Source organism: Hevea brasiliensis, chromosome 14 (genome assembly GCF_030052815.1).
Source record: "Hevea brasiliensis isolate MT/VB/25A 57/8 chromosome 14, ASM3005281v1, whole genome shotgun sequence".
In the NCBI taxonomy this organism is placed as follows: Eukaryota; Viridiplantae; Streptophyta; class Magnoliopsida; order Malpighiales; family Euphorbiaceae; genus Hevea; species Hevea brasiliensis.
Genome location: NC_079506.1, coordinates 13,987,539 through 14,059,627, shown reverse-complemented (window position 1 = coordinate 14,059,627; position 72,089 = coordinate 13,987,539). Strand labels below are relative to the sequence as shown.

The following is a 72,089-nucleotide window of genomic DNA, read 5'->3' as shown; positions in this document are numbered from 1 at the left end:
ACAATCAATCTGCATAGCTTATGCAATATCACGGGAAGCACCTGGAACCAATAATTTTGCATGGAATCTGCATAAGAAACTTGCACAACCTGTGCAACTCTTCATAATGAGCTGGCAGAAGATTCCCTCACGTGAACTTCACTTCAAACACACCATTTTAGGGCTACTTTTCAAAAAGATATAAATAGGTCCTTATCCCATTTCCAAAAAAAAAAAAAAAAAAAGAAAGTGGAGAGAGGTAGAGAAAACGTCAGAAAACAGAGCAAGGGGGCGCCACTTCCCTTTTCTGGATCAGATTTTGCTTCTTCTTCTTTTCTTCCCTATTTCCCACCTTTCTTGTATTGGGTTTCTTAGTTCTTAGCTTAGATTTAAGATTTATTTCCATATTTACTTAGAATTTATTGTAAATATTATGGATAATGAGTAGTTTTCATTAGATTCTGGAGTTGGGATGTAATATTTGATATATTTTATGGATTTTGATTGGGTAATTCATATTTTGTGGTTTTAATAAAGTTTTATCTATTTCTTGTGTGCTCAATGGCATTCTTAGTGTCGAATCTCATTAAGTATTGTTCTTAATCCATGGTTGAAGCACCGAAAGGAGAAAACCTTGTGATAGATAATCAAGAAATTGGACTTAATTAACTAAGATCTAGAAATAAACTAAGGATTAAGAGAATTTACAGATTAATTAAGGAGCTTAATGGGTCTTGATTAATTTTAACTCTACAAAAGTAGGATTAGATTAATTAAGGCACTCTTTGTCTCACTCAAAAAAGTATTCAAATGATTTAAGGATTAATCTCCTTAAAACTCGTAATTTCCATAAGATTGGATAATCAATTTAAAAATCTCAAAATAGCTTGAATATGAACTCCCAAACTCTGAAATCACCTTTTATTATTGTTAATTTCTAATTGAATTTAATTACTTACCATTTTAAATCTTATCATATTTCAATTTGCTTATTTTAATTTGCAGCAAATTTAGTTGAATCTTTGCATTGTTGATTAGATTATTAATTTTGCATATATAGATTTTACACTTCAATATCTATCAATCTATTGCTTGAATTTCAAAAATAGTTCAAATTAGTTAATTTTTATATCAAAAATTCAATCATTAACACAACTCTTCGTGGGAATGATATCTTTTCTATATTACTTATACGACCCGTGCACTTGCGGTTGGAACACATCAACTGTGTAGGAAATATATGGGTAATATGTGCATAAAAAATGGATATGTCACACCCTTATTCTCTACTGTAGATTTCCTTCCCTTGCTTCCCCAGAACCATGGAGTCTAGTCAATAGGAGCTCTAAGATCCATCAAATTGATACCCACTATTTACCCTAAATTTCCTGTAAAACTGATGAGTTGGGTGGGGTAAGTATAAACTACCCAGTGAGTTGGCATTTACAATGTACATTATGCAACAAAAGAAATATAGAAGAAATAAGCTAAATGGATAGATGAAAAAAAAAAATAAGAAGAAGAAATTAGAACAAGCTGAATAAATTGAATAATCAAATCAACATGGTATGCAATTCTAGAATCTCCAAATCACTCAAATTATATTCTTCCTAGTCTCCAAGTATTCCTCACAAATATAAAAATTATAAATAATTGGTACTTAACATTCAAAGACATGTCAGAGTATCAAAATAGATATAAAAATCATAGCAATGCTGTGTCAAATCTCGCAGTGGCGACTCCACCCTCTCTATTGGCAGCCCTTTCCTACTGCATTAAACTGAATTGCTGGCACTCCTCTAACGGAAGCAAATATTTTAAATATAATTTTATATCTCATAGTGATACAAGAGCTTATCATGATTGTCAGTACCATAAACCATCTAATTCATAAACTCTAATAACCAACTTTTGCAAAACAAATCATTGCTATCCAAAGCAGCCAAGCAATTCCATTATAAATACCCACAATCTCGTAATTCTTCTTATAATTCTAAAATATTAAATCATATCTGTTGAACTTTGCTACTATCATTTATCTCTCTGTACAAGCTATTAGTCTCATCATCATTTACCATTTATTTCAATTTCATAACCTCCAACTCTCTTTCTAGACTTGCACATGCATAAAATATTGGAATGGCAATGAGCAACAATAGAATGGAATGAGATTGAACAATAAAGATGAATCAAATAATCAATAATAATATCGAAAGCAAATCACAAATTTCAATTTTCAAAGGATAAGAATCAATTGAGAAGCAAATTTATGCCATATATTGTAAATACTACTCACATGACCTCATGATACCAACTAGCAAATATCACCTTCCTTCCACTTAAAACCATAATCAAAAGCTCCTCTTAAAACCACAATAATCATAATCAATCATAACTTCACTTTCCCAAATTTCTCAAATCCACAAGCCATCAATCATATCAATATTTTCAATTATCTAACTTATAGCTCTACAAAAATTATAATATCAAAAATAATAATCAATTCCATAATTTCCTTAATCATTAAAATATACTCATACACCAAAAATCCAACTAAAATCCACATATATATTTCTCAAAAAAATTTCACAAACACCATATTCAATCTCAAAATAATCTTAGTTCCATCATCAAAATCACTTATTCAATTTAACCCAACCATTAATACCCAATCTGGCAGCTTGTGCATTTAAATTTATATATAATGATCTAACCGTCAAATAAATCCCAAATTTTAACCATATATTCAAGACATCCCTATACAACATCAGTAAAACTTTTACCATCAAATAACCTTTATATCATGAGATAACAAAATATTCATTCAACCTTTCAAAATCTGAATTTTGCAGAAATCAGTCTTACTCAAATAGCTCATGCAAAATAATTTATATCTCATAAACCACAAGTTCAAAATTCACCAAATTTTAACACAACAGCCTTAACATCCCAAATATCATTTTTACAAAATTTTATAATTTTCTAAGCATCCTAACTATTTATTTTCCTCAAATTTCTGTAGCTAAAATTTACAATTCCAATTGCAGATAGCCTATGTTCAACAATATATTTCTCCAAATCCAACCATTGAAAAATCACCAAATTTTAACCATAACTTCTACACATACAAACCTCAAACATACCCAAAAATCATCGGTGAAAGTTGAGCCAAACTCACGTGGACAGAAGAGAAAAATGCTACCTCTGTTGACTCCTGTTTTTGCTACTGTTCACCTTTCTCCATTTCTCTCTCTCAAATTCCTTGTACACCAGATCAAAAATCTTTCTTTTCCCCTTGTTAGTGTTCTTTCTTGCTAGAGAAACTCATAAAAAAAAATCCAGCATCAACTCCCTCTTCCCTTCTCTTCTTCTCCTTCTTCCTTTCTTTCTTTCTTTCTTTTCCTTTCTTTTTCCTCCTCTCCTCTTTCCTGATTATTCTTCCCATTTCTATTTTTTTTTCTTCTATAGGGCTTGCTGGAGAGTCACGTGGGTTGCAACCTGTTGTCCCTTTTTTTTAACTAAATTTCATTTTGGTCCTTTAACTTTCCATAAATCCTATTTTTCACCCTAAAACTTCTACAACTTTTCCTTCAAGTCCAAATTTAAATTAAATTTTTCTCCCCAAAACTTTATAAATTTTATTTTCATTCAAATAATAATCATATTTAATATTTCTTAAAAAATTAGAGTGTTGCAAGATAGGTAAGTCTAATTAACTTAAAAGAAAGTGGATAAGGGGTACTATGTTTCGTAAGTGGTAGCACAACTTGTGCGGAAAATAACACAAGCTGAGATAAGAATTGTTACCCCATTGAAAATGCAACCAATTTAATTAAAGAAAATGTGGACAGCTGCTACACTCATTGCAAAAGAAACAGGGGAATGGAATCCATGAAATCAATTAAACTAAAAAAGTTGAAATATGGAGGTTAAGCTCAAAAATATAACCATGAGATATCCATTCATCAAGTGAAATTCCAAAGTAGCATATCAAAAGTAAGTGCATAAAGCATTAAAGATTCAAAACAAAAAAGAAAAATGTACTTATAAGCAACACAAAATACTGAATAAGCAAATGTTTCAAATAAAAGAAAAGCAACACAAGTTAGATCATAGGCATGCAAGTTGTGCCGGAAGTTATGTCACACCTTACCCCTCTGTAAGGCATAACATGATCCCGTAGAATACCTAATGAACTACCGAACTTCACCTACCGATAATTCATTAAGTACTCTATAAGAGATTTTAAAATCATTTTCATAGTTTTTAGAAGTGATGAGCATTTTCTAATCGGTATTAAAACATTTAATTAAAGTTTGTAAATTAGTTAAAATTTTTGTCCCTTTTATTTTTCCGCAAATTTTAGAAAAATTTTGACAGAGTGCCATCTGTATTTTGATAAAACAGTTCTTCAAATACCTGTGAAAAGCACTTCTAATGATTTATCTCATCAACTTCATCAAATCAACCTCCATCACAACCAATTTCAACATCATTTCTCAAATTCCAAAAAATTCAAATCAGTAATTTCCAATTCAAATAATATCCAAAATAATACTAAGTAATTCCATTCAAATTAAAACAAAATACTTTTATTCATACTTCATTCAAATTAAAACAAATTACATTCATCCAAAATTTATATTAGAAACATCCAAACTAATATTATTACAAACTTTATATAACTGCTCATGACCATTTTCTACATTTACATACATTTACATACATCAAAATAATCTTTACAATCAGGGTATAAAATATACCCGATAAAACTTTAGGAAAGGCAGCTCCACAATCCTTAGCAGCTCACTCTGCTGCTCCTCTAGTCTCTATATCTGTGACAGCAATAACAGCCATTGCTAAGCACTAGGACTCAGTGGTGCACAACATACTAAAATAACATTTATGCAGAATTTAAATCATACTTATTCAAAAATTAAACTGAATATGAGAAATAAATACAAAACATAATTTATATGCATTTAATCCAAACAATTTCATTTCGAAAGTCTCAAAATAAATTTCACAAAAACACATAGTTATATCATGCCATTCGAAACAAATATCATCTCAATAGCCAGAGGCTAAGGAGAAGTCACATCACAAGGCTAGCTAGCTCAAATACATGGGAACTCGTTCTTTTTCTTCTTCTACTGGCACACACATCAACACTTCGGCCAGAGAAGGAATCAAAATTCGAAACTGATTTCACCCACTAGTCATGCTAGTAAGGTATTCAAATATATGATCATGACACTGTGGTTTCAAAACTATCTTAATAATTTACTAAACATTTATTGCCATTTCAAATACAAACAATTAATCTTTCAACAATTTGAATCAAAAGCATAATAAACTTTTCAATTCAATTGTGTTACAATTTCATATCTCAATTTATTTAAAACAATGTGCAGAAGAAAATTTACAAAAATTCTATGTTGTGCACAAACCTTATACGAGTCGCCTCTTGGCCTTGACTCGACACTTCGGGTTCTTTCCAGGAATTCTTTTCCACTGAAACACAGTTTCACAGTGTTTCAGCATCATAACTTATCATAATTCCAAAAATAAATTCAAATCTACTTATATCTAGCTTTAATATGCTAAACTTGACGTTCTTTAAAATTTGTATTTCGGAGTTGCTATTCACAATACTATTCAAGTCAATTTGTTGACTTTCTAAGGCTTAATAGGTATGAAAATTCTAATTTCACTCACAAACCACATTTTGGTTACCTAATTTGTTGGTTTTGGTTGTTTTCTCAAAACTTAAGTCTTTTAGGCAAAATTTCAAATTTTCAGTTTTTGTGTCTTATGTTGCACTATTCCATTGGTCATGTTGCTGTTAGAATTTGGCTAAGTTTTCTTCATAGAAATTGTTCCTTATTGTCTTAACTTTATTCTTCTTTTTGAATCACTCCAATTGGAGTTTTGTAGCTCAAGTTATAGCCATTTGAACATGGCTGGCCGGATTGGCTTAACCCAGATTTTCTAGGCACCAAAATTGGTTCTGGCAGTTTTAGGTCATCAACTTTGAGGGGCTATATGACTTGGTTAAGGGCATAATTTGGGTTTTTGTTCTTCATAAAAGTTTTAGGTCTATATCTCATCTTTCTACTGGTAAAATTTAAGGTCATTTAGACCTGCTTAGCCCAAGTTATGGCCATTGTTCATTTGGTCATTTTTGTACAGGGCAGAACACTCAATTCCTGATTTGGCCAATTTGTTCATTAGGTTTTAGTCACTTTCTGGGCATGATTCCTAAATGAAAAATGTGTCATTTTGTGTCTAGTTTCATTCCTAATTGGCATCATACCAATTGGGTTGGTAAATTTTCAGTTTTGGTCCCTGAAAGGGACCTTGGTCATGCTGCCTGCATAATGGCCATATCCAATCCGAATCTCCACTTGATTCCAACACTTTCAACACACCAAAATTGGTCACATATGACCATTTTTCAGCTCAAACTAGGTCAAGCACACCATTTGAACAATTCTCCAATTTTTGTCTTCCAAAACCCTAGGTTCAAACCCTAATTCACTTGATTTGTTACATTTAATTGATTCCAAGCATACCAACACCCTTTCTCAACTCATTCAAGCTTACATACACTTTTAATTCATTCAAAACATATCATATTCCCATACATTTATGGCTGACCGAAATTCACATATAGTCCTCTAAAGTTATTTTCATTTCATTTTAAGTATATTTCTAGGTTTATTCAACTATAAACACAATTAATTCAACTAGAACTTCAAGTTTAGATTACTAACCTTTATGCAGAATTTTTTTCCTCTTCAAACTTCTTCCTTTCTTTTTTCTTTCTCCTTGAACCTTCTTTTCTAATTGCCCAAACAAAGTTTAGTTATGATAATTGAATTTTCTATGGTGGAATTTGGTTGTCTTCAAACTCAAAAATGAGCTTCCATGGAGGATTTGGTGAGGGAGGGATGAGAGAGATGGGTCACGGTAATTTGAAGAAGATGAAGGACTTTTTGTTTTTTTTTTCTTTTATTTTTCTAAATATTTAACCTTTAGTAAGACCAAAAATTATCCAAAATTTTAAATTTTTAATTATAATATTTATTGCATCATGCATGATGTAATCATCTTTTCACTTTTTCTATTTTCCTCTTTTTTTTTTAATTTATTTATCTTCAATTCTTTAATTTAATTCCCGACTCCAAAATTTTCTTTTATTCGATTTTATTTGACAATTAGGTCAGGAGTCAGCTCTAGGAGTCAATTAACCAAATTGCCCCTCGCCGGTTTGACCCGATTTGCAAATAATTTAATATTTCTTTCAGATCCCTGACTTAATTATTTGACCGACTTAACATTTCTTTTTTGTGATTTTCTCTTTTCCACTGCGTTGCAAATAGTCCTGAGGACAGCAGCATCACATTTTTCGGTTCGAAATTTGAGTTTAAATCGACCTCGCAATCGTTCCCGAGAAGATCGCCCATCGCTATGACTCTCGGCTCATTTAACCTCTTGTGTTCTGTTTTTCTTATTTATACTTAACTATTTGACAATTACTAATTATTTGTTTTCGGGGCTTATCTAGTTGTCTTAAATATGGTCTAATCCCCTTAATTATTCGGACCGACACAGGTCACTGGAATAGTAAAATATACCAGGCTATGCAAATAGGGGTGTTACAAGTTATGCAACTTTCTGTCCAAAATTGCGCTCAGTGAACATAAGCTGTGACATAAGCCAAAATCGATTATGCCGAAGGTTGTAGAACTTTTTGTCCAAATTGGTGTCCAGCGAACACAAGCTACAACACAAACCAAAATTGGTTGGGTGGAGGGTTTTGTAACTTTCTGTCCAAATTTGACAAAGTTGCACAATACTTAGAAAATTGAGACAAATTAAAATTCAAGTGATCAGACCTTCATAACATGAGTTCTAACTGCTCAACCTGCTGTATTCATCTAACATTCATTAAAAATTTACAAAGCACCAATTCACACATCCACATTCAATTGATTTTCTTTTTAAACCAAGATGACAAAGTTTAGAAAAACTTCCTCTTAAGATCAACAAAATGAGCAATGAAACCTGCAAAACCAACCAGCAAATATTCAGCCATAGAAAGATAAAAAGTACAAAGGAACAAATTTAAAACTAAAATTTAAAATTTAAATTTAAAACTAGAACTAAAACGTAATGATAAGTGCTCATTTGCTTACAATGAATTGTATCCCATCTGCATAAGAAAATCAGAACAATGTCAAAATCTGAATAAAGAGTATAGAAAACTTAAAACAAAAAATATGAAAGAAATAAAGAATCAATGAAAAATTGTGGGTTACACCAAAAAATGCTAAGTTTAGGTCTTTAACTTAACCTTACTCAACCAAAATCTCATGGAGAATGAGAGAGATAGCAGGTTGCTGTCTTCTAAATGGGTTCACCAACTGAATAATGTCTCAACCTTTGCACATTCACTTTGAAATTACCAGATTTTTCACCAAAAATTTCTACAGCACCATAGGGGAAAACTTTCACAACTTTAAATGGTCTTGACCACTTTGATTTTAGTTTTCCTGAAAATAGTTTCAACCTTGAATTGAATAAGAGCATCAAATCTCCTTCTTTAAAGTCATTTTTCTTGATATGCTTATCATGCCATTTTTTAGCTCTTTCTTTATAGATCCTAGCATTTTCATAAGCATCAAGTCTCAATTCTTCTAACTCATCAAATTGTAACAACATCTTCTATCCAGCAGCTAGTAATTTTAGGATTTCCTTTTTCATAACATCCTTCATCGTAGGATTCAATCTTCTTTGGTGTTCAATAGAAGGTATACTATGTAGCTCTAGGAAAATCCTATGCATACAAACTGTTAGACTAATTCCCTTTATATCATCAATTGTATAGCCCAAAACTCTCTTATATTCTCTCAAAACTCTCAACAATTTGTCAATCTCAATATCAGTCAAAGATGCATTAATTATAACAGGATATGTTTCGTTGGGTCCAAGAAAAGCATACCTGAGGTTGGAAGGAAGAGGTTTAAGATCTACCTTTGGAGCATCCTCTACCTTTAATGATGGTGATTTAATCTCCAAAGTCTACACTTCTTAAAGCTAAAAAATTGTAGCTTCAAGGTGTGGTGGTGAGCTCTCCAAGTATTGTGTAAAAGCGGCTATGTGTGGGTTGTTGTCATCAATGCTCTCACCATGGACTAGGTAATTTTCAAGTGGGTCTTGTGGATAGCTTTTTCTGAAATGCTCTTATACAATCTCATCTATGATGTCTATTCGCAAACAAGACTTAACTTCTTCATGTTTCCTCCTCATGGATGGATTGATGTTGAATATCATTTGATCATCTCCCACTCTAAGTGTCAATTTCTCACCTTTTACATCAATTAATGCACCAGCTGTGGCAAAAAATAGTCTTCCCAACAAGATAGGAATTTTTTTATCTTCTTCCATGTGTAAAATGACAAAATCCATGGGAATGTAAAATTTTCCAACCTTGATAGGCACATTTTTTATAATGCCTTCTGGATACTTAATTGAACAGTCAGCCAATGAAAGATACATGTTGGTTGGCTACTCATATAGTGAAAGTGACATTAAGTTGATGCCAGCTCTAAGGTCACATAAGGCATTTACCACACAGTTATCACCTATAAGACAAGGAATGGAAAATATACCCGGATCTTTGAGTTTGGGAGGTAACTTCTTCTAAATTATAGCGCTGCATTGCTCTCCCAAATTGATGTTATCATAATCCTCTAGCCTTCTCTTGTTGGTAAAAATCTCCTTAAAAAACTTCGCATAACTTGGCATTTGGGATAGTGCCTCAGTGAATGGCACATTGACATACAACTTCTTTAGCACTACAAGGAATTTTCCAAAATTTTTCAACCTTGATAGGCACATTTTCTATAATGCCTTCTGGATACTTAATTGAACAGTCAGCCAATGAAAGATACATGTTGGTGGGCTTCAACTCTCCCATATTCAGCTACTCATATAGTGAAAGTGACATTAAGCTGATGCTAGCTTTAAGGTCACATGAGGCATTTGCCACACAGTTATCACCTATAAGACAATGAATGGAAAATATACCCGGATCTTTGAGTTTGGGAGGTAACTTCTTCTAAATTATAGCACTGCATTGCTCTCCCAAATTGATGGTATCATAATCCTTTAGCCTTCTCTTGTTGGTAAAAATCTCCTTAAAAAACTTCGCATAACTTGGCATTTGGGATAGTGCCTCAGTGAATGGCACATTGATATACAACTTTTTTAGCACTGCAAAGAATTTTCCAAATTGTTTGTCTAATTTATGCTTGATGAATCTTTGAGGTTAGAGTAGAGTAGGCTTATAAGGCTCAGGTGAGATGTATGGCTTCTCTCCCTCATCTTGCTCACTTTTGCTTTTTTCTTCTTTTTCATTTTTTTTGCTTTCAACTGAATTTTCTTCTTTTGTGCTCTCTTTTTCTTCTCTCTTGTTTTCACTCTCTTGACCAACTTTCTTACCACTTCTCAAGGTCACAACCTTGTATTGTTAATGGGGGTTCTGTGGTTGGCTAGGTAGTTTGCCATAGGATTTAGATCCTCATGAGCTTGCTTGTTGAGCCAATTGATTCTCCAACATACAGTTATGAGCTTATAATTGATCCATGGTTTGTCTTATGTGTTGCATTGCTTCCTCCAATTTGCTATTCATCTTGCTTTGTTCAGTAAAAAATTTCTCCATCATGCTTTCCAAGGTTGGTTTTGGTTCAGGAGGTGGAAGAGGTTGTTGTGCTCTTGGTTGATATCCAGGTGGTGGCTGCCTTGTGGGCTAAAATTGAGACTGAAACTGAGGCCTATTCTGATGCATATACTGCTGGTTATGAGCATAGTTTGAGCTTTGACTTTGCTGCCCAAAAGTTGCTTGTGGTCTCCATGTTGAGTTGTTCACATTAGAATAAGAATTTTCCATTGATTTCTGTTGATAACCTCCTGCATAAGCAGCTTGTTCTTGCAAGTAATCAACTCCACAACTTTGGATTCCATCTGTGTAGGCAACTTATTGCTTAGTTGTAGGAGTTGAAACTGTTGCCTGTATGCAAAAATCACTAAGAAGCTGAGTCAACTGATCAAATCTTGCATTCATGTAGCTAACCGAGTCGAGTTCATAGATCCCAGCCTTTTTTGGCTAAAGGGCTCTTGGATTTCCCCACAAATAGGTGTTATGAGTAATCTTCTCTAACAGATCATAGCATTCTTCACTTGTCATTCTCATGAAATCTCCTCCTGCTTGTGAATCAATTGTATTTCTTATGGCTGGAGTAACTCTGGTGTAGAACTTCTGAACAATTATCCATTTAGGTATTTCATGATGAGGACATTATCTTTCAAGCTCCTTAATCTCATCCAAGATTCATACCAAGTTTCATCATCTCTTAGTTTAAAAGCTATCATTAAATTCCTCAAATGAGTGGTCTCCTAGGTGGGAAAAACTGAGATAGAAAAGCTTGAGATAGCTGCTCCCAAGTAGTTATAGTAGATTGTAGAAGTGAGTCATACCACTCCAATGCTGAGTCCCGAAGAGAGAATGGAAATAAGGTAAGCCAAATCACTCTATCTGAAACTCTAGGTTGTCTTTGAGTGCCACATATTATCAAAAATTTCTTCAAATGAGAATGGGGATTCTCAAGTGGGCTGCCCCCAAATTATGAATTCTGAACCATTTGAACGAGGCCGGTCTTTAACTCAAATTGATTAGCTCCAATAATAGGTCTGTTATCTTTCACATCTGCACATCTAGGAAAAGCATAATCTAACATGGACCTTATCTGAGGATCATTTTGATTAACAACTTCATTCAGCCTGTTCTGATCATTTCCTCCATTTTTTCCATCATTAGCTCTATTTAGATTCTCCATATTTTCAATTTTCTCCTTTCTCAAACTTTTGTTGCTCTTCTTTTTCTACTTCCTTTATCCTCTTAGATTCCTTTTTGTTGGCTCGACAGAATTTTTCAATTTCAAGGTTGAACAACAATTGAATATCACTTATGCTTTTCCATTGTCTCATAAACAAGAAAAGTACTTGAAAAATATAAGGAACAACAGTGAAAATAAAAAAAAATAAAAATTCTAATCAACTTAAAACAAATAAAATCCAACTTAAAACTAAACAATTCCCCAGCAACGACATCAAAAAACTTGATGTTGCTGTTAAATAGCTTCCGCAAGTGCACAGGTCACAATAGTATAGTTTCAAAAATATCATTCCCACAGGAAATTATGCTTAAATTGGAATTAAAGAAATAAGCTAATTAGAATAGTAAAATTTAAAGATATTGGTAATGAAATTTAAAATTTAAAATTGGTATTTGAGAAATTTAAGTTAATTCAAATAATTAATTGAACTAATTAAACTAGATGACTAAAATTCAAATTGAAATCACTAATTACAAATTTAGGAGAAATTAAATCTAACTTCAATAAAAATTAAAATGATTCTAGAGATAGGGTTTTTAATATTGTTTGCATGTAATTTATCCCCAATTTACCAAAACACATGAGAATTGCAATTTTGAGGGAAATCAATTCTTAGTTCTTTAAAACCTTTCTCAAGCATTTCAAAGTTGGAATTCATCAAATCAAACCATGTTTTCACGGTATTTCAAACTTGACAAAAAACCAATTGAAACTCTAATTGATTTTAAAAGTCCCCTTTATCCTCTTAGCTTATCTTTAACACTAAAAAAACTAAGTTTATTGCAAGATTATCCATTCCAAATATTCACTTTTCAGTCCATCTATTAAGAATTAAAACTTAACTTAATGAGAGCCATTTCATCAAGGCAACAAGCTTACAAGCAATAAATCAAAATGCAGCAAATCTCATTTAAATGACAAAATCAGTTCAAAAAACCACAATACAAAATAATATTTACAAACCCATCTCTAGAATCTCTAAGTTCTACTCACAAATCATAATTTCAAGACAAACCCAAATATAGAAATAAAGAAGGAATGAAAATCTAAGCTAAGGGATAGAAAAACTCAGTGAAAATGGTGAAAAAACTGCTGCTAGAATGTTGAAGAAGGCGTCCTCTTCAGCTGCTGCAACCCAATCTTACGTGCTCCTCTTTCTTCCTCTCTCTCTTGCAAAATCTCCCTATTTTCTCCTTATGGAAAGAAAGGAAAAAAGGTGTTTATATATGATTCAGAGGTTTGCCCTAGAATGGGTTAAAAGATAGAAGATTCTGGAGAAAATGATGAATTAAATCAGAGGAGCAAAAGTGTCACATCAGCAATTTTCATTAAAACGTCACAAGCTGAATCAGTTGTGTTGCGCCTTATGTTGTAAGTTGTGTAACTTTCTGCTTAAGAAAAGCTTCATATCTGACAATGACACAACCTGCGACACAGGCTGTGTCATAAGTTATGCAACTTTCTGTTTCTTAAAAACTCAAGTTCAAATTTATCTTATTAAAATTTTACAATTCAACTCTAATTTCCTCCAAATGGTTGCTCTAATTAAAATATCACCAAAATTCTCCAAATTTAACCTATAAAACAAATAAATTCTAAAAATTAAACTTAGAAGTGTAAAAAGGCGAAATTAACTAAATATAGGCTAATATCTACAGTAATAGCGATAACCAATGGTAAATTATGTATAAAAATTATACATAAATAATGATATAAAATGCATACATCAAATATTTCATGAATTTATCATGTATGCAATAATACTCCCTATTAACATTGAATTTAAATTATTAAAATTAAAAATATTTCATAAAAGTGTTATGGTATATATATATATATACAGTCACAAACCTTTTTCCTTTCTCATCTTCACTCTTGCGCGCGCACACTCACATCTTCCTTTGCATACTCAGTTTTATACTCAGTTTTCTCAGGATAAATTTTAACAACTATCTCTGAACTTATACAGTTATAACACTACAGTCCTTTAACTTTAAAATGTAACATAAAACCCCCTAAACTTTCAAATTTTACACAATAAAATCCCTCTGACTTTTAATTACTGATTTTTCAATTAGAAACTGATGTGAATAGCTCTCGCATAGCGCTTAGTGAACATTTCTGTCTCCTCTCTTATGCAAAGTGTAAAATTATTCTCTTTACGCATAAAAAATTATTTTGTCTATAAAGATAAAAAGAATTTAATTTACACATGGCTTGAGAGAGAAAGAGAAATACTGACTAAATTCCATGCTGGAACTGTCTAGGTTAGCGTCTAACTGAAAAACTAGTAATTGGAGGTTAGAGGGATTTTACTATGCAAAATTTAAAAGTTAGTGGGGTTTTATTTTACACTTTTAAGTTAAGGGACTGTAATGTTATAACTAGATAAGTTCAGGGACAGTTGTCAAAATTTATCCGTTTTCTCATCTTCATTTCAGCTCCATCTATTGATTCATCACCTTACTATATCACTTACTATTAATCGTATTTATTAATAAATATTTTATTTTATCAGTACGTTTGTTAATATTTTCTAACTCTGCCTAAGTAGTTTGCGCTTAGCCAGTCCCAAGCCCGGATAAAGGAGGAGGGTTGCAGTAGGTGACAACCAGGGTAAAAATTTCGTCACACCTTATGATATGGATTCAAATGATATAAACGTTGGGGCGTCCTCTACTAACGACGCGCTGCATCGGAGCCCGGGTATAGTGAGAAATATGCAAGGGTGTAGGGCGTTCACCGAAAGCGACGCGCCATGCCGACGTCCTGGTGTGGTGTTAAATGAGCAAGGGTTCCCACATCATGGACGAGTGTGGATAAAGAAGTTAGTCCATAGGACAAATAGTAGAATAAATAGTGGAACAGAACACAAGATAGACATAGAAAACAATAGAAAATATCATAGAAGGAGACCAATTAGGAAAGAGCAGGATAGGAGGAGGATCAGGGTTGGTACTTGGAATGTTGGATCACTTACAGGAAAATTAATGGAGCTTATGTATACCTTGGAAAGAAGAAGGGTGAATATTGCTTGCATTCAGGAGACTAAATGGGTAGGAGAGAAAAGTAAGGAAGTGGGTAATTCAGGATACAAACTGTGGTTTACCGGAAATGAGAGAAACAAGAACGGAGTGGGCATAATCATATACAGGACATTGAAAGACGCAGTAATAGCTGTGAAAAGAGTAGGAGATAGAATTATACTAGTAAAGCTAGTACTAGAAGGAGAAACAATAAATATAGTTAGTGCTTATGCCCCACAAATAGGACTAGACAGTGAAAGTAAACAAAGGTTTTGGGAAGATATGGATGATTTAATGCAAAGCATACCGAATGAAGAGAATGTTTTCATTGGTGGAGATTTGAATAGACATGTAGGAAGTGATAGACAAAGTTATGAGAATGTTCATGGAGGTTTTGGTTTTGGCAGTCGAAATGAGGAGGGAAAAAACATCCTGGATTTTGCTATGACATACGACCTAATACTAGCAAATACCTACTATATAAAAAGAGAGTCACATTTAATGACTTTCAAAAGTGGACAACATAGAAGCCAAATCGACTTCCTCTTAACCAGGAAGACAAATAGAGCTCTATGCAAGGATTGCAAGGTCATTCCAGGAGAAGCTTTAACAAGTCAACATCGGCTGGTGGTCTTGAATGTCAAGTTTAGAAACAATTCAAGTAAGGTCAGAAGAAATAGTGTTGCTCGAACAAAGTGGTGGGAGTTCAAAGGATTAAAGCAAGTGAAGTTCAAAAATGAGCTTCTCGAGTCCAAAGTATGGAAGCTGGATATGGAGGCCAATGATATGTGGATATAGATGGCATCAAAGATTAGAAAAGTAGCTAGAAAAGTACTTGGAGAGTCTAAAAGACATGGACCACCCTCAAAAGAGAGATGATAGTGAAATGAGAAAGTACAAAAGGCAGTGAAGAGAAAAAGGGAATAGTATAAGAAATTACCTAAATGTGATAAAAATGAGGCATATGAACAGTACAAGATAGCAAAGAAAGAGACAAAAAAGGCAGTTAGTCAAGCAAGAGCACAGGCCTTTGAAAAGTTATATGAGAAACTTGGAACTAAAGAAGGGAAGAAAGATATTTATAGATTAGCAAAGAGGAGAGAAAGGAAATGTCAAGATCTCAATCAAGTTAGGTGCATTAAGGATAAAGAAAGAAAAATGTTGGTGAAAGATGAGGACATTAAAGAAAGATGGAGAAATTATTTTAATGATCTCTTTAATAATAGTCAAAATGGTAATAGCGTGAATATAGATTATAGAACAATAGAAAAGAATGTGAATTATACTAGAAGGATTAGATCTTTAGAAGTAAAGGAAGCACTTAAGAGAATGAAAGTGGGTAAAGCTTGTGGACCCGATGAAATACCAATTAAAGTGTGAAAGTATTTAGGAGATATAGGAGTGGCATGGTTAACTAAATTATTTAATAAGATTCTAAACTCAAAGAAAATGCCTGATGAATAAAGAAAGAGTATTTTAATACCTATTTTTAAAAATAAGGGAGACATACAGAGTTGCTCAAACTATAAGGGAATTAAACTTATGAGCCATACTATGAAGTTGTGGGAGAGAGTTGTGGAGCATCGACTACGTCATGATACTTCTATCTCTCTCAATCAATTTGGTTTCATGCCCGGTCGTTCAACTATAGAAGCGATCTTTCTCATTAGAAGCTTGATGGAGAAATATAGAGATGTGAAGAAAGATCTACACATGGTTTTTATTGATTTGGAGAAGGCTTATGATAGTGTTCCAAGAGAGGTCTTATGGAATGTGTTAGAACAAAAGAGGGTATCTATTAGGTACATACAAGTATTGAAAGATATGTATGAAGGAGCAACTACTATTGTGCGCACAATGGGAGGGGACACCAGAGATTTTCCGATCTCAATTGGATTACACCAAGGATCAGCCATAAGCCCTTACTTTTTTATATTAGTTTTAGATAAACTAACGAAACATATACAAGAGAGTATTTCTTGGTGCATGATGTTTGCGGATGATATTGTTCTGATAGATGAGACACGAGAAGGAGTCAATAGAAAGCTAGAACTTTGGAGAAGTACTCTAGAGTCAAAGGGTTTTAAGTTAAGTAGAACGAAGACAGAATACATGTATTGCAAGTTCAGTGAAGGCCAAACTGGTGATAGGGAAGGCGTTAGTTTGAATGAAGCGGTACTGTCCCAAAGTAATCACTTAAAATATCTGGGCTCAGTCCTTCAAGTAGATGGGGGATGTGAGGAGGATGTTAGTCATAGGATTAAAACCGGATGGTTGAAGTGGAGACGTGCCACGGGAGTTTTATGTGATCGTAAGATTTCCAATAAATTGAAAGGAAAATTTTACCGTACAGCCATACGACCGGCTATGTTATATGGTAGTGAGTATTGGGCACTGAAAGAGTCGTATGCATCTAAGATAAGAGTTGCAGAGATGAGAATGTTAAGGTGGATGAATGGCCATACTAGACTAGATAAAGTCCGTAATGAGAATATTAGAGAAAAGGTAGGAGTGGTGCCCATTGAAGATAAGTTGAGAGAAGGGAGATTGAAGTAGTTTGGTCATGTGAAGCGTAGACATACGGAGGCTCCAGTTAGATAATTAGAGCACATTAGGTTAGAGGATAGAAAGAAAAAAAGGGGTAGACCTAAATTGACTTGGAGGAGAATAGTACAACATGACTTAGAAGCATTACACATTTCTGAGGATTTAACCCAAAATCGTTCAGAGTGGAGAAAACGAATCCATATAGCCGACCCCAAATTTTTGGGATAAAGGCTTAGTTAAGTTAAGTTAAGTTAAGTTAAGTTAAGTTTGTTAATATTTTCTATTATGTAACAACAAATATTAGTTTGATTAATTTATAGTATTTATTTATAAATGATATTAATTAAAGATTAAATTATTTATTACATTAACTCTCACATAAGTAAGTGTATTAATTATTGGATCAATATTAATTTCATGTATAAACTAACATCAATATCCCAATCGTTTGGTTGTGTCACACACTACCCTCTCACTAATAAAACATGGTGACTTGAAACTAAACTGACAGATTTCCATGGTAGAAAGAATTAGTTGAATACAATAGCTACTAGAGACATAATTTTTCCTCTTCCTAATATATATTTAATCTACGTAAATTCTAAAAATTCCAAAGTGGATACAACACAACATCGTAAGAAACCGACAATCAAAATCAAGCATTAAGACTGTAATATCAAAACAATCAAGGGTATTTATTCAGTAAGTGATTATATTATTAATCTATAATATTACTAAAGAACAAAAATTCAAAAGCCAATTGTTTGTCCAAACATATAATATATAAGATCAATGATGAAAGAAATTAAAAAGAAAATATTGAAAATACGGAAAACAAAATTTACCTTCTTTGGACCACACCCGAGGGCTGCTTACGTACCTCATATGGAGGATCAGGTTCACGTAGCTCTTAAATTCTATAGAAAAAAAAATTTTGACAAAATTCCCAAAAAAATAAATTAGACATTTCCCAAATCAAAAACCAACAAATTCATATAAATATACCAAAATCCTCAATGGGCCTACAACAAGTTCAGTTAATTTATATACTTAATTTTAAGCCCCAACATAAAAGTTTTTCTTTCCTTATCCTACAACATCTATAATTTACTCCTACTTTTCCAAACACACACATTGTCATTGATGTACCTTTCAGAAAATATTAAATTTCATTCATCAAAAGTGCAGAACTAAAGACATTATGAAAGCTTTGCTTATATCCATAGGAAATGGTTACTACTTATTCTCTACTGGTTTCCATAATCACACAAATCAATTACTCATGTGAATGTTGAAGTAGCTCAATTTTAAAAACAGTCATTATTGTAACATATATGTTAATATCAGAGAATTATCCCTAACATAAAATAGCTTATAATTAGAGAATTTTGTCCAAACCACCAAACAGGAAATTCAAAAAAACCTCAAGATGACACCCAAAAACTTATAATTTAATATTCAACATAAAAAAAAATGTTTTACGCCAACTCTTGAAAGTAATAAGAAAAACAAAGTATATCCGCATTATACAAATAGTAGTGAGACAAGCAAGTAAAATCCTAATGAAACAATTATCAGCACAAAAAAAATATTAATCATAATGCAAAATTTCAACTAGAGAGGAACACTATGCACAATGTGACTACCTTAAAGAGTGGAAGGAAAATCCAACCTCTCCCCCAACATTGGTCTAGTCAAATTCTCAATAACCAATTACCTATACTGTAACTTGATAATTCCACCTAGCTAAAGAGCTAGACTATGAAACCAACAATTTATCTAGTATATCATTTATGCTAAAGCCAACAATTTCTACATACCAGAACAAGGTAATTGTATAAAATTTGTATAGCCCTCCATATATCAAAAATCATATCTTGTTACCTTATAATTCACAAATAGGTATAAAAAAAAAAATAAAAAGAATTAGAAAAAAACTCCAATGTCATAGGCAAATCTCTAATTTTGTCAATACATCTCCATGCTATATTTTTAACAGTCTAGAAACCAAACATAATAGGACAATGTAACAATCAAATTATGAATAAGGAAAAATCAGTTGCACTTCCCAAGGTTTAACAACTCAAATCAATTCATATCACACATAATCCTTCATGAAATTAGCTCACCACAAATTCGAACAAACTTATTTTTGTATTGAACAATTGATAAAACAACCTATTAAAACCAAGAGATAAACAAACTTCAAATTCAAAGCAACAGAAACCTCATAAATCAATATAAATTACAGCAATTACCCTAATAGCTATGGGTACAATAACAAGAAATAATAACATCACACATGGAAGATAAAAAAAAATAACCCATAAGCACCAAATTTTACTTGAGCTATATGAATCGAAGCTGAAATTTCTGTATCTCTGCTCATGAAATCAGTTTCCCCTTCATATTTTTGCCAAATCAAAACCCCAATAAGGTAATTGCGTAATTTGAGGCAACGATAGAAGGGTTGGTGGGCAGCAATGGCATTTGAACTTATGAGGACAGCAATAACAGTTCCTTCTCCCTCTGATTTGCGTATTTCTACATTGAAAACTCAATAAGGAAATTTGATTAGAGCTACAAAAGTGCAAGAGTTCTGATTTTATGCTGGAAGAAAGTCAAAAATTGGTCAGAAAAATATGGATTTGGGTGGGTTTACTACTGCTGCCTCCTCTTCTGTTTTGCTCCCTCTGTTTTTCTTTTTTCCCCCTCAATTCTCCTCTTCTCCTTTTCCCCGTTTCTTTCTTTTCTCTCTGCTGGAAACTAGAAAAATCCAGTACATGTGCTGGAAATGAGTGATAATAAAATTACCACATGTTAAAAAAATTACAACTTGATCCCTAACTTTCAAAAATTAGGTTTTGACCCTAAAAAATTTAAAATGTCATTAAAGTTCACAAGTAAATTATGCTTTTCACCCAAACACTTTTCAATATTCCCCTTTCCTTTTTTTCTTTTCAAATCAAAATATTTCTAAAAAATTTTCTAATTGGAATATATGAATATCCTTTTATATTCTGAAAAGCCAAATAAATTTAACCATGTATATTTTATATAAAATGATTATTAAATTTTTATTAATTTAGCAAATAATATAAGCTCAGAGTAATATAATAATTCACAAAAAGAAAAAAGATCACATTTATAAATATAAATAATTTATTTAATTTAATCCTTCAATATTTACTCCTAATTTTCTATTAAACTATCTTCCAAATTTTTTTTTTATAATCTCACTCTTCAATTTCTAATATATCCATAATTATTATTATTATTATTATTTTATTTTTATTATATTTTAAAAAATTAGGGTGTTACAGGTTGATTCCATTGAAATCCTTAAATTAAATTATTAGATATATACTTAATTGATATAATGTAATTCATCTAAATTTCTATTTGTTTTAAGAAAAATAACTTGTATATAAAATATATTTTCCATAGAAAATATTAAAAGATATTTTTTATAAAAATATTGATCTAAATTGATGGTATATGTTTATTATAAGTATTTTCAAATTTTAATAAGATAATCAAATTTTTAAAAATAAAAAATGATTTCCTATTGGAAAAAAAGAAGTCATTTTCTTAAAAATAACTTAATTTTTTTTAATAAATAAAATATTTTCTATTAACTAACTTTCTAAATATCTCAAATGTAAAAAATTTAGAAAATATCTTTAAAAAAAATATTTTTAATGAAATAAACATTGAGAATTATTATTTTCTTAAAGAATAATTATATGAGCATAGGTGAACAAATTAGTTAGCAGGTCTATGAATCGCGTCAAAGTCCAAAATGCCCAAAGTCAATTAAGTCTGCAAAAGGCCATTCAAAACGTGTAACCCATCCAAGGCGTTCATAGGATGAAATTCTCCTTCTCATGAACATCTCAATAATTTATAATATGACGTATTTTTATTAAAAAAATGACGTTATCAATTTTTAAAAGTAAAGAAACATGAAAAATTACATATCAATAAAATAATGAAGTAAATATATCATTTAAAAATAAATATATATTTAAGATGATCTATTTAAAATTTACATAAGAGTTGAAATTAAAAATTTTATTTACTTATATATATATATAAATAAAATAATTTTTAATTTAAATAAAATAAAATAAAAGGGAAGATAAAGTCAAAAAATATTACCTCTCTCATGTTAATATGAGATTCACCTCTATAATTTTTAATGGAGATTTTTTTTATTTAAACCATATTCACTATAGACCCAAAACATAAAATATATAGTAAGATTCATATATTAAATATATGAGTCTTTCATGCGTATATCTTGACTCCATAATGAATTGGGTCTAAGCAATAATGTCCCTTTGAATGAATCTCATGTATTTATGAGTATAGGATGCATTATTGTCTACCATACCAGGTGTACCGAACTGTTTCTCCATAACATTGCATTTATAATAAAATTTGACTGTCTTATTAGATCAAAATAGCTTATAACAAAGCAGCTTCATAGATCCCGCTTGCAGTATGAAATGACATATCCATCAAATCTTACTGAATCATCGTTGCAGGAACAACATATGTGACTCCAGACCATATCTCTCTTGACTGCATTGATGAAAGGTCAACTCTCCCTTCAGGTAGCATTCCATTTACGACATCTAGTTTCCCATCCTTCACCTTTAAGACGTTGTAATTATAAACCTTTTCTAGTGCACTTCTTGCCTTTTCTTTGTCAACGATTGGGAGAAGTTCACATGCTTGTGCATACCTACAACATAGTCATTAGGTGAATTTAATCCACGACCATATGGAAAATAATATTCTCTCGGAAAATAATATTCTCTCGGAAAATAATATTCTCTCATTGTTTATTAAAAAAAAGTACCCAATTAATTAATAGAATTTCAGGAGATGAGAATTGAAAACTATCACAAACATATTCTAATAACTTATATATGGAAAATATTTTTTATGAAAATTATTTTTTAAGATTAAAACATTTTTTATTATTTTATTGCAATGTTAAATAAATTGTATGCATGTGCAAGTATTTTCACATGTTAATAAGATTATCAAAGTTTATACAATTACTGCCTCTTTTTTTTTTAAAAAAAAAATTATTTTCCTTAAAAATAATTTAGCATTCTCTTTACCGAGAAAAAAATATTTTAATTGACCCATGCAAAAAAAATTTTTTTTTTAAATATTTTTCGCGAAATAAATGGAGCTTCAACCTTTCAACATTAAGAATAGGCTATAAACTCCACATACTTGTCTAGATCGTCCCCCTTGAATCCAGATGATAGAGCTCATCAAATAGAAGAGAAATTTTTGTTTAAATCTAGTGTATTATAGATTTAAGAAATAAATATATGAAACTCATATATTTAATAAGTGAATCTCATATGGATCTTGTTTTTTGATTTATTGGGAGATTAGGCAAGAAAAATCTGTATCGATAAATAAGAAAGTTTAAATTTAGATTAAAGACATTATCAGTTTTGGCCATTAGGTCTATTTTCCGTCAAAAAATTAAAATATTTTTAAAAATTTATTAAAATTAAAAATAGAGTTATATATATATATTAAATTTTAAATAAAATAATTAGAAAATTATTTTTATAATTTAAATAAAATTTAAGAATAATTTTAAGTTGTTTCTTATTATCTTTATTTATTATAAAAATCTTATTTTCCAAATAGAAAATAACATAATATATATAAAAATATATTTTTATAATTTTTGGAATTGAATGTACCTCTATATTTTTTTTTCATACAAAATAAAAATAAGAACTTTTAGAAAAGGAAAAATGAAAAAAAAAATCATGAATAAACATGCCTCAATTTTCACTTTTCAATATGCACAGTCTCATAATTTATTGTTAGAGGTCCATCTTGATCCAATTCAAGCCAATAAAAATATAATTTTATATATTTTTATTGAGTTAGATCATATGAGCTAGGTTAAATATTCATGTTTAATTCATCCCGCCCAGACCAAATGAATTGCGTATGAAATTTATTTATTTATTTTTCAAAATATATATGAAAACATTATTCCGTCTTTTTGCACTTTTAGTTTTGCATTTATTGAAGAAGAAAATTATGATCCTAAGGAATTATTTCAAATTCTAGCTTCATAACAAGGGAGTAAAAGTTTGTTTTAAAATGTCTCTCTCTTTGGGTTCGAGTGTTGAGAGCTAAATATAAAGTTGAGGAGGATAGAGTGCCCCCTAGTCTTAATTGTCGGGCAAGTTCTAATTTATAGCGTGGTATTTGTAGTGTCTGGAACATGATCATAAAAGGTGCAGCTTGGTCAGTTGGTAATGGTAATAAGGTCAGGTTTTGGCTTGACTCTTGGCAACTTGAGGGAATCATCCTCTGTAATGTTGCTACTTTAGATATCCCTCTATCTCTTTTAATGAGTTCTCTGTCTACCTTTTTTAAAGACAATGGCAAATGGGAGTGGGATAGGTTCAAGCATTTGTTACCCTCATCTATTTTGCTTATCATTTCTGCCATGCATCCCCCGTCGGCTACTTTAGGAGAAGATAGAATTTTCTGGGGAAGATCCAGTTCAGGGTTTTTTTCTATCAAGTCTGATTATTCTCTATTGCTTAATAGGTGTGATAGAGTGAGTAATCACATGTGGAATTTAGTGTGGAGTTGGCCTGGACCCCAAAGGGTGAGATCTTTTCTTTGGTTGGCTTTGCATAATAGGTTACTTACTAATCAGGAAAGAGCTCGACGACATCTTTGTAATGTGGATACTTGTGACATCCGTTTGGGCCATGTAGAAACTGTGCTCCATGTTCTTAGAGACTGCACCATTGCTAGGAGAGTCTGGTCGGCTTTTCTTCCTCCCGATAAAAGGACTTCTTTCTTTGCCTATCATTGGACCCTGCAGGGTTGGCTTCAGGTTAATCTTAAACCTAGTAATGGTTTGGTTAATAATCTTCCCTGGCATTTTTTATTTGGTTTCATCTGCTAGTATCTTTGGGGAAGAAGAAATGCAATTTTATTTGGCTCAGTGGACATTAATCTTGACTCTCTTTAATATGCTATCAACTCTCGAGCTTTGGAGTATTTTAGTGCTACCAGAGTGATTCTCATGGAAGGATATTTACATGCTGACAGGGTTGATCATGATATCTGTTAGGTTTGTCCACCAGAGGGTCATGTGAAGATCAATACAAATGGCTCTTTATGAAGCTCAAATAATTTTGCTTTTGGAGGGGGGCTTTGTAGGGATGCTACTGGGAATTGGCTCTTTGGTTTTGTGGCTTCGTATGGCATCTCCTCTATTCTTGGAGCTGAGTTATGGTCTATGTATGAGGGGCTAAAATTGGCTTATGACAGAGGCTATAGGAAAGTTATTTTGGAATGTGATAACTTGACTGTGGTTAATACTATTCTGGGTGTCTCGAATAATCAATGCATTTTACGCTGTCTTGTGGACTCCATTCGCAGTCTTCTTCTTAAGGATTGGGATGTTCAGATTAGCCACATTTATAGGGAAGCAAATTTTAGTGCTGATTGGTTAGCTTCTATGGCTTACTCTTTGCCTCTTGGTCGGCACTTCTTAGAAGAACCTCCTGTTAGTATTCTGTCATGGCTATTTCATGATGTTGTAGGAGTTTCCTACAACCGTTCTGTTGTTGCTTAGCCTTTTGGCTTTTCTCACTCTCACCAAAAAAAAAAAAACTTGATTTTAAAATGTCTCTCTCTTTAGAAATTTCTCCCAAAAGAAACTCTCTCAACGCACAACTAAATATCAAGGAGGAGTTGCTTCTTGTTCATGATAGTCCTCCCTCCCTCTTTTAGATCTTTTATTCTTCATTTCTTCTCTTCTTGTTGTATTTTTATTTTTATGTATTTTCTTTCAATAACTCTCAGATATGTGCCATTTTGAAATAGGTATTGGGAATTTATTCTCAGATCTATTCTTTTTTATAGATCCTGAATTTATTTGTTTGAATTTTTGTAGTTGCCCCTTCTATTGTGAGGATTTCGTTTTTAGTTATAAATGAAAGTATGATATTTGGTTTCATGTAGTTGGAGATTTTAGATCTTTATTTATATATTACATTTTTTATCAATAGAGCCTGATAGTACAGTCTGTTACTCCATTGACGCATAGCAGCTTGAACTCATATGTATACTTCATATGTATCAAGTTTTTGGAAAAATAGTCCAAGTATGATAGATCTAGAGAGTTTGTGTCATACAAATCAAAGAATCAAGAGTTACTTAAAAGATTTATATATTTGTCAATATCATTTGCAAGCAAAAAGATTCAATATCATTATATTTAAAAATAAGTGAATTTTATTATCTATAACAGCAAGTTGTTTGCCTTGATCTATAGGAGTGTGGTCGTATCCCTCCTTTAACTATTTATAATGCTTAAAGTTTTGATATTATTTAAAAAAAAAATAAATGGTTTTTATTAACAAGGTCTATTTTTAACATTTTAAAATTTTAATAAGAACAAGTATTTTGTCAGTCATTGTTAATGATGTTAAGAAATCTATCCCGTTGGTGATATTCACAAAATATTTTTTTATCATAAAATAATAGAAATAGAGAATTATAAGAACTTGCTATGAACGTTGTAGGGGATTTTATATTAATTAAAATAAAAATAAAATTTTATAATACAAATTAAAGTTGATGTGCGTTAATGTTTCACACTCATATAAAGAATTTATAATATATAAAAATTAAAGAAGTAAATTAACCAATATAGACGTGAGGAAAACACTTTATTGAGTTTTTCTCATATTGAATAATATTTATATATTTATAAATCCCAACTTTCTAAATTGCAAGCCATTTGTTCAATAATCTTTTGTGACAATTCAATTATTTTAGTTTCCTTGCAAAATGGTAGTTAGTATGCATACCTTGGATTCCTTCTCCTAGTTGTATGATCACCAAACGTAGCCTTTAATCATTTAAAATTTTTATTTAATTGGTGATTTTAGTAAAATCATTAAATATTAAAATAGATTATTGGTATATTATACATTTAAAATTAATTTCAATTCATAAACTCAATGCAGACACAATTTTCAACCATAACCCAACTTTAAGAACAGAAGAAATTAATTATATTATATACTTTCAGAATTTTCAAACCCCTATTTTGGTCATCAAAATTTTCAAACCCCTATTTTCAACCATAACCATAACACAAGCAAACCCCTTTTTATAACTTTTCTCAAATATGTAAAGACATGGTGTTTACTTTGGTCTTTGCTTCTTAATATAAAATAATTATATTTTATTTAAATTATAAATAAAATAATTATGACTTATAAATTATTAGATTCATCCAATGCGCTTTGATGATTAATTAATCTAATTATAAAAAATCTCTTTAACGAATATTCCAATATTATATTTTAAATTTCAGGCTTAATATTAAAATAAATCGATTTTAACATTTTTTTTCACAATTTTAACATGAATTGTTAAATTTTATCAATAAAATATAATGATTAATTAAAATTTACAATTCTAGCATTTTTGCCCGTTAGCCTATTACAATTTTTTTTTTCTCAATAAACATAAAATTTATTAAAATTAAAGGAAAAAAAACGATGTGTTTTACCGCCATCATCCTTCTCCTATCACCAGCTTCTATCTCCTAATTCTCATAGCTATTATGATGACGATGATGACGACGAAAGAAAAGCAGAAAAGCTTTATTTGGAAGAGGAGATTAAAGAAAACATGCCCTTATTTGATTCAATTTAATAGAGCTGATAGTAACAAATATTTCATTAGTATTCTGTAAAATTATATTGATATGTGAAATGAAAAAAAATATATGTATTATATTATTTATTTTATTATTGACTTAGATATATAATTATTAATTTATTTTATATAAAACGTATATAATAATTAAAATATTTTTTTTAAAAATTAATTATGTATATAATTTCTTATAATTATAAATAATTTATTGATATAAAAAATAAATTTAGAGACATAAAAATTATGTAATTAATAAATTTTAAAAAATAATATAGTTTAAATAAAAATTAAATTAAATTAGCTATCAGTTAATAAGAAAAAAAACTCATATTTTATAACTAATACAAATTATAATTGATAAATAGTTTATTAACTAGCAACTACAATTTTGATAAGTTCATCAAATAAGTTAGTTCAGTTGTTTAAATATCTATTAATTATCCATTGCATCTAATAACCAAACATCCTCTAAATAATCTCTTAAGTGAAGCAGAAGCTTTGCAAGAGCACGTACCATCAACACTAGTTCTTGCTTCTCGTCTCCCCAATATGAAATCTTAGGCATTTCTCTCTCTGTTTAACTCCTTCCCTGCCACTACTTCCTCCACCAATTCCATTTCATAACTAACACCTGATCTTTCATTCTCTTTCGCTTTAAATTCTATGCAACAGGCAAGGCCAGTAATAGGTAGAGGACCGCTTATAATACCAATTTTCTCTTCTCCACTAACAAAAGATAGCTTTGAAGTTGTTAAAATTGAACTCTCTGAGTTAAATTTGATCCCATAATTGCAATCACGACTAGGGTTTGGAGGTGTCTACAGGTAGTTTAGTTGGGGTCCCGATGACATCTATGGCAGGCTTAATTTTTATTTAATTAGAAGCTCTTGTATTTAAATAATTAAAAAATTAGAATTTTTAATTTCACATTATTTTTCTTTTCCTCATCATGTGAACTGATATATTTATAGTTTTCCATTTTATCATGCACTCTTACAAGAATAATTAATGAAAGTTTAAAAAAAAAAAAAGGAAAAGAAAAGAAAAGAAAAAAACAAACATGAAATGAAAGTTAGCAACTTAGCTTCTAATCTTCCAAAGACGCCAACGTGTTCTTCACTTCCAACTTGAAAAAAGTTAAGGTCATAATCCACTTTTTGAATATGTGTCATTCTCAATGTGGAAAAACTACCAGGTTTTTTCAAATTCTTGTCATTGGGTAGGTGGTGGCCCTATAATACGTTATCCTATATTTTAATAAGAAATTTTTAAACAAATTTAGTCTATTATATTATTTATAAATTTTTAAAATTCATCGGTAAATTATCCAAATTCATTGTAACAAAATTTAATCCCACTATTAAAGGTCACTTTTCTTTAAGCATCATTTTCTCTAAATTGTTATCATTGGTTAGGTAGTTGCCCCTATAGCACGTTCTGAAATATTTTAATACTTGTATTAAATAGTTGATCACATTAATGTATAAATTGCTTTCTACTTGATTAATTGAACATACCAATTCCTAGTCTATAAAGTCAAACACTCTCAAACTACAGATATGGGGCTTTATTGCAAGAGTTCGTCAGCATCTTTCTCAACCTTGTGCCTCCTTTACATTATTCATTTCTTGTGCTTCAACTCGCCAGCAGCCTCTGCCATCCGCAAGAACAATGAGACGGATCGACTTGCATTGTTGGAATTCAAGGCCAAAATAAGTAATGACCCTTTTGGGGTCATGAGCTCATGGAATAGCACTCTTCACTTCTGCCGCTGGTATGGGGTCACCTGTGGGCGAAAACACCAAAGAGTCGCAAGTTTAGACCTAGAATCCTTCAAACTTTCAGGTTCCATATCACCACATGTTGGTAATTTGAGCTTCTTAAGGAAGCTGTTCCTTGCAAACAATAGCTTCAGCCACGAGATCCCTCCTCAGATTGGCCGTTTTCGAAGACTGAAAACGTTGTCTCTTGCTGAAAATTCAATTGAAGGTCAAAATCCTCCCAGCATATCTAACTGTTCGAACCTTATTATCTTTGATTTGGCTGAGAACAATCTTGTAGGAGAAATCCCTGCGGAGCTTGGTTCCTTGCTGATGCTAAAATTCTTCAGTTTATATGGCAATAATTTAATAGGGACTCTCCCACCATCTTTCGGGAATCTGTCGTCCCTTCAGATGCTTTATGTGCCTACAAATCATTTGAAAGGAAATCTCCCAGAAACTTTAGGCCAATTGGTGAGTCTATGGCTTTTATCAATTCTTGAAAATGGATTTTCAGGTACCATCCCTTCCTCCATCTTCAATCTTTCTTCAATCAAGGTTTTAGACCTGTCATCTAACCAATTCCAGGGGAACCTTCCCTTGAGCATTGGAAACTCTCTTCCAAATCTCCAATTTTTTTCTATCGCTGATAACCAATTCACTGGCACTATTCCAACTTCAATTTCTAACGCCTCAAATCTCGTAGTTCTTGATCTACCCATAAATAATCTCACCGGAAGAGTGCCTTCTCTTGACAAGTTAAATTGGCTTTCAGAATTAGGGATTGGTGGCAACAATTTAGGAAGTGGGAAAGCTGATGACTTGAGATTTCTTTCCACTTTTACTAACGAAACAGCTTTAGGACACCTACAAATAGCAGAAAACAACTTTGGAGGGGAACTTCCTGAACACATTGCCAACTTTTCAAAGCAGCTCCACTTTTTTGACATAGGAAACAATCAGATATCTGGAAACATCCCAGATGGAATACAGGTTCTTGTTAACTTGGAAGTTTTCAATGCAGTAGCAAACAAACTCTCAGGTACAATTCCATCTGGCATTGGACAGCTTCAAAATCTAAAAAAACTTAACCTTGGAGGTAATAATTTATCTGGAAATATTCCATCATCTCTGGGAAACCTGACAAATTTACTTGAAATTGATTTAGATAACAACAATCTTCAAGGTACCATCCCTTCCAGTCTTGGCAGGTGCAAAAAATTGCTCACACTTGATTTTTCTAGAAACAATCTTAGTGGTCCCATACCCCCACAAGTTATTGGACTTTCCTCTTTGTCAATAGTTTTTAATTTGTCCATAAATAATTTGTCTGGTTCCCTTCCAAAAGAAGTAGAAAATTTGAAAAATCTAGGAATCCTTGCCCTTAATGAGAACATGTTGTCAGGGGAGATTCCCAGTGGTCTTGGCAGTTGTACAAGTCTAGAATTGTTATTCCTGAGTGCCAACTTGTTCCAAGGGTCCATTCCTTCCTCTTTTGGTTCATTAAGAGGCATTAGAGAGTTAAATCTTTCTCATAATAATTTGTCAGGCAAGATTCCAGAGTTTCTAAAGAGCTTCAAATCAATACAGCTTTTGGATTTGTCTTATAATGATTTTGAGGGCATGGTACCGGTAGAAGGAATTTTCAAGAATTCTAGTGCTACCTTTATGGTAGGAAATAAAAATCTATGTGGCGGCAGGCCTGATTTTGGACTGCCTGTGTGCAAGTTTGAACAATCAATGAGAAGACCAACTGCAAAATTAAAGATCATAATTTCTATGGTTTTTGTGGTTATAGGCGTTGCACTTTTGCTTGTTTCTTTGCTTCTTTGGCGCCATTCAAGAAAGAGAAGAAGAGAATCTACATCACAATTTGATGGCAATTCACTATTGAAGTTGTCTTATAAAAGTCTGCTTAAAGCCACCAATGGATTCTCTTCAGATAATTTAATTGGTATTGGTAGCTTTGGATCTGTATATAAAGGAATTCTTAATCAAGAAGAAATGGTAGTTGCAGTTAAGGTGCTTAACCTGATGCGAAGAGGAGCTTCAAAGAGTTTTATAACCGAATGTGAGGCCTTACGAAATGTCAGGCATCGAAATCTTGTGAAAGTACTCACAGCTTGTTCAGGAGTTGATTATCATGGCAATGAATTTAAAGCATTGGTTTATGATTTTATGGTTAATGGGAGCTTAGATGTCTGGTTGCATCCAACTCTTGGATTAGATGAGGTGCCAAGGACTTTAAATGTTTTCCAAAGATTGAATATTGCTATTGATGTTGCTTCTGCACTTGAGTATCTTCATTGTCATTGTGGAACACCAATTGTTCATTGTGATCTAAAACCAAGTAATGTCCTTCTCGATGAAGAAATGATCGGACATGTAAGTGATTTTGGGTTAGTAAAGTTCCTTTCTATTGGGATGCTTAACTGTTCAACGAATCAATCTAGCTCACTTGGAATAAGAGGAACTATTGGTTATTGTCCTCCAGGTAATCGCCCTAAAACATATTTTTCACTATTTCCTTCACCATATATTTGGTTTTGTTTACTTAATATAATAATTGATGAAATGACAAGCATTGACTTCTCAGTTTTACTTTTATGTCTAAAATCTGTAGTTTTCTAATTTAATAAGCTAGAAGATTTCATTATTTTTATGTGTTTCAAATCAAATCAATTAATTATTTCTTGATGTGTGTATTGTAGAATATGGTGTGGGAAGTGAGGTATCAACACAAGGTGACGTATATGGTTTTGGCATACTTTTGTTGGAGATGTTCACAGGAAAGAGACCAACTGATGACACGTTCAAAGAGAATTTGAACCTTCACAATTTTGTCAAAAGAGGTTTGCTAGAACAAGTGAAAGAGGTTATAGATCCCAACCTTTTTCAGATGCAACTCAATGCAGACACAACACAAAATCATAACCACAATTTTATGATTAGGAGAAACAACATATTCATTGAATGCTTGATTTCAACATTAGAAATTGGAATCTCTTGTTCTATGGAATCACCACAAGAGCGCATGAATATGAGTGATGTTGTTGCTCAGCTCTCTTCCATTCGAAACAAACTTGTTGGAACTAGATTACCCAGGGAGAGAGAAACTGTAAGTGCACTTCAAGTGGCAGGTAAATAATTCTATTCTTTTGTTGAAATACAGAATGAAACTTGTCATATGCGTATAACAAAATCTAATATGATACTCAAAAAGATTTTGATATTTCGTTTATAATATCTGTTACATATTTCATCGCAGGTACTAAAGATTGATCACTTCAAAGCTGAATGTTCCTTAGTCTATGTAATCTCCCCAATTAGTTGTATTTGGTACGAGGATATTTAAACTTTTGAATTATAATAAGCGATGCTGTATTTGGTAATGTCTCCAATTAGTCTATGGTGTGCCCTTGTTGTGTTCTAAGAGATGGGGTTTGTGCCCTAACTGCCACCCCTTGTGGTGATCTTGGTAGACTAGGAATGTTTGGATATTGGTTGTATTTGAACTACGTACTATGATCAATAATATTATTTTGAGGTATTTTTCAAGATAATTGAATTGTAAATGTTTAATAAATGTTTATTACAAATTTGGATTATCTTATATCTTTTGAAGTTTTAGTGTCGATTCGATTCAAAAATAAGTCATGAGAATAAAGGTCTTATTCTTTTTTTTTTTTTAATTAAGTCTTATTCATCTCATGAACTTATCATGTCAGCAATAATACTCCATATTAACATTGAAAATTATTAAAATTAAAAATATTTGACAAAAGTGTTATAGTGCATAAATATTTATATATATATATTTTTTTTATTATTATTAAGCCTTATCTGAAACTATCATAAATAATGCATATTTGAAATTATGGAATATTAATTTATTAATAATTAGGAGTATAATTTACGCTATATTACCGTTTATCCTTAGACTTGAATATTTAAAAATCTATTATTGTTGGAGGTCCATCTTGATCCAATTTAATTTAGCACAATAAAAATTTGAAAAAATAAAAATTTCCCAGACACATGTTGTATTTGTAACGCCCTCACCATAGGTAGTCCGTATATTTTACTGTTTCGACAACCAATGTATGTTTGGACAGTCAAAATGTCTGAAACTATGTTTAGACTATAGTGAGGAGGCATAAATTGATGAAATAAATGTTAAGAAAATATAGAAAAAATTTTGAGAAAATAAAATAATAAAAATAAACCGATATGCACCATGAAGGGCATTTTGGTCATTTCACATCCGGAGGTAAATTTTGACCTCAATGACAAATTAAAAATTTGACAAATAAAATAATTAACATAAAATATTTTTATAAATTTGAATTAGGGAAATAAGGAGAGAAAGAAGAAGAAAAGAGAAGAAAAGAAAAGAAAAAGGGCTTACGAAAAATTAAAAATTTAAAGTACACAAATAGAATATATATATATATACCATAAGATGACAAAAACCCACCAACCTTTTCTCTCCATCTTCTTCTTTTTCTCCATTATGCCACCCACCCTTGTCCCTCATTTCCACCATTGTCATTCAAGCTCCAAGCTTGATTTCTCCCTCATTTCCTCACCAAAACCCATAACACTCTTCATTAAAAATACTCCCCATACCAAAAAGAAGCAAGGAAAGTAAAGTTTAACAAGTTACAAAAGAAGGTTAGTGCTCAAAACTCTTAATCTCTTCTTTAAGCATGAAAATCATGCTAAACCAAGTGAAGATTTACATGAAATTAAAAAGAAAAATTTGGGAAAGAAACCCTTGAATTTGGCAGCCCTAGAGGAACCATGAAAATGATGGATTTTGTTGGTTTTAGTTTAGTTAGGGAATTTAATTAATAAGGTATCATATGTGGGAATTGATTTCATGGTTATATATGTGAATTTGATGTTTGAAATTAGGTTGTGCACTTGAAATTGGGGATTTTGTGACATTTTTGAATAAGACCTAATTGTGTTGAGATTGATGCTAATAGAAGTGCCATGTATGCTTATTTGGAGTTTGGAGGAGGAGATTGAATTTTGGGAGTGTCAAATTTTCTGCAGGTTAAGACTCAATGAGTCCAGTGTGTTTGTTGAACCCTAACTGACAATGTGTGACTCCAATTGGTATGAGGCTAATTAGAGGTGTTTTGGGACATTCAAACCTTCATTTTTCAAGAAGAACCCTGCCCAAATTCTGTCAAAATCATGACCAATTCTCTGCCCAAACCTGGATGACCAAACACTGAAACCCAGAAAGTGACCAAATGAACAGTATGTGTGCATTTGGTCATAACTCTCTCTATACTGGTCCAAATGACCTAACATTTATATCAATGGAAAGCTTAGACATAGGGCTACACTTTTCATGAAAGACCACTTGACCCAGTTTTGCCTTTAACCAAGTCAAATTGTTAGCACAAGTTGGGTCAATAAAACTGCTAACCCAGAAATTGACCAAAACACTGTTCCTTTGGTATGCCTGACCAGTTTTGGCCAAAATGCCATAACTTGGTCTCCAAAATTGCAAATTGAGTAAAACCAGTGCCAAAATTTTTATAAGACATAGCACAACAATTTTTTTTGTTTTGACCAAGCTCCAAAACCCATTGCATCCTAGCGAAAATATTAGCCAAAGTTAGGAATAAAAATCTGGAAAATGTTAAGTTGAACACAGAATGCCATTTGATACCCATGTGTTCATTTGGCCATAACTCCCACTAGGAAATTCCATTTGAGATGTGCCAATATGATCTGGAAACATGATACTTAGGGCTACAACACTAATTCAAACATCTTTGTCAAATTCTAAGTGTAAAGACCCTAGAAAGAGGGACAAACATACTGCACTGAAGATTGACTATTGCCTTTATAGGATTAAGAGTCCTGGTTAATACATTGACTATAACACACTATACCAAGTTTGAAAAATTATGAAATTGTACCTGGGAGTCCCTTAGACATAGAGGAACATATATTTTGAAGGAACCTAAGTCTAAAAATGACCATAAAATGATCAAATAACTAGTCAAAATTTATTGACCAGGAATTGTCAATTCTGGACAGCTTAGAGGCAAATGGACCAATTATGGTATTTTGACCATAACTTGAGCTCTATAACCCTAGATTGAGTGATTCAAAAACTAAAATTCAAGTTTAAACATAGAGGAGAAATTGTTATGAAGGAAGTGTGACCAAATAGTCATCCTAACCCAGCCAAATTCCTAGAAAAAGTTAATATATCAAAATGAACCTAAGGAAAGGTTTATGGGAAAAATGTTATATATGATAATTAAAATACTCATAAGGCTAATTAAATATTAAAAATGATATGAATATGTAAATTGAGACTAATGTCCTATTAATATGAAATTAATGGTACCACTGAACAGTACTAGAAAATGGTAACAGTGAATAGTTCTAAAATAATTAAAATCATGCTTAATTGCCCATAATATACCTAGACTTATTTATTTAGTTTGGATAAATTGGTATACCAATTAGGGACTACAGATAGCAGTACTGCCTACCGAGAAAATTATGAACTAACAATATATGTCTAGTATGATTGTTCTACAGGCTATATGCCTACTTACTGGCCTCGTGCCTGACAGATGTATACAGAGTAGACATATGGCTGTCTAACCCGTATACTCCCATGTATCCAGCTCTTATAATCTGTTCTAGGTTTATTGGGCACTGATAAAAATTAATTAAGACTTAAAATATAATAAGTAATCATAAAAGATCCCAATAATATTAATTGTTTTCAAAGTGCAATAAAAAATGTAAAAGACTCAGAAATTATGATTTTCATATATTAATTCAATTGTTTAATTATTGTTATTATAAATTATGCACCACTAAGCGTTATGCTTAGCGCGTTGGTTTTCCATTGTGTAGGTACTGGAGATCAGCAGCCGCCACAGTAGCAGCCGCCACAGTAGTGTTCGGACAGAGTTTCGACCAGATCTACCATCGACTAGAGTCACCTCACCAGTCTTTTGTATCTTGGTAGAGCCCATGTATAGACTAGTATTTTGGTTTATTATGTTTAATCATAATGTAATTATTAGTTATGATGTATTTCATTTTGGACTTGTAATTAAACTTGAGATTGAAATGAAAACTTGTAATTTATTATCTATGAATTTTTATATGAATGCAATAGATGATGCTTCATTTTTAGATCTCATAAATAATTGTAAATAATATGATACAAGAGAATATGATATGGAAATGTGTAAAATGAATATGGACATGTTAACAGGTGATTAGTGGAACCCGCCAGATGCTAATAAAATAGGGGAGGCTCTGTCCGGGTCTCTACAGAAATAAGTTATTTAAAAAAAAAAATTCTACACATGGATTACTACTTTTAAATGATATTAAAAGTTTACAATAGATATGATAAAACAAAATAGGGTGTTCAGGCACCGAATGTGGCACTTCTTGCTCGGCTATACAGTAGACGGGTAAGGGGTGTCACAGTATTAAATTACCCTCATGATCCTACTAAAATAATTTTTTATTCTGTTAAAACTTTAAAAATTATTTTATTTAATAAATTTAGACTTGTTAACACTTCATCCTAAACATCTATTATTTAAATCTTTTAAAATAAATGATAAACTTAAAAAAAAATCAAAATTTATATACGAAAACTCTAAATGACATAACCATATATTTTTTTTCTCACCAACTCTTCCTTTTATAATTTTCATTTATCCTCATTCTCATATTCACAGAGTCACAATCTTTTTCCCTTTCTCATCTTCACTCTGCGCGCGCACACTCACATCTTCCTTTGCATACTCAGTTTTAGGTTGATACAATGTAGTTGTCAGCGTATGTGATATCTGCTTTCTATTAGCTTTGTACTGCGTTTGCTTCACTAATAAAATTCTATTCTTATTTTACTTCAAATGCTTAATTTTTAATTAATTAAGAGCTTCATTTCAGATATTTCAAAAAAAAAAAAAAGTTCATTTCAGCTCCATCGACTGGTTCTATCACCTTACTATATCACTTACTATTAATCGAATTTATTAATAAATATTTTATTTTATCAGTAAGTTTGTTAATATTTGCTATTATGTAACAACAAAAATTTTATATGATTAATTTATAGTATTTATTAATAAATGATATTAATTAAAGATTAAATTATTTATTACATTACCTCTCACATAAGTAAGAGTATTAATTATTGGATCAATATTAATTTCATGTATAAACTGACTAACGGATATATTGTAACAAATTTAAAGTTGTATTTGTTTCAAGAAAAATAACTTATATATAAAAAATATTTTTTATGAAAAATATTTCTTTAAAAAATATTTTTCATAAAAATATTTTCTGTTATTTAGTTGCAGTGTTAAATTAATGGTATATATTTATTATAAGTGTTTTCACTTTTTAATAGGATTATTAAAGTCTAAAAAAAATGTCTTCCTACTTTTTAAAAAAAAAAAAAGAAGTCATTGTTCTTAAAGATAACTTAGTTTTTATTTTCTTAAAAATAATTTAGTTAATTTTTTAAAAAAAATATTTTTAATTGATTAATTTTTCTGAACATTTTTACTGTTAATTTTTAAAAAAGTGTAACCCATCCAAGACGTTCATAGGATGAAATTCTCCTTCTCATGAACATCTCAATAATTTATACTATGACGTTATTTTTATAAAAAAAAATGACGTTATCAATTTGTTAAAAGTAAAGAAATACGAAAAATTACATATCAATGAAATAATAAAGTAAATATATCAATTAAAAATAAATATATATTTAAGATTTACTATTTAAAATTTGTAGAAGAGTTGAAATTGAAATTTTTATCTGCTCCTATATATATAAATAAAATAATTTTTAATTTGAATAAAATAAAATAGAGAAAGTTAAATGAGAGAAAAAATAAAGAAAAAAATTATATTGTACTCACAAAATGAGAGAAAAAGCAAAAAAATAAAAATTGAAAAATCCCATATAATTTTATATTATATGATAGGAAATTATTAAATTACTTAAATTTAATTTTCAAATAACAATTAATAATCAAATTTTAATTTAAATTACTCGCTCCCTCTGCTACTGAATGTTAAGGTCATAAGTACTGAGATTATTTTGGTTATTTGGCCATACAATTCACCTAATTGCTAAATTTAAGAATCAACATCAATATGAATTTCATGTATAATTAAATTGACCAACATCAGTATTAAGAATTTTTTTTTCAATCGTTTGGTTGATTTTGTTGAAATCCTTAATTAAATTAAATTATTGGATATATACTTAATTGATCAAATGTAATCTAAATGTAAATAGACTGTTCTTATTTTCTTAATTATATATTTTTATTACTCTTTGTAGAACTCTGCAAACGTTCTATTAATTGAATAAAAGTGTAACCCATCCAAAACGTTCAGGTATGTTGAAGTCTTTAATCGGATGAAATTCTCCTTCTCGTGAACATCCCAATAATTAAACTGACTTTACTCCAATACATACAAATGTTATTTTTCATAATATTATATGGATAAATTTTATAGTTATTTTGTTTCAAATAAATTATAAAAATTCAATTTTTCTAAAATTATATTTTTTATTTTATAAACTTTAAAATTTTTATTTTTAAAAAATAAAATAGCCATAAATTATAGCCTAATGGGGCTCTAATTAATCTTCCCAAGACTCCTTTGGTTGCAGTATTCTTGCTTTGAGAATGCAGATCTTTATCCTCCTCTGATTTTATTGCTTCCAAATTTTGCTACTCTTTTTGGACTCTGTGGGGTTGATATTTAGATATTCTGCTAGTTTAGTTGTGCAAGCAGCTTTTTACTTACAATATGGATGCAGCATATTGTAATTTATAATATGGATTTCTTTTCTACTTTATAATATGCATTTTAGTATATTTTGTTCTCTTTTCAGTTTTTTCACTTATAATGCTGTTGTTTAGGTTAGATGTAATGGGCGGCCTATCAGCCTGGTTTAATCAACAATGCTCATGTTAAATTTTTCCTAATCTTATAACTAATAAAATTTTTGCTTATAAAAAGTATCATCCCAAGACTGGCGTGTTCTTCACTTCGAAATTAAAGTATAAGGTTGGCATTTGTAAATACTTGACAAAAGTTAACAGGGCAGCCACACACATAATATAATATGAAATATTAAACTATAAAAATTTTTAGATTAACTTTAATTTAAATTTCAAATTATTAGATTAACTTTAATTTGAATTTCAAATAACAACAACTAATCAAATTTAAATTTATAATTATGAAAATTTAAATAATTAATTTCTAATTAAACTCTTGTATTTATTTAATAACAATAAATAATTTTAATATTTTTATTTAAATTATTATATACAAATTATAAATTATTAGAGTTGAGATGAAAATTTGAGGGGTTGGGATCAAGGCGAAGGTGCAAGTCGGATTTCTCTACGAGGATTTTTTTTTTTTTAATTTATTATCATACAATATAATATAAATTTATTTATTAAAAATAAATTATAACCTAGAAATATAAGTTTTAAATATAATATATAGATATATTAAAATTAAATAAATAGAAATAAATTATTTTTTTAATAAAAAATAGTATATTATTATTATATGCATTTTGAGAATTCATGAGCAAAAGCCTTCTCTTCATTTCTATCTCATCTAATATTAAAAGTAAAGGAAGAGAGTATTTGGCCCAATTTATAAGTTGATTAAACCTATTTAAAAGTTATTATTTAAATTAACTTATTTATTTAATAATTTTTTATAACTTATAAGTTATAAAAAAAATCTAGAGAGGAAGGACTTTTTATTTTAATACTTATAAGCGAGATGCTTATAAAATTAATTTGATCAAATATTTTTCTTTATCATCCTTATTTAATTTTATAATTCAATTATATATCCTTATTATATTTATTATCATATTCACTTTAAAAAATTATTTTTAATATCTAATACCTAATATGATTTTATATATATTTTTTATTATCGGTTCAAAAATTTTAGGTTTTTAACAGTTTATTATTTTATTAATAAATAAAAAGTTTACTTTTTTATGAAATAAAAAAAAAAGTTTGCTTATTATAACGAGAATTTATTTATATTTATCACGTTATTTATTAATAATATTATATCACATTAAAATAATAATGAATAAACTTAGTAATATTTATTATTGATAATAAATAACAATATTAATATTTATTATTAATATTATTTTTTAATATTTCGCGGCTATTCCTAATCTAATTGATTAGATTAGCCATTTACGCAGACTGCAAATATTGTCTCTTTGGCAACAATTCAATTCATGGTCCAATTCCTCGCACCATATCTAACTGTTCAAACATTTGTTTTCTTTGATTTGTCTAACAACAGTCTTGCAGGGGAAATCCCTGTGGAGCTTGGTTCCTTACTAAAGCTCCAAGAGATCTATTTAGAGGTAAATAATTTAATAGGGACTCTCCCACCATCTTTCGGGAACCCGTCGCCCCTTGAGAAACTTTATGCATATCAAAATCTTTTGAATGGAAAACTCCCAGAAACTTTAGGCCAATTGATGAGTCTAAAGGTTTTAACAATTTTTGAAAATGGATTTTCGGGTACCATCCCTCCCTCCATCTTCAATCTTTCTTCGATCGAGACTGTAGACTTGTCATCTAACCACTTCCAAGGGAATCTTCCCTTGGGCATTGTAAACTCTCTTCCAATTCACCGGCACCATCCCAATTTCAATTTCTAACGCCTCAAATCTATATTTTCTTAATCTATTCGGAAATGATCTCACCGCAAGAGTGCCTTCTCTCAACAAGTTGCATGGGCTTTCAGTATTTGGGATTGGTGACAACAATTTAGGAAGTGGGAAAGCTTATGACTTGAGATTTCTTTCCACTTTAACTAACACCTCATATTTACAGACTCTAGTTATAAGCTACAACAACCTTGGAGGGGAACTTCCTGAACATATCGCCAAATTTTCAAAGGAGCTCCACAGGTTTGCCATACAACACAATCAGATATCTGGAAACATACCAGTTGGAATACAGGTTCTTGTTAACTTGGAAGCTTTCTATGCAGACAGGAACAAACTCTCAGGTACCGTTCCATCTGGCATTGGACAGCCTCAAAATCTAAAATTGCTTCGCCTTGGAGGTAATAATTTATCGGGATATATTCCATCATCTCTGTGAAATCTGCCAACTTGTTCCAAGGGTCTATTCCTTCCTCTTTTGTTTCATTAAGAGGTATTAGAGAGTTAAATCTTTCTCATAACAATTTGTCAGGCAAGATTCCAGAGTTATTAAAGAGCTTCAACTCAATACAGCTTTTGGATTTATCTTATAATGATTTGGAGGGCATGGTACCAGTAGAAGGAGATTTCAAGAATTCTAGTGCTACCCCTGTGGCAGGAAATAAAAGTCTATGTAGTGGCAAGCGTGATTTTGGGCTGCCTATGTGCAAGTTTGAACAATCAAGGAGAAGACCAGCTGCAAAATTCCGTTCTGCTCCCAAATTTTCAACATTATATATATATACATTTGTCTCTTCATTTAGCTACCGATTATATATATGTTTGTAATGCTGCTACTTGCTACTTGCTTCTTGCTTGTTGCTACATGTGCTTTCCACGTATCAATATTGTAAAGGTTTATAGGCATTCACTTCATACCACGGATCATTCATTCCACTATCATGAGGAACGGCTCCAAGAGCATTTCTACGGGCCCATCGTCCATCATGTAGAAGTTCTTCCAATGCTGAAATTCACCTTTATAACTTCCTCCAATACTTCCAGAGCTGTGAAGTATCGAAATATTGATTTTTTGAGGAATGAAAATGCAATGAATCAATGAAATTTATATAATCATTTATTTTTCAAAATATATATGATTATTATTTTGCATTTATTAAAGAAAATTAAACTCGTCTTTGATGCTATACTATGAGGGGAATTATTACAAACTCTAGCTTCCTTACGAAGGACTTATGATTTTTTTTTCAATAAAAGTAATTTTATTAGTAATTAAAAAATAGTTTAATTCTAATGAAAAAAAAAGTTTAGTTATTTTAGATTAAAACATTTCAAATTTAATTCTAAATTAATTTTTAATATTTTCTAATATATTTTAAAAAATTATTTTTTTTTAACAATTTCAACGATAATATCAAATAAATCTTAAGTTTATGCACACACATGTGTCTTCCTTTGCATAAGCAGTTTTAAGTCGATACAACGTAGCTATGGTGATATGTAAATGGTAAGGAAAAACCAGGAGGCATAGAGCCCAGGATCGACATATCCAGCCCCCTACAAAACCACTACAACCTGCTGATGAAAAAACCCACCAAGAAACATGGATAACAAAAACAAAATGAAAAAACAGCATAAGGGAGGACAAATCAAAATGTAGATAACATATAATGCAATCAAACTACCACAAAATGAGAGTAAATTAAGAGAAAAGCCATCATAACAAGCCTGCAAAATCATTCAATCTCGAGCAACCAGTTTTGGTCAAATAATCCTCGAAAATATTAGCTTCTCGAAAAGTATATAGGAAAGACATAATGGGGAGAGCTTGCATCAGGTTAAGTGTGGAATTCAATCAGTCATTCAACCTCCATGGGCCTTATGACTTTCGGGCTACCCACCTGATAGCATTCGTGGAGTCACTGTCCAAGATAAGTAATGGGCATTATGCGAAAGAGAGTGCTGATGAGAAAGCCTTGAGGCTTTATGGATAGCAAGCAATTCAGCCTCATTTAAATCCTCGACATTTGCGGGCCAAGAGAAGAGGCAAAGGGTAGTACTGTATTTACTCATGATGATGTAGTCATATGATGATTTGTATTCCATATTTACTTCGCATCTGTATTCTGTTTCCAACTGATGAAATATCTTTTCCTATTAAAAAAAAAGCATACTGTTTGCTTCGCTAATGAAATGCTATTCCTATTTTACTTCAAAGGCTTAATTTTAATTAACAATTAAGAGCTTAATTTTAATTAACAATTAAGAGCTTAATTTCAATTCCATCTTGATTCTATCACCTTGCTAAATCAATGATTATTAATCTCATTTATTATTAAATATTTAATTTTATCAGTAAGACTGTTAATATTTTCCATTGTGTAAAAACAGATATTTATGATTAATTTATAGTATTTATTAATAAAAGAGATCACTTAAAGATTAAATTATTTATTAAATTGATTACCCCCCACATAAGTAGAAGTGTAAAAAAAAAAAAAAAAAAAAATACTCATTACAAGAAAAACTCAACATTATAACTACACAAGATATAAATATTATTGCCATTTGCTATTACCTAATAAAATGCTATTCTTATTTTACTTCAAAAGCTTAATTTTTTTTAATTAGTTTAAACATACCCATTTCATTATCAAACTTTCAATTGTTGCCCTGACAAAAATTAGGGAATTATTGTTGTTCTCAGTAATTGATTTTAAGTCCTCAATTAAAATTTTATTTATTTATAATTCTTAGCTTCCAGTTCTAATTAGGCCACTTGTCCAATAAATAATAATTTTCTTGTTCATTTAATGGAATTAATGCCTTTGAAAATCCAAGCACAACGGTCCAGCCTCTTGTTTCTTATATCTTAACAACATATATATACGTCATATTCACTCTCGAATTCAAAATTAATTATGAAAAACCATATATATTTTGTAGATTATTAGCATCAAAATATATAATCTAAGATGTAACCATGATGTTTACTTTGATTAGACTTCAAATTCAATTTAATTAAAAAAATAAAACTCTTTAAGGAATACGTAATCTAATTAAATACTTTTCATTTATAATATTTTCCTAGTTATTTGAACATTAGAATTATCAATTTCACATGCATAACATAGTATGTTTGATCAATTATTACGTAATTAAATAAAAATTTAGTTTTTAATTTCATATTATTTTTTCCCCTTATAATGTGATGAGTTGACGTATTTACAAATTTTCATTTTATCGTCCACTCAAACAAATAACAAGAATTTAGTGTTTAGAAAATAATTTATCAAAGTTAAACATGAAAATTTTATAGATAAATTTATGTCTTAATCATTTTAAAAATACCTAATTTTATTGGTCAATCGAGTCTTTACTATACTCAGACGTGTTGTTCAATTTGTAATTTAAAAACTAATATAGGCAGCATTAGTAAATACTAAACAAAAGTTAAGGTCATAATCCTTTGAATTGGTGTCATTCTCAATGTGGAAAAACTGCCAAGTTTGAGAGCCCTGCCTCCCAAAAATTCCCAGCAAATCAGACAAGTTTGATTATATGTATGAAAAATATTTTAAACGTTTGATACCAGCGTCAAACTTAAAACAGCTGGACTAGTTTATTATTAGGAATATTCTAGTGTTAGAAATTTTATATAAAACAAAAAATGAAATGAGTAAAAAATATATAAATAAAAAGAACTCATAAATTTATTGCTTTAAAGTTTAGAGTTAGATGTAATGTCAAACTGTGTTCTTTCAAAAGGCTCATTAAAAAGTATTTTATCCAGACGCTTTAGATTCTCAGGTAGTATTAGAGTAGATGGTTCGGTACAGACGAGTATAAAAATGGTGGTCAATGATTCTCATTTAGGAATGACAACTGGTAGAGTACCTGCGAAAATCACCCTATCAAATTCGATTAATATTTTCAAAACTCGAACAGTCTCAAATTCGATTAAAATTTATTTTCAACTACCCAAAACCATCCCAAACCCGACTATTATTACCTGAATAATACCAGAACTCATTTAATTTTATATATTTTAATTAAACATCCACATAAAAAATTATTTTTATTAATAATTTATATTTTAAAAATTTAATAATTCCATACAATATTTCAGTTTTATTTTATATAAAATAAAATATAATTTATAAATATTATTATAAGAAAATATATTTTTTAAATTTAATTAAATATTTATATAAACAGGTTCATATAATAGGTACTAAGCATGTAAAATCTGAACCCCTTACGGCTATTAAATTTCAAACTCAAACCCTTTCCGAACCCAATTATATACTACTCAAACATATCCTATTAAAATTCGATCGGATCGAATACCTACAAAAATCCAACCCATGACTATCCTTTTTCTCGTGGTGCCCCAACACGTAATACATATTTTTCACCTTTCCTTCATCATATTTCTCTTTTTCTACTATTTTAAGATAACAATTGATGAAATAAACTTGTCATGATTAATAGTTTTAATTTGATGTCTAAAATTTGTAGTCTAACACTAGTAGGTTAGATGAATTCATTATTTTTTATATGTTTCAAAGCAAGTCAATTCACTATTTGTTGATGTGTGCATTTTGGAGTATGGTGTGGGCAGTGAAGTATCAAAACATGGTTACATATTAAGTTTTAGCATACTCTTGTTGGAGATGTTCACGGGAAAAAGGTCGACCAATGACATGTTCAAAGAAAATTTGAGTCTTCACAATTTTGTCAAAAGATTTTTGCCATCACAAGTGATTATAGATCCCAATCTTTTTTTGATGCAACTCAATACAAATGCAACATTAAATCATAATCATAATTTTAGGAATATGGGACAATATGTTCATTGGATTCTTGATTTCAATGTTAGATATTGGAATCTCTTGTTCTATGAAATCATTACAAAAGCGTATGAATATGAGTGATGTTGTTGCTCAACTCTCTTCCATTAGAAACAAACTTGTTGAAACTCGATTACCAAGAGAAAGATAGATTATAAGTGCACTTCAAGAGGCAGATAAACAATGCTTTTTTTTTTTTTTTTTACTTTCTTGAAATAAATTAAGAATAAAACTTGTAATATGCATGTAACAAAATCTCTCCATCCCCTGCTCATATGATAACCCAAAAAATTTTTTGTTTAATTGCAAATGGATGCAAGGTAGTTCAAAAAATCTCTCTCTTTTTTTTTTTTTTTTTCATCTCAGGTACTCAAGATTGATGACTCTGATGTAGAATGCCTATTGATTATTGAATTAATCAGTTTGGTGAATATTGAAAGATGTCAAGATTTTTAAATTTAGTCTGATTATTGAATTAATAAAAATAAAGAGTTAAGGATTTAAAATTCAACCAAAGCTAAATCAGAGTTTAGTTAGTATACTATTAACTAAATAGATAAAAATATTAGAGTTTATAATTATTCAAATTATAAATAGATAAAAATAAGAATTTTCAATTTCTTTATAATAGTTATAGGTTAATAGTTTTTAATTATTTTAAGCTAATAGAAATAATTTAAATAATAGAAAAAGTTTTTGTTTTATAAATAAAATGAAATTAATTATTTGTTAAAATTAAATAAAGAAAAATAAAAATTTAAACTTCAAAAGTAAGTAGTTTAAATAGGATGATTTAAATGGCTCGTAAGTTAAAAGTGTTAAAAAAAAAAAAAAAAAAAAAAAACCTTAAAGCATTTAATACAATTTTGACTAAAATTACTTTTGACACAATTGAACTAGCTCAGTCTGAGCTCAATATCATTATTGTTTAAACGTATAACACAATTAAGTCTGCAGAAGGTTAATCAATCATTAAACATTCTTTGAAGATATTGTGCAAACGGTACAATTTTTCTATTAATTAAAAGTTCAGTCAATGAGTTAATTGAACCAATACTTCTTCAATCGTGGAAAAGTCTAACCCATCCCAAATGTTGATGGCAGTTGAAGTCTTAATTGGATGGCCACCGGCCGTCAGCATAGTAATCAAATGCATCAAGAATTTTCAGAATATATATATATATATTAAAAAAAATTAAAAATAATGTAAAAAATCATTTTTCGAATTATGACAAATACTTTTTAAAATTAAAAAAAAAATAATTTCCTTTTTTAAGATTGAGACTTGACTATGAAAATAATTTAGTTTCTTAAATTTTATTTATTAATAAAATATTCTCTATATTTAAGTTTCATATTTAAATAATTATCTAATTTATATTTAAATAATTATATAAGATTTTTTTAATAAAATAAATAGTTATTTTAAATATAAAATAAATAACTATTTTAAATTAAAACTTTGATATGTGAATTATTTTATTAATAAAAAAATTATTTTGTTAATAAAATAAAATTTTAAAGACTAAATTATTTTAAATTGAATAACAATTAACAAAGTTAATGGCCGATTTAGATAGTATAGAGTAATTTGCTAATAGAACTATACTTTGAGGATTACATTAGTACTCAAAAATATGCCAAGAATAAATATGTTGTTTTGCTGTAGTTCAGAGATTTAATTATAAATTATCCATATATATATATATATATAATTAGAATTTGTCTAATGGCTAAAAAGCACATCAATCAATTTTAAATGTTTAATTCGAATCCTCTTATGAAAAATAAATAAATACACATCTTATCGTAAGCGTTAAATTTTGTTGTATACCTTCTATTAAAGACATGTCATTGGTTAGGTAGGTAAGCTACATAAAACGCTCGTATGTTTTAATTAGAAATTTTTTAATAAATTTAATTTATGAAGTTATTTATAAATTTTATTATAAGATTGTATTATGTTAAATAATTATGAATAAATTCATTATTTATTTATAATTATTCATAAATTTTGAATAATGTAAAAGAATAAGCCATGTGATTGACTAGTCTCTTCAACTATTTTTCATATTTTAATATTTCAACCATGTGAAAGAATTTTAATGTATCACATCCCTTCTCCATAAATACGCTTTCTACTTGTTTAATTGAACCAACCAATTCCTACTCAAAGAAAGTCTCAAACTGCACATATGGGGCTTTATTGCAAGAGTTCCTCAGCATCTTTCTCATCCTTGTGCCTGTTTTCTCTTATTCATTTCATGTGCTTCAACTAGCCAGCAGCCTCTGCCATCGACAAGAACAATGAGACAGATCGACTTGCATTGCTGGACTTTAAGGCCAAAATAAGTGACCCTTTTGGGGTCATGCGCTCATGGAATAACAGTCTTCACTTCTGCCGGTGGTATGGTGTCACTTGTGGGCGTAGACACCAAAGAGTCACATCGTTAAACCTGCACTCCCACAAACTTTCAGGTCCCATATCACCACATGTTGGTAATTTGAGCTTCTTAAGGGTGCTGTCTTTTTATAATAATAGCTTCAGCCATGAGATCCCTCCTCAGATCAGCCGTTTAAGCAGACAGCAAACGTTGTCTCTTTATAACAATTCAATTGATGGTCATATTCCTCCTAGCATATCTAACTGTTCAAACCTTCTTTTCTTTTATTTCGATGACAACAATCTTGTTGGCGAAATCCCAGTGGAGCTTGGTTCCTTACCAAAGCTCCAAGAAATCTTTTTGAAGGAGAATAATTTAATAGGTAGCCTCCCGCCATCTTTTGGAAATCTGTCGTCCCTTCAGTTTCTTGCTGCATATCAAAATCATTTGAACGGAAATCTCCCAGAAACTTTAGGGCTTAGGCCAATTGACGAGTCTGTGGTTTTTATCAATTTTTCATAATGGATTTTCAGGTAGCGTCCCTCCGTCTATCTTCAATCTTTCTTCGATCGAGGTTTTAAGCATTGCTGAAAACAGTTTCCAAGGGAATCCTCCCATGGGCATTGGAAGTCTCTTCCAAATCTTCAAAGGTTTGATATTTCTGGTAACCAATTCACTGGCCCCATTCCAACTTCAATTTTTAACGCCTCAAATCTAGAAATGCTGGCTCTAGCCCAAAATAATCTCACCGGAAAAGTTCCTTCTCTTGAAAAGTGGCATAGGCTTTCACAATTTGTGATTAGTGTCAACAATTTAGGAAGTGAGAAAACCGATGACTTGAGATTTCTTTCCACTTTAACTAACGCCACAGCTTTACGAATCCTAGAGATAGGCAGCAACAACTTTGGAGGGGAACTTCCTCAACACATCGCCAACTTATCAAAAGAGCTCCACTTCTTCGTCATACAAGAAAATCAGATATCTGGAAATATCCCAGTTGGAATACAGGATCTTGTTAACTGGGAAGTTTTCGTTGCAGATACGAACAAACTCTCAGGTACCATTCCTTCTGGCATTGGACAACTTCAAAATCTAAAATTACTTCGCCTTGAAATAAATAAGTTATTGGGATATATTCCATTATCTCTGGGAAACCTGACAAATTTACTTGAAATTTTTTTATCTAACAACAATCTTCAAGGTACCATCCCTTCAAGTCTAGGCAGTTGGAAAAATTTGATCACACTAGATTTTTCTGCAAACAATCTTAGTGGTCCCATACCCCCACAAGTTATTGGACTTTCCTCCTTATCAAAAGGTCTTGATTTGTCTCAGAATAATTTGTCTGGTTCCCTTCCAAAAGAAGTAGAAAATTTGAAAAATCTAGGAATCCTTGACCTTCTTGCGAACATGTTGTCAGGGGAGATTCCCAGTGGCCTTGGCAATTGTATAAGTCTAGAATTGCTATTCATGGGTGCCAACTTGTTCCAAGGATCCATTCCTCCCTCTTTTAGTTCATTACGTGGCATTAGAGAGTTAAATCTTTCTCATAATAATTTGTCAGGCAAGATTCCAGAATTTCCAAAGAGCTTCAACTCAATACAGCTTTTCGATTTATCTTATAATGACTTTGAGGGCATGGTACCAGTAGAAGGAATTTTCAAGAATTCTAGTGCTACCTTTGTGTCAGGAAATAAAAATCTATGTGGTGGCATGCCTGATTTTGGGCTACCTGTGTGCAAGTTTGAACAATCAAAGAGGAGAATAACTACAAAATTAAAGATCATAATTTCCGTGTTTTGTGGGGTAATAAGCGTTGCACTTTTGCTTATTTCTTTGCTTCTTTGGCGCCATTCAAGAAAGAGAAAAGGAGAATCTGCATCACTATTTGACGGAAATCCATTATTGAAGTTGTCTTATCAAAGTCTGCTCAAAGCCACTAATGGATTCTCTTCAGATAATTTGATTGGTATTGGTAGCTTTGGATCTGTATATAAAGGGATTCTTGATCAACAAGGAATGGTAGTTGCAATTAAGGTGCTTAACCTGACGCGACGAGGAGCTTCAAAGAGTTTTATAGCCGAATGTGAGGCTTTACGAAATGTCAGGCATCGAAATCTTGTCAAAATAGTCACAGCTTGTTCAGGAATTGATTCTCATGGCAATGATTTCAAAGCATTGGTCTATGATTTCATGGTTAATGGGAGCTTAGATGGCTGGTTGCATCCGACTCTTGGACTAGATGAGGTGCCAAGGACTTTAAATGTTATCCAAAGATTGACTATTGCCATTGACGTTGCTTCTGCACTTGAGTATCTTCACTATCATTGTGGAACACCAATTGTTCATAGTGATCTAAAACCAAGTAATGTCCTTCTCGATGAAGAAATGATCAGACATATAAGTGATTTTGGGTTAGTAAAGTTCCTTTCTGTTGGAATGCTTGACTATTCAACGAATCAATCTAGTTCACTTGGAATAAGAGGAATTGTTGGATATTGTCCTCCAAGTATTTGCACCTCATATTTTCACCTTTTCCATCAGCATGTTTGATGATGAAATGGTTTTACTTCGATGTCTAAAATCGTAGTTTTCTAATGCTAGCAGGCTACAAGAATTCATTATTTTTTATATGTTTCAAAGCAAATCAATTAACTATATGTTGATGTGTGTATTTTAGAGTATGGTCTGGGAAGTGAAGTATCAACACACGGTGACATATTTAGTTTTGGCATACTCTTATTGGAGATGTTCACAGGAAAGAGGCCGAATGATGACATGTTCAAAGAGAATTTGAGCATTCACAGTTTTGCCAAAAGAGTTTTGCCAGAAGAAGCGAAAGATATTATAGATCCCAACCTTTTTCAAATGCAACTCATTGCGGATGCAACATCAAATCACAATCACAATTCTAAGAATACGAGTAACAATATATTTATTGAATGCTCGATTTCAGTATTAGAAATTGGAGTCTCTTGTTCTGTGGAATCACCACAAGAACGCATGAATATTAGTGATGTTGTTGCCCAGCTCTCTTCTACTAGAAACAAATTTATCGGAAGTCAATTACCAAGGAAGAGACAAAATATAGGTGCACTTCAAGTGGCAGGTAATTAATGCTATTCTTTCATTGAAATGAAGAATAGAATATGCATGTAACAGGATCTCTCTATATCTTTTTCATATAAACCACAAAACTTTTTGGAATCTTCTTTTGTAACATTAGTTATTTACTTGCCAAATGTATTCAAGATGGCTTTTTTTTGTTTTTTTGGTTCATCTCAGGTACTCCCGATTGATGACTCTTATGCAAAATGCCATGAAGCAAAACCTATTATACCTAAGTCTATGTAATCCTTAGCGTACCTTGTATATATATATATATATATATATATAGTATTGTGTTTCCTTCATATCTAAAATGTTTTTCTTATTTTATTCCACAGGCTTTTTGTCCTTTTTCTTTTTCCTTTTTGAAAGATAATGAGATTTCTAGTATAGATGGAATAAAACCCTAAAAGGAAAGAACATCAATATGCTCATAATTCTATACTTAGATAGAATTAAAGGTTCTATACCATCTGCAAACTGGTGACATCATATAAGTTCACCTTGATACTCATGATTACTTATCAGCTTGTCAATTAGGTAAGATGAGGCAAAAATTTTTAAGAGCTTTGATAAATATAGTTGCTTGACAATCATCTTGTCCATCAAGTGAGCTGAGACAAGGATTTTCAAGAAATTGTGGAGATGAAACTTCTTCCAAATAGAGAAGTCCCACCAAGGTGACAAAAATAAAAGCCATATGAGGCCCCAAGGAGTAAGAAATAAACAAATCCATAATATATATATATATATATATATATATATATATATATATATATATATATATATATATATATAAACTACCTTTATCAACTAACAAACCAGGGCTTTTTCCTAAAAATTTGCTCTTTAAAAAACAAAATACCAAAAGAGAGAGAGAGAGCTGATCCCTAGTCATTATAACGACTAATAAATAAAAGTTAAAAAAAAAATATATATATATATAATAATTAAAATAGTTAAAAAAAAAAAGTTGGACACTGCTGTTAAACAGCGTCTAACATTAAACAGTACTCTAGGAAGCGTCAAGGCTGCAAACCATATCCCACCACTATATGCACTCACACCAGACACGGACCATGTATCATATGTTTGATCAGGAAAGCCATCATTCTCAATCATCCCATCACCATCCCTGTCAAACTGGTCCATAAACCCATCGCAACATAAACTAAAGGCCAAACAGCTTCTGCAAACTTTTTGTCACCAGGGGCAACCACATCCCTATAAACTTGAAGAACAAATTTAGGATTCAAGTCTTTCCGTGCATCAGTATTGTAAAGGCTATAGGCATTCACTTCAAACCACGGATCATTCATTCCAATAACACAAGGAACGGCGCCAAGAACCTTTCTGCAGACCCATCGTTCATCAGGCAGAAGTTGCATCTTACTAGGATCATATATCATTACTGCTGCTGCAAAGTCTATTTGAACACTCAGTTCAAGTTTGGGAAATAACATAACTAATGCAAACGAAGAAAAGAAATGAACATCATAGGTGTTCCGCATTTGATATTCAGCACCTTCAAGACAAAGCAATTGACCAATGTTTTCTTCTATAATATTATATTATTAAACTTTTATTATTCTATGGTAAATCTTTTCACAACTTATCAATGGAAATAACTCTTTGATGCACACATTTTGCATAGTCATTTAGGTCTAATTTCATAATCATTTTATTTGGTTATTAGTCATTTTTTAGCTAATTTCATTAGTTAATTAGTTAGTTTTTCATAGTTGTCAATTTTGCACTAATTTGTAATTTTTACTTTGTTTTGTAGGAAAAAATGGTGTTTTTGAAGGACTAAAGAGAATTTTGCCATTGAGGAGTGTCTTCTACAGCAAAAAGATGCCAAAAACAAGTTTTCAAGTTGAAATATGCATTTACCAAACTGTGCATAACTTGCCGCATAAGCTATGCAGTTCTGCATAAGGAGGAAGATCACTGTTCCAGAACCAGCCGAAATGTGCATAAGGAGACTGCATAGCTTATGCACATTCTCACCTCCCTTATGCACATTCACGAATTTGTGCATAACCTATGCACCAAGTCATGCAAACGCATAAGTGATCCAGAACAGTAGAAATCGCATAAGGGATCAGATAACTTATGCACCCACTTATGCAGTCCCATAAAGAGTTCATTAATGAGCTGGCAGAAGATTCCCTTAATGTATTCCTCCTAGAACATACTATTTTAGGGCTCCATGTCAGAAAAATGCTATAAATAGTCCCATTTTCTCATTTTAGAGAGGAGAGAAAAAGGAGCAAAGGAAGAAAGGAGGAGGCTAAGCAGAATTTGAGGAGTCATTTCACCTTCCACACCATTTTCAACTAAGATTTGCAGATTTCTTTCTTTCTTTACACTTTTCTACATTTCTAGTGTTTAATTACTTACTTCTTAACTTAGATTAAAGCTTTATTTCCATTTAAACTCATCATATCTTGTAAGCATTATGGATAGTGAGTAGTTTACTTTTGATTCTGGAGTAAGGGTTGTAATATTTGAGATATTTTGAGGATTTTGATTGGGTAATCCATATTTTGTGGTCTTAATGAGTTTTATTCATTTCTTGTATGCTTAATGACATGCTTAATGTAGGATCCCATTGAGTAATGTTCTTAATCCATGGTTGAAGCACCGAAAGGAGAAGGCCTTGTGATAGATAATCAGGAAATTGGACTTAATTAACTTAGACCTAGAAATAGGCTAAGGATTAAGAGGATTCATAGATTAATTAAAGAACTTAATGGGTCTTAATTAATTCTAACTCCACGAAAGTAGGATTAGTTTGATTAAGGCACTCTTTGTCTCACTCGAAAGGGAATTCAAAGGATTTAAGAATTAATCTCCTTAAAACCCATTAGTTTCACAAGATCGGATAACCAATTTAAAATCCCAAAATAGCTCGAATATGAAATCCCGAACTCCGGAATCAGCTTTTTACCATTGTTAATTTCTAATCGAATTTAATCATTTGCCAATTTAAATATTGCCATATTTGAACTTGCTTATTTCTATTTGATGCAATTTTAGTTTAATTAATACATTGTTGAATAGAATATTAATTTTGCACAATTAGATTTCACACTCCATTACCCATTAATTCATCATTTTAATCTCATAAATACTTCAATTTAGTCAACTTTTATATCGAAAATTCAATCATTAACACAACTCCTCGTGGGATCGATATTTTTCTATACTACTTGTACGACCCGTGCACTTGCGGTTGGGACGCATCAAGTTTTTGGCGCCGTTGCCGGGGAGTTGTTTGTTTAAGATTGAATTCTTGATTATTTTAGTTGTTTTTTTAGTTTTATCTCTGTTATCTTTTCATTTTGTGTTTGTTTGTTCTTTTTCAGGTACTCTTAATCTTTTATGAGAAGAGCTAGAAGCACAAGTGATACATCCTTATTATTCAACCCTGAAATTGAGAAATTTTGTAAGGCCAACAAGAAAGAAACCAGAAAAAGGAAGGAAGCCTTGAGAGAAACTGAATTAGAAGCAGATATGGCTGATGAAAGAATTAGAATTGGTGTTGGTAATGCTGGAAATGGTCAAAACAATGAAAATGAAGCCCAAGGGGAAGAAGTTGTTAATGCAAACGTGCCTAGGGGAAGTATGATGGATCATGCTTTTCCTCGTTTTGATGACTTGAGAGAGAGCATAGCAAGACCAAGGATTGATGCAAACAGCTATGATACGGTGTGTCCGCAAGTGCACGGGTCACAGTAGTATAGTTTTAAAAATTGATATCGATCCCACAGGGAATTGTGCTTAAATTGGAAATAAAAGTATAAGCAAATTAGAATGACAAAAATTAAAAGATATTAAAAATAAAATCTAAAAATTAAAATTAAGACAAAAATTAAAGATGTAAAATGAAATTTGCAATTAAAATTGGTATTTAAGTAATTAATGCTAAACCAAACAATTAACTACAATTAATTAAACTAGATTACCAAAAATTAATTTGAAATTTCTATTTATGAAATTAAGAAAAATTAAATCTAAATTCAATAAAAATAAAAATAAAGTAATTCTAGAGATTAAATTTAAATTGGATTTAAATTGAAATTGCTATTTATGAGATTTGGAGAATTTAAATCTAAATTCAATGAAATAAAATGATTCTAGAGATTGGATTTTCCATATTGATTGCATGTGGTTTATCCCTAATTTAGCCAAACACATGAGAATTGCAATTTTGAGGGAAATCAATTCTTAAATTTTTGAAACCTTTTTCAAGCATCTCAAAATCGGTTTTCATTAAATCAAACCCTGTTTTCACGGTATTTCAAATCTAACAAAAACCCAATTAATGCTCTAATTGATTTTTGGAAAGTTCCCCTTAATCTTCTTAGCTTATTTCTAACACCAAGAAAATAAAGTTTATTGCAAGATTATCTATCCCCAATATTCACTTTTCAGTCCATCTATTAAGGATTAAAACTTAACTTAATGAGGGCCCATTCATCAAGCAAGGAAATAAGCACACAAGCAATAAATCAAAATATAACAATCTTCATTTAAATGGCTAAATCAGTTCAAAACCACAAAACAAATCAATATTTACAAACCCATCTCTAGAATCTCAATCAACTACTCACAAATCATTGTTTAAAGACAAACCCAAATGAAGAAATGAAGAAATAATGGAAATGTAAGCTAAAAGGGGTAGAAAAACCCAGCAAATTTGCAGCAGGATCTCTGCAGAAAAGTGCAGAAACTTGATCCTTCTTCTTCTTTGGGAAGAAGATGCAGAATGTGCTCCTCCCTTTCCCTCTTTCTATCTTTCTAAAAATGCCTCCCTTGCTCTCTATGCTCTCTATGCTCTCTATATGCCAAGAAAGTGATAAAATGGGTCTTTATATAGGCTAAGGGATTGTTCTAGAATGGGTAAAAGGGGGAAGGATCTAGAGAAAGTGAGGTAAAAAGCTGGAGTAACGGAAATGCCACGTCAATTATTTTCCAGTAAAAACGACATAAGCCGAGTCAGTTGTGTCGCGGGTTGTGTCGCTCTCGGCCATTTTTTTTTTTTTTTTTTTTTTTTTTTCAACTTCAAAATTTTTGCAATTCGATTTTAATCTCCTTCAAATGGCTACTCTGATCAAAATACATCAAATTTCTCCAGATTTAACCTACAAAACAAATAAATTCCAAAAATTAAACTAAGAGATGTGAAAATTGTAAAATTGACTAAATATATATTAATATCTAAAATAATAGCTATGAATAAGGGTAAATTATGTGCAAAAATTACTCCTAAATGATGATATAAAATGCATGCATCAAATTCCCCCATACTCAAACTCTTGCTTGTCCTCAAGCAAAAATTTCATTAAAACTCATTTGGAAGGGAATAGAATCAGTCTTTGAAAACTCAAAAATTCACTAATCCAAACTACCAACTTACCTCTAGCCACCAACATTCCAAATTCCCACCAGCAAAAGCACAAAGAATGAAGCAAGCACTCTCAACTATTACAGAATAGCTAAGAATTAACCAATCAACCCAAGCAACAAATACCAACCAACTACAAGAGTCAATTGTGCCAAAACAAACCTAAATGAAATAGATAGCCAATGTGTCTCAAATAGATGGTGAGTAATGTATGAAAGGTTATATTGCCAAACCCATATGCAAGCATAAAAGATCTAACTCTACTAATGTAACAAGCATCTTTCAAAGAATCATTAGGTCTTTTTAAGGGTTGTAATGGGGTCTAATAGGGTAAGATTGTGGTTAACAAAGAAAGGGAATAAGGTAAACAAAATATGAGAATAATATTAATCATGAAACTCAAAGTGCATCCATTTTTTTTTTTTTTTTTCTTAATATCAAGAGGAAAGAAATTCACAATGAATCTCAAGTGCTATCACAATGATTATACAAAGGGACTATTTTTTTTTTTTTTTTTTATGCTTATTTTATTTTATTTTATTTTGATTTTGTATGTGTCCCTATTTCATGTCACACCCAAAATTACCTTTGGGATATTTGGGTGACCTTTTCAACTTTTGACAATTACTCTAGCACTTCTCAAGATGTTTCAATCCTCCAAGTTTTTTTTTTTTATTTTTTTTTTTTTATTTTTTTATTTTTTTTATGCACTTAATTGCTAAAATACTATTCTCATAGATAGGTGGTAGTGTTTAGGTTTAATGGCTTGGTAAATGATTTGGGTTCCAAAGAAATTAGGGAATTAAGGTTCAAGGGGGTTTGCAAGGGTTGAAATGAAATTAAGGTAGGTTAAGGCTAAATGTGAGGTTTAAAATATGAAGGAATGCCTAAATCATATTCTTATCAAATGCAAGTTAAAAATTTCGCTTTGAAAGATCTAAAATGCTTGTTCTAGGAATGGTGAGACGACAATGACCATTTTCTTCCTTAAAGGCTTATCCAGACACTCAAAACTCAAAATAACTAATCAGAATCTGCATACCTAGATGAATGTATTAATTTTCAGCTATTAAGTAAGAGAAAGAATAATGCTTAAGACTTTGTACCCAGCTGGAACTTTCATTCCACTAACCATCTAAAGGCAAGTTGGATTGCTTGAATAAGTGGCTTATGGAATTCAAAGACTGGTTTAAAAATTCAAAAATTTTAGATGAATAAATGAAATGCATGAGTGTATAAATGTATAGTCAACCTATATGCAACTAAGTACTAAGTATATATGAAGCTATATGCAGTGTATATATGTGAATATGTACAAGTATGAAGTAATGAGTGTGTCACTATATGCAAATGAAAAAGGAAAAATAATTTTTGCAAGGAAAAATAATTTTTGCAAAAAATTTACCCTCTCCCCCATACTCAGAATGAACATTGTCCTCAATGTTAAAAATGTGCAAGGAATGGGATAATTTGGCTATATGTGCATAGAGAAATTATTACCCTGTTGCATAAGCGATAGCACAACTTGTGTTGAAAGTGACACAAGCTGAGATAAGAAGTGTTACCTCATTGAAGTGCAGCCAATTTAATTAGGTAAAATTTGGATATTCTTGCACTCATTGCAAAAGAAACAGTGCAATGGAAGCCATTAAATCAATTAAACTCAAAAAGTTGAAATAGAGAGTTAAGCTCAAAAATATAGCCATCTAGTGTAAATTCGAAATAGCAAATCAAAGCAAGTGAGCAATTGTACTAAAGATATAAAAGAAAAATGTATGTTATGAGGAACTAAAAAAAAAAAAAAACTGAATAAGTAAACAGTTCAAGAAAAACAACACAAACAAAATATTAACTAAATAAGTTCAAAATACTAATTAATTAAGCAACGAAATTAAAGACATGAAATGTTTTTATTTTTTATTTTTTTTTATTATTATTTTTTTTTATGCTCATTTGCTTGCAATGAATTGCATCCCATCTGCACAAGGAAATTAGAACAATGTTAAATTCTGAATACGGAGTATATAAAAAAAACTTAAAACAAATGAAAGAAAAATTGGGAGTTATGCACAAAAATGCTAAGTTTAGGTCTTTAGCTTGACCATACTTACTCAAAATTTCATGGAGAATGAGAAAGATAGCAAGTTGCTATTTTCTCAATTGGCTCACCAGCTAAATAATGCCTCAACCTTTGTCCATTTACCTTGAAATTACCAGATTTTTCACCAAAAATTTCCACAGCACCATGAGGTAAAACTTTCACAATTTTGAATGGACCGGACCACCTTGATTTTAATTTTCCTGGAAAAAATTTCAACCTTGAATTGAATAAGAGAACCAAATCTCCTTCTTTAAAGTCCTTTTTCTTGATATGCTTATCATGCCATTTTTTAGTTCTTTCTTTATAGATCCTAGCATTTTCATAAGCATCAAGTCTCAATTCTTCTAATTCATCAAGTTGCAAAAGTCTTTTGTGTCCAGCAGCTTGTAAATCAAAATTGATTGCTCTAATGGCCCAATAAGCTTTATGTTCTAACTCTACGGGCAAATGGCATGATTTCCCAAAAACTAACCTATAAGGTGTAGTTCCTATGGGGGTTTTAAATGCTGTTCTATATGCCCAAAGAGTGTCATCTAACTTAAGGGACCAATCTTTTCTGGACTTATTGTGATTTTCTCCAAGATTTGCTTGATTTCTCTATTTGTGATTTCTACTTGGCCATTTGTTTGAGGGTGATATGGTGTGGCAATCCTATGCTTTACCCCATATTTTCTCATCAATTTTTCAAATTGGTGGTTGCAAAAATGGCTACCACCATCACTGATTATAGCACGTGGGGCACCAAACCTGGTCAAAACAAATTTTTTCAGAAATTTCACCACAACTCTTGCATCATTGGTAGGTGTAGCAATAGCTTCTACCCATTTAGATACATAGTCTACCCCTACCAAGATATATTTATTTCCATAAGAAGATGGAAATGGCCCCATGAAATCAATTCCCCACACATCAAATAATTCAACTTCTAATATGGATTGTTGAGGCATCTCATCTCTTTTGGAAATGTTGCCTACCCTTTGACACCTATCACACTTGCTTACAAAGTCTCTCACATATTTAAACATTTTAGGCCAATAGAAACCTGATGTCAAGACTTTTTCAACAGTTTTTGAGACACTAAAATGACCACCATATTCAGAGGAATGACAATGGTAAATAACATCATGTATTTCTTCCTCTGGTATACATCTTCTAATTATTCCATCATTGCATCTCCTAAACAAAAGAGGTTCTTCCCAAGAATAAAATTTAACATCATGCAAGAATCTTTTCTTTTGCTGCCAAGATAAATCAGGTGGCAAGACACCACAAGATAAGAAATTCACAATATCAGCAAACCATGGAAGTGTAGAATTCAACACATACAATTGCTCATTCATGAAAAACTCATCAATTGGCACAATTTCATCATCTTTATTTTCAGTTTTCATCCTAGAAAGGTGATCAGCCACCACATTCTCAACACCCTTTTTATCTCTTATTTCCAAATCAAATTCTTGAAGTAACAATATCCATCTAATCAACCTAGATTTAGCTTCTTTCTTGCTCATTAAATACTTTATTCTTTGCATGATCAGTGAAAACAATTACCTTTGAGTTGACCAAATAAGAACGAAATTTATTGAGTGCAAATACTACCGCAAGGAACTCCTTTTCAGTTGTGGCGTAATTGACTTGGGCTTCATCAAGGGTTCGGCTTGCATAGTAAATGGCATAAGGTTTTCTATCTTTTCGCTGGCCAAGGACAGCTCCAACAGCAAACTCGCTTGCATCACACATGATTTCGAATGGCAAAGTCCAATCAGGGGTTGCATGATAGGAGTCATGTTAATGCCATCTTTAACCTGCAAAAGCAACCATACAATCTTGATTAAAATCAAATTTAACATCATGATTCAAAAGATTTGTTAAGGGTTTAGCAAGTTTAGAAAAATCTGAATAAATCGCAGTAAAACCCAGCATGTCCAAGGAAACTTCGCACTCCTTTGACAGTGGTTGGAGGGGGCATTTTTTCAATAATTTCTATTTTAGCTCTATCCACTTCAATTCCCCTTTTTGAGATTAAATGCCCTAAAACGATCCCCTCTTGGACCATAAAGTGGCATTTCTCCCAATTCAACACTAGATCATTATCGCACACCTCTCTGCAAGATTTTAGACAAATTAGTCAAGCATGAATCAAAATTAGTGCCATATCTTGAAAAGTCATCCATGAAGACCTCCATAATTTCTTCAATAAAATCAGAAAAAATGGCCATCATGCACCGTTGAAATGTGCGGGCGCATTACACAATCGAATGGCATCCTTCGATAGGCAAAGGTGCCATAGGGACAGTAAAGATAGTTTTCTTGGTCATCGGGATGTATTGGAATTTGAAAGAAACCAGAATATCCATCTAAGTAACAAAAGAATGAATGCTTGGCTAATCTCTCTAACATTTGATCCATAAAAGGAAGGGAAAATGGTCTTTTCTTGTAGCATTGTTCAACTTCCTATAGTCTATGCACATTCTCCAACTGTACTTGATTCTAGTGGGTATCAATTCATTATTCTCATTTTTAACAACTGTCACACCCCACCTTTCTTTGGTACAACATGCACAGGACTAACCCACTCCTTTATCGAAATGGGGTAAATAATTCCAGACTAGTAATTTTAGGATTTCCTTTTTCACAACATCCTTCATTGTAGGATTCAATCTTCTTTGGTGTTCAATGGAAGGTTTACTATTTGGCTCAAGGAAAATCCTATGCATACAAACTGTTGGACTAATTCCCTTTATATCATCAATTGCATAACCCAAAACTCTTCTATATTCTCTCAAAACTCTCAACAATTTGTCAATCTCAATATCAGTCAAACATGCATTAATTATAACAGGATATGTTTCATTGGGTCCAAGAAAAGCATACCTGAGGTTGGAAGGAAGAGGTTTAAGATCTACCTTTGGGGCATCCTCTACCTTTAATGATGGTGGTTTGATCTCCAAATTTTGCACTCCTTCAAGTTGAAAAATTGTGGCTTCAGGATGTGGTGGAGAACTCTCCAAGTGTTGTGCAAAAGCAGCTATGTTGTGATTGTCATCATCAATGCTCCCACCATGGATTAAGCAATTTTCAAGTGGGTCTTGTGGATAGCTTTTTCTGAAATGCTCTTGAACAATCTCATCAATAATGTCTACCCGCAAACAAGACTCAACTTCTTCATGTTTCCTTTTCATGGCTGGATTGATGTTGAATATCATTTGATCATCTCCCACTCTAAGCGTCAATTGCTCACCCTTTACATCAATTAATGCACCAGCTGTTGCCAAAAAGGGTCTTCCCAATAAGATAGGAACTTTTGTGTCTTCTTCCATATCCAAAATGACAAAGTCTACCGGAATGTAAAATTTCCCAACCTTGATAGGCACATTTTCAAGAATGCCTTCCGGATACTTAATTGAACGGTCAGCCAATGATAGATACATGTTTGTGGGCTTCAATTCTCCCATATTCAACTTCTCATATATTGAAAGAGGCATTAGGCTGACGCTAGCTCCAAGGTCACATAAAGCATTTGCCACACAATTATCACCAATATGACAAGGGATGGAAAACACACCCGGATCTTTGAGTTTGGGAGGTAACTTCTTCTGGATTATAGCACTGCATTGCTCTCCCAAATTGATGGTGTCATAATCTTCTAGTCTTCTCTTGTTGGAAAGAATCTCCTTCAAAAACTTGGCATAACTTGGCATTTGGGATAGTGCCTCAGTGAATGGCACATTGATATACAATTTCTTTAGCACTTCAAGGAACTTGCCAAATTGTTTGTCTAGTTTATGCTTGATGAATCTTTGAGGGTAGGGAAGGGTGGGTTTGTAAGGTTCAGGTGGGATGTATGGTTTCTCTCCCTCATCTTGCTCACTTTTGCTTTCTTCTTCTTTTTCATTTTTCTTGCTCTCAACTGAATTTTCTTCTTTTGTGCTCTCTTTTTCTTCTCTCTTGTTTTCACTCTCTTGACCAACTTTTTTACCACTTCTCAAGGTTACCAACTTACATTGTTCATGAGGGTTTTGTGGTTGGCTAGGTAGTTTCCCATAGGAATTGCTTCCTGATGAGCTTGCTTGTTGCGCCAATTGAGTCTCCAACATGCGGTTGTGGACTTGTAATTGATCCATGGTTTGTCTCATGTGTTGCATTTCTTCCTCCAATTTGCTATTCATCTTGCTTTGTTCAGCAAAAAATTTCTCCATCATGTTCTCCAAAGATGGCTTCGGTTCATGGGATGGAAGGGATTGTTGTGCTCTTGCTTGATATCCAGGTGGTGGCTGCCTTGTGGGCTGAAATTGAGGCTGAAATTGAGGCCTATTTTGCTGCATAAACTGCTGGTTATGAGCATAATTTGAGCTTTGGCCTTGTTGAGCAAAAGTTGCTTGTGGTCTCCATGTTGAGTTGTTCACATTAGAATAAGCATTTCCCATAGGTTTCTGTTGATAACCTCCTGCATAAGCAGCTTGTTCTTGCAAATAATCATCACCATAAGAAGAGTAATTAACTCCACAACTTTGAGTTCCATCTGTGAAGGCAACTTGTTGCATAGTTGTAGGAGTTGAGGTTGTTGCCTTTGTGCAAAAATCACTAAGAAGCTGAGTTAACTGGTCAAATCTTGCATTCATGTAGCTAACTGAGTCTAGTTCATAGATCGACTTTCTTTGGCTCAAGTGCTCTAGGATTTCCCCATAAATGGGTATTATGAGCAATCTTCTCTAATAGATCATAGCATTCTTCACTTGTCATTCTCATGAAATCTCCTCCTTGTGAATCAATTGTGTTTCTTATGGTGGAGTAACTCAGTGTAGAAATTCTGAACAATCATCCATTTGGGTATTTCATGATGAGGACATTGCCTTTCAAGCTCCTTAAATCTCATCCAAGATTCATACAAAGTTTCATCATCCCTTGGTTTAAAAGCTACCATCAAATTCCTCAAATGAGTGGTTTTCCCAGGTGGGAAAAATTGAGATAGAAAAGCTTGAGATAGCTGCTCCCAAGTAGCTATAATAGCTTGTGGAAGTGAATCATACCACTCCAATCTTTGAATCCCAAGAGAGAATGGAAATAAGGTGAGCCAATAACTTCATCGAAACTCGGGTTTTCTTTGTGTACCACATATCATCAAAAATTTCTTCAAATGAGAATGAGGATTTTCAAGTGGGCTACCTCCAAATTGTGAATTCTGAACCATTTGAATAAGACCAGTTTTTAATTCAAATTGATTAGCTCCAATAATAGGTCTGTTATCTCTCACATCAGTACATCTAGGAAAAGCATAATCTAACATGGATCTTCTTTGAGGATCATTTTGATTAGCATTTTGCCCGTTTTGCTCGTTTCCTTCATTATCTCCACCAATAGCTCTATTTTGATTCTCCATATTTTCTATTGTCTCCTCTTGCTCAAATATTTGTTGTTCTTCTTTTTCTGCTTCTTTTCTTCTCTTGTATTCCTTTTTGTTAGCTCGACAGAATTTTTCAATTTCAGGATTGAACAACAATTCAGTGTCACTTGTGCTTTTCGATCGTCTCATAAACAAGAAAAGTACCTGAAAAACACAAGGAACAATAGTGAAAATAAAAGAAAATAAAAATTCTAATTAGCTTAAAACAATTAAAATCCAACTTAAAACAAACAATTCCCCGGCAACGGCGCCAAAAACTTGATACGGTGTGTCCGCAAGTGCACGGGTCACAGTAGTATAGTTTTAAAAATTGATATCGATCCCACAGGGAATTGTGCTTAAATTGGAAATAAAAGTATAAGCAAATTAGAATGACAAAAATTAAAAGATATTAAAAATAAAATCTAAAAATTAAAATTAAGACAAAAATTAAAGATGTAAAATGAAATTTGCAATTAAAATTGGTATTTAAGTAATTAATGCTAAACCAAACAATTAACTACAATTAATTAAACTAGATTACCAAAAATTAATTTGAAATTTCTATTTATGAAATTAAGAAAAATTAAATCTAAATTCAATAAAAATAAAAATAAAGTAATTCTAGAGATTAAATTTAAATTGGATTTAAATTGAAATTGCTATTTATAAGATTTGGAGAATTTAAATCTAAATTCAATGAAATAAAATGATTCTAGAGATTGGATTTTCCATATTGATTGCATGTGGTTTATCCCTAATTTAGCCAAACACATGAGAATTGCAATTTTGAGGGAAATCAATTCTTAAATTTTGAAACCTTTTTCAAGCATCTCAAAATCGGTTTTCATTAAATCAAACCTGTTTTCACGGTATTTCAAATCTAACAAAACCCAATTAATGCTCTAATTGATTTTTGAAAGTTCCCTTAATCTTCTTAGCTTATTTCTAACACCAAGAAAATAAAGTTTATTGCAAGATTATCTATCCCCAATATTCACTTTTCAGTCCATCTATTAAGGATTAAAACTTAACTTAATGAGGGCCCATTCATCAAGCAAGGAAATAAGCACACAAGCAATAAATCAAAATATAACAATCTTCATTTAAATGGCTAAATCAGTTCAAAACCACAAAACAAATCAATATTTACAAACCCATCTCTAGAATCTCAATCAACTACTCACAAATCATTGTTTAAAGACAAACCCAAATGAAGAAATGAAGAAATAATGGAAATGTAAGCTAAAAGGGGTAGAAAAACCCAGCAAATTTGCAGCAGGATCTCTGCAGAAAAGTGCAGAAACTTGATCCTTGCTGCTGCTGGAAGAAGATGCAGAATGTGCTCCTCCCTTTCCCTCTTTCTATCTTTCTAAAAATGCCTCCCTTGCTCTCTATGCTCTCTATGCTCTCTATATGCCAAGAAAGTGATAAAATGGGTCTTTATATAGGCTAAGGGATTGTTCTAGAATGGGTAAAAGGGGGAAGGATCTAGAGAAAGTGAGGTAAAAAGCTGGAGTAACGGAAATGCCACGTCAATTATTTTCCAGTAAAAACGACATAAGCCGAGTCAGTTGTGTCGCGGGTTGTGTCGCTCTCGGCCATTTTTTTTTTTTTTTTTTTTTTTTTTCAACTTCAAAATTTTTGCAATTCGATTTTAATCTCCTTCAAATGGCTACTCTGATCAAAATACATCAAATTTCTCCAGATTTAACCTATAAAACAAATAAATTCCAAAAATTAAACTAAGAGATGTGAAAATTGTAAAATTGACTAAATATATATTAATATCTAAAATAATAGCTATGAATAAGGGTAAATTATGTGCAAAAATTACTCCTAAATGATGATATAAAATGCATGCATCAAGCTACAAGATGGATTTTGGAGTTCTTCAAATGATTCAAAACTCTCAATTTGGAGGACATCCTTCTGAAAATCCACACACACACCTGAAGAAGTTTGCTATGATTTGCGACATGCAAAAACAACCTGGAGTGTCTGATGATGCAGCAAGATTGAAGCTATTCCCATTCTCTTTGAAAGATAGAGCATTGGATTGGCTTGATTCTTTACCTCACAACTCCATTACAAATTGGGAGCAACTAACTGATGCATTTCTTGCACAATATTTTCCACCTGGAAAAACTCAAGAGCTGAGGAATCAAATGACATCTTTCAGACCAAGAGAAGATGAAACTCTCTATGAATCATGGATGAGATGGAAGGAATTGGAAAGATTATGCCCACATCATGCCATTCCAAAATGGATGATAAATCAGAATTTCTACACAAATGTCACTCCTGCAATCAGAGGAATTATTGATGCTCAAACAGGAGGAGAATTTATTATAAAGCATGAAGATGAAGCTTATGAGTTATTAGAGAAAATTGCAAAGAATACTCATCTTTGGAGTAGTCCAAGAGGACCACCCAACTCAGAAAAGGCAAGCTGCTGGAATGTATGATCTTGATCCATTCAACATGATTAATGCAAAGTTTGATGCACTTACAAATGTCCTTGCTAAGAAGATGGAAGATTTGAGTATGTTGGTTAGTTCAACATCATCAGCTGGAAGTTCACAACAAGTGGCTTATGCAGAGGAAACTACCAGCTGTGGAGTAGATTATGGAGAACAAGCAGCATATGTTGGTAATTATGGAAACAAGCAAATGGGGAATCCTTATTCTCAAACTTACAATCCAAATTGGAGGAATCATCCCAACTTTTCATGGGGAAATCAGCAAAATCAAGTTCAAAATCAGAATTTTCAACCACAACAGCAAAGTCAAGTTCCATATCAGCAAAATAGGCAACCATTGCCTAATTTTCAGCAGAAAAATATGAACCCTCCACCAAAACAGCAAGAACGAAATTCCACCACTGAAGCTTTATTGCAACAGATTCTTGCCAACCAAAATAAGCATGATGAGGAGATGAGAGAGGTGAAGGCAAGGCTGGAACAGATGCAAACACACAACAGAATGCTGGAAAATCAGATTGCACAACAAGCATCTTCCTCAAGTGCCAAATCTTTTGGAAAGCTTCCAAGTCAACCAGAAAATCCAAGAGAGCAGTGTCAAGCTATTACTTTAAGAAGTGGTAAAGTTATAAATGATGAGAAGAGTGAAAACAGTGAGAAGAGAGAAAATGAAAAAGGAACTGATGAGAGTGAAAAACAAAAGAGTAAGGAGAAATTTGAAGAAAAGAAGAGAAGTATATACCTCCAGCCCTACAAGCCACAACTTCCCTTTCCACAAAGATTTCACAAAGCCAAGCTTGATAGGCAATTTGGGAAGTTCTTAGAAGTTTTGAAGAAACTTTACATAAATGTGCCTTTTGTTGATGCTCTTTCACAAATGCCCTCTTATGCAAAATTCTTGAAAGAAATTCTCTCAAATAAGAGAAAACTTGAATCTGATGAAAATGTAGATTTGACAGAAGAATGTAGTGCTATCCTCGGAGGAAACTTCCTCCAAAGCTTAAGGATCAGGAGTTTTTCAATTCCATGCCACATTGGAGAGTCTTGTTCTACAAAAGCTCTATGTGATTTAGGGGCAGCGTTAGCCTTATGCCCCTTTCTATCTATGAAAAGCTCAACATGGGAGATCGAAAGCCAACCCACATGTCTCTTCAGTTAGCTGTCAGAACAATCAAGTACCCTGAAGGGATTTTGGAGAATGTGCCCCTGAAGGTTGGAAAGTTCTATATACCTGTTGACTTTGTCATCTTGGACATGGAGGAAGATTCTAATATTCCAATTATCTTGGGGAGACCCTTTCTAGCTACAGCAGGAGCATTGATTGATGTGAAAGGAGAAAAGCTTACTCTTAGAGTTGGTGAAGAGCAGTTAATTTTCAATATCAATAACACTATGAAAAAGCATCATTCTGAAGCTGATACTTGCTTGAGAGTTGATATTATTGATGAGCTGGTTGAAGAACACTTCAGAAAAAAATATCCAGAAGATCCACTTGAAAATTGTTTGGTTCATGGAGGAGGCATAGACTATGACAACCCTCATGTAGCTGCATATACTCAACACTTAGAGGAAGTCCACCATTCATTTACGCTCCGGTTTTCAACTCACACAAAAGGAAAAAGCTGAATTTAAGCAATCATCATTCAAGGAAGAAGATGCACCTAAGGTAGAACTTAAGCAACTTCCTTCTCATTTCGTATGAATTTCTTGGCACTAATAACACTTATCCAGAATTGTAAATGCAAACTTGAGTACTTTAGAGGTGATAAGGTGTTAAGAGTGTTGAGAAAATTTAGGAAAGTTTTGGGATACACCATAGATGACATTAAGGGAATAAGCCCACACTTTTGCATGCATAGAATCAGTTTGGAAGAAAATTGTAAACCATCTATTGAACATCAAAGGAGGTTGAACCCAAATATGAAAGAAGTTGTTAAAAAGGAAATTTTGAAGTTGCTTGATGCAGGATCATATATCCCATCACGAGCATGCTTGGGTGAGCCAGTACATGTTGTCCCAAAAAGGGTGGAATGACGGTGGTCAAAAATGAAAATAATGAATTAATTCCCACTAGAACGGTGACTAGTTGGCGAATGTGCATAGATTACAGAAAATTAAATGTTGCCACTAGAAAAGATCATTTTCCACTTCCCTTCATTGATCAAATGTTGGAAAGACTAGCTAGGCATTCTTACTTTTGCTATTTAGATGGATATTCAGGTTTTTTTCAAATCCCTATCCATCCAAATGATCAATAGAAAACAACTTATACTTGTCCATATGTAACCTTTGCTTATAGAAGGATGCCATTTGCGATGAGTAATGAACCAGCAACTTTTCATAGGTGCATGATGGCAATCTTCTCGATTTCATTAAAGACATAATGGAGGTTTTTATGGACGATTTTTACATTTATGGATCTTCTTTTGATATATGCTTGGCTAACCTTTCTAAAATTTTGCAACGATGTGCGAATCGACCTTGTGTTAAAGCGGGAAAAGTGTCATTTCATGGTTCAGGAAGGGATAGTGCTTGGACATTTGGTGTCTAACAGAGGAATAGAGGTTGATAAAGCCAAAGTTGAAGTGATAGAGAAGATGGCTCCTCCTACCAATGTCAAGGGAATTCGAAGTTTCCTAGGACACGCCGGGTTCTACAGACGCTTTATTAAGGATTTTTCTAAAATAGCTAAACCTTTGTCTAATTTGTTAAGTAATGACACACCATTTGAATTTGACCAAGAGTGTTTGGATGCCTTTTGCGAGTTGAAGCAAGCTCTCATCATCGCACCAATCATGCAACCACTGATTGGAGCCTACCTTTTGAAATTATGTGTGATGCTAGCAACTATGCAATTGGGGCTGTTCTTGGTCAAAGAAAGGACAAAAGGCTTATGCTATTTATTATGCTAGTAGAACACTGGATGAGGCTCAAACAAATTATGCAACAACTGAAAAGGAATTTTTGGCAATTGTCTTTGCATTGGAAAAGTTCAGACCTTACATTATTGACTCAAAGGTGGTTATATTTTCAGATCATGCAGCCATCAAGTATTTGCTCCGTAAAAAGGAGGCCAAACCAAGGCTCATTAGGTGGATTCTGATGCTACAAGAGTTTGATTTGGAGATTAGAGATAAGAAGGGAGCTGAAAATATAGTTGCTGATAATCTTAGTAGGTTGAAATTGGATGGTGAAGAATTGGATGAAATCCCTATTGATGAGTTTTTCTTGGATGAACAACTTTTCTCTCTTGTTGCTAAACTACCTTGGTATGCAGACTTTGTGAATTATCTATCTTGTGGAATATTACCTCTAGGTATGACATGGCAACAAAAGAAAAAGTTCTTGCATGAGGTGAAGTTTTATAGATGGGATGACCCTTTACTCTTTAGGAGGTGTTGTGATGGTCTAATTAGAAGATGTATTCCTGAAGAGGAAATCCAGAGTATTTTGCATCATTGCCATGCTTCTGATTATGGAGGACATTTTGGCATCTCTAAGACAATAGTAAAATTTTGCAAGCTGGTTTCTTTTGGCCAAATCTTTTTAAGGATGTGAGGAAATTTGTGTTGGATTGTGATAAATGTCAAAGGAGTGGAAATTTGTCAAAAAGAGATCAAATGCCCCTAAATAATATTCTTGAAGTGGAATTATTTGATGTTTGGGGAATAGATTTTATGGGGCCATTCCCTCCTTCATATGGTAATAGATACATCTTAGTTGGGGTTGACTATGTGTCAAAGTGGGTGGAAGCTATTGCAACTCCAACTAATGATGCTAGAGTGGTAGTAAAATTTTTGAAAAAATTTGTCTTGAGCAGATTTGGAGCTCCTAGGGCTATAATTAGTGATGGGGGTTCCCATTTTTGTAATAAGCAATTTGAGAGCTTAATGAGGAAGTATGGTGTAGTGCACAAGATAGCTACCCCATACCATCCTCAAACTTCAGGACAAGTTGAAATTTCTAACAGAGAGCTCAAGCATATTTTGGAGAAAACGTGAACAATTCTAGGAAAGATTGGTCTATCAAACTAGATGATGCTTTATGGGCATATAGGATCGCCTACAAAACCCCTATAGGAACTTCTCCATTTAGGTTGTTTTATTGTTAGTCTTGTCATTTACAATGGAGCTAGAACATAGAGCATATTGGGCCATTCAAACCTTGAATTTTGATCTTAAGCAATTTGGTGAGAAAAGGTTGTTACAACTTAATGAGCTTGAGGAATTGAGGATGGATGCTTATGAAAGTGCGTATTTATAAAGAAAGAACTAAAGTTTGGCATGATAAGCATCGAGGAAAAGGAATTCAAAGAAGGTGATTCAGTTTTGTTGTTCAACTCAAGATTGAAATTGTTCCTGGAAAACTCAAGTCAAGGTGGACTGGTCCATATAGAGTTTCTAAGGTTTTCCCTTATGGAGCAATAGAAATTTGGAGTGAAAAATCAGGAATTTTAAGGTCAATGGGCATAGATTGAAGCATTACATAACGGAGACCCAATACTAGGAGCAAGCTGTTACAAGCTCTCCAATCCCTCACCTCTTTTCAGTGAAATTCATGAAAAGTCCAGCTAAGGACTATAAATTAGCCCTCTTGGGAGGCATCCCAAGTCCTTTTATTTTGCTTTTGTTGATTTACTTTCATTTTCATTAATTTTGTTTTTATCTTAAATCTCCCCAAATTCAATTTTTGAAATTGTTAAATTTTGTCTCTTGTAGATGTAATTCAATGAAGAAGAATGGTGAACTATTGGGAAGTAATTCTTAACTTGACAAATTTAGTCCTTCAAAAGAAGCGATAAGCTTTTCTTTGCATAATCTGTCAGGGAGGCTGCAATCTAGTTCATGCAGAGAAATGTACATTCTGCAGCAAAAGGGTGTCTGTAGCAAAATGGCTCATGTTTTGATGAAGTTGGATGTATATCAATGGAGAAAGGTTGGTGAATCTTGAAATTGCTATACGGTTTATGCAGTAGAACAATAAAATCTGCAGATTACATGTGTTTTTGGTGAGGTTGGGTGGGTAATTTTCTAATATTTGTGCTTATAATGATATTATGGTGGTAAGTGAGTCATTTTTGCAGTCTTGAGCTTCTTTGGGTTATAGGATACAAGGTAGAAATGCTGCATTTTCTTGGCGAATCTTGGAGAGTTCATTTCTCATTTGTGGTTAGATGCAACTTCATGCAAATTTTATGGAGTTTTATGTGCCAAATGTTGATTTGCAGAATTTGAGTCAAAATGGCATAGCTCTCAAAGGTCTTTTATGTAGGATCCATTTTTACATGCTTGTGTGATGCACTTTTGATGAACTTTGAATATATTGATGTGTTTTTGATGAAAATTTCTCATGGTTTGTGCTTCATAGAATTATATTTCATCATTCCAGGGTATCTTTCACACTTGCAATCCATGTTCTATTGCAATCTTAATTTTGTTGAATTTGTGCATAAGCAACTGCATAGCTTATGCAATCCTGCATGACCAAAATTCTTGCCATTTTTCACCTTTATTGCAAGTGCATAAGGAGAGTGCATAGCTTATGCAACCCTGCATAACCTCATTTTGTCAAA

General features: G+C 31.8%; 1 protein-coding gene, 1 long non-coding RNA gene, 2 other non-coding genes and 1 pseudogene across 5 annotated transcripts; 3 read left to right on the top strand and 2 right to left on the bottom strand.

Moving 5' to 3' along the window:
- Positions 1–4,555: 4,555 nt before the first annotated feature.
- LOC110667746 (uncharacterized) lies at positions 4,556–20,289 on the bottom strand. 2 transcript variants are annotated; one of them, XR_009143217.1, is made up of 5 exons: positions 19,860–20,289; positions 18,361–18,432; positions 7,620–13,135; positions 5,430–5,493; positions 4,556–4,814 (listed from the first exon to the last, which is right to left on the bottom strand). It is a non-coding gene; the product is annotated as an uncharacterized LOC110667746 (long non-coding RNA). The 2 variants fall into 2 exon arrangements; XR_009143216.1 differs by having other exon boundaries at positions 5,430–13,135.
- An 8,517-nt stretch (positions 20,290–28,806) lies between these two features.
- On the top strand, positions 28,807–41,894 carry LOC131172791 (probable LRR receptor-like serine/threonine-protein kinase At3g47570). The gene is made up of 6 exons (XM_058134311.1): positions 28,807–31,519; positions 31,737–32,165; positions 40,428–40,483; positions 40,959–41,193; positions 41,325–41,540; positions 41,596–41,894. Exons 1-6 carry the CDS (start codon positions 28,825–28,827, stop codon positions 41,892–41,894), a joined length of 3,930 nt encoding a protein of 1,309 aa, XP_057990294.1. The 5' UTR covers positions 28,807–28,824.
- Positions 41,895–47,840: 5,946 nt separating this feature from the next.
- On the top strand, positions 47,841–51,328 carry LOC110647098 (LRR receptor-like serine/threonine-protein kinase EFR; annotated as a pseudogene).
- Positions 51,329–63,483: 12,155 nt separating this feature from the next.
- On the top strand, positions 63,484–63,590 carry LOC131173597 (small nucleolar RNA R71). Its single transcript, XR_009143910.1, has one exon. It is a non-coding gene; the product is annotated as a small nucleolar RNA R71 (small nucleolar RNA).
- Positions 63,591–66,187: 2,597 nt separating this feature from the next.
- Positions 66,188–66,294, bottom strand: LOC131173565 (small nucleolar RNA R71). The gene has a single exon (XR_009143881.1). It is a non-coding gene; the product is annotated as a small nucleolar RNA R71 (small nucleolar RNA).
- Positions 66,295–72,089: the final 5,795 nt, after the last annotated feature.

Coding starts and splice junctions, on each gene's coding strand:
- LOC131172791 (XM_058134311.1), top strand. CDS start 28,825: ATGGGGCTTTATTGCAAGAGTTCGTCAGCATCTTTCTCAACCTTGTGC. Junction 40,484..40,958: donor TCCAAGAGATCTATTTAGAG/GTAAATAATTTA, acceptor TCATATTTACAG/ACTCTAGTTATAAGCTACAA. Junction 41,541..41,595: donor AAGACCAGCTGCAAAATTCC/GTTCTGCTCCCA, acceptor CTCTTCATTTAG/CTACCGATTATATATATGTT.